The sequence below is a fragment of the Nicotiana tabacum genome, chromosome 9, assembly GCF_000715075.1.
Source record: "Nicotiana tabacum cultivar K326 chromosome 9, ASM71507v2, whole genome shotgun sequence".
NCBI classification, from domain to species: domain Eukaryota; kingdom Viridiplantae; phylum Streptophyta; class Magnoliopsida; order Solanales; family Solanaceae; genus Nicotiana; species Nicotiana tabacum.
This window is the reverse complement of record NC_134088.1, coordinates 92076046-92148134: the sequence shown is the minus strand read 5'-3', so window position 1 is coordinate 92148134 and position 72089 is coordinate 92076046. Positions and strand designations below refer to the sequence as shown.

At 37.8% G+C, this 72089-nt stretch overlaps 1 protein-coding gene and 1 pseudogene across 1 annotated transcript; one reads left to right on the top strand and one right to left on the bottom strand.

Annotated features, from left to right (window-relative positions):
• Window positions 1-31142: 31142 nt before the first annotated feature.
• LOC107764951 (cytochrome P450 93A3-like) lies at window positions 31143-33180 on the top strand (annotated as a pseudogene).
• A 1368-nt stretch (window positions 33181-34548) lies between these two features.
• Window positions 34549-35491, bottom strand: LOC142164383 (kirola-like). Its single transcript, XM_075222356.1, has 2 exons — window positions 35230-35491; window positions 34549-35128 (listed from the first exon to the last, which is right to left on the bottom strand). Exons 1-2 carry the CDS (start codon window positions 35414-35416, stop codon window positions 34848-34850), a joined length of 468 nt encoding a protein of 155 aa, XP_075078457.1. The 5' UTR covers window positions 35417-35491; the 3' UTR covers window positions 34549-34847.
• Between the last annotated feature and the right edge of the window lie 36598 nt (window positions 35492-72089).

The window sequence follows — 72089 nt, the reverse complement described above, 5'->3', positions numbered from 1 at the left end:
ACTTTTTAGTTTTAAGAAGCATATACTACTGAGGATCCTCTTGATTCCGTCACCCACCTTGTTTGTAAATTATATACTAACTAGTTAATTTGTCCGTATTTTGCGCGGTCATAAAAAGTGTACTCATAATGTGATCTTGTTGTATAAATTTTGAAAAATCAACAAAATTTTAATGTGTGTATATATATATATATATATATATATATATATATATATATATATCCACTTAGATTCAAAACTATAAAGTTCCTTAGACTTTGAACTAATAAACAATAATAAAAAATAATTTCATTTTAATCCTCAAAATAAATGTAATTATCGTTTAAACCATAACTATGTGAAAGTTAAAGACATGTCAACAAATATCGGCTCTATGAACCATATATTTCTTGAACACGAGAAGTTTTAAGCTCATAAAGAGATGCTAGTAGCATTAATACCTCCCTTCTCAAATCCAGTTATACTTTCAAAATCTATTTGCCATCTCTATACTAACTTTTCACAAAACTTATAATTATTCTCACTCTTTTTTTGTTTTATAGGTAATTATTTGTCAGTTTTGCGTATAATTAAACTTTTAAATGAATTAGAACTATATATATAATTCAACTGATAGAGAGATCCTAGATCCAACTCTTGCACAACCAATGTAAAATCAAGTAAAAATACTTAAAGCAAAATAACTGATGTATAGGATATCCAATCATGTTTCTTAAACAGAAAATACAATACTATCATTGTAAAAATAGAATTCAATTGTGACGATAATGGGTTGAAAGGTCTTTTTCTATCATAATGGAGAAGCATATTTAATGGAGATAGAAGATATATAGTTGTTTTCTTCTAATGTGTTTTTCAAAAACCATATGTATGACCAGTGTAGCTAGCCGTGTATGCGTCTGCACTTAATGTTAGAAATTTTGAGCCTTCCGCCAAATTCACATCTTAACAGATTTTAAATGCTCCACTTAAACAGAAAACCTAAACTATTCCAATTCCAATATCTTGCTTGAACTTTGCTACGAAGCATTGACCACATCGTCCCCTGCACTTGCGTTTTTATTGCATAAATATTTGGCATTTAAAACCAACGGAAGTAGTGAAGCCTCTATATAAGAACATAACATGTATTGGGTACAATATGCCACAGAACGTGGCCATTGAAGAAGAGGACACGTGGAATCGAAGCCGGGAGGACGGAAAACCGGACACATCTACCCCGTGTGTCACCGAGAAAGGCAAGTCCATAAAAGCATTAAGCATGTTGCACCCGGTAGCATTCAATAAAGAATATTCTATAGCATTAAAGAATGACGGCCCACTACAGGAATTTGGGCATTTATGTTTACCGTAGGTTTCCATTATCGCACTTTAATAATTGTCATTAGTGGTGGGCCCGATCATTACGCCCACTGAGCTATAAATAATAGGCTCAACTATCATTGTAAGACACGACTTTCTGGGCATCAAAGAACATATTCTAATACAGCATCTCAATACTATTTCTCTCTCTAGCTTGTTGTTCTTGTCATCATCGTACCCGAAAACTCGTTCCAGGGATCTCCAAATCTATCATTTTATCTACATTTGAGCTAAGTATTTTGTACGAAAATTGATTAATTTATTATCTTTTGGGATCAAATTGATTCATCTGTCTAGAAACCACGAACAAATTCAAGTGTACCATTTTTCGGATAAACAGTTTGGCGCTCACCGTGGGGCCTATACAGTCGTGTGGTTAAGTTGATCCTTACCTCCTTCACTCACAAGCCTTGATCGTTCTTGTCTTAGCAAAATCACAAAGAATGGCAATCAATACAATTAACAACACTCACAATCCCGAGGTTCAAGGAGAACACCCCCATTTTGAGGACTCAATCAGCGACACTCGCAATGAGGGGTAAGATGCCACGCCGGTGTTTGACGGGCGGTACCCCAGACGAGCACGGGAAGCAACTCCAGATGATGCTGACCAGGGGCACGTAGCAGACGCAGTGAGGATCCTACAAGAGCAACAAGCAATCTTCTTAGGCCACCTCACGCGGCAGGATCAGGTCATGACGGAGTTAAAACAAGCACTACCGGTACTTCAAATAATGCAAATAGGTGAGATCCGGTTCCACCCGTTGTTCCTACAAATCAAACAACGCAGAGAGTCGACAACAATACTCCTAGGGCAAAGTTGGCTCCGACGGGCCTAGGGGAAGCAGATCTGGACTCAACAACGATAACGATTTGTTCAAGGAGGAACTCTTGTGGTTCATGAAGGAAGTAAACGCCTGCATGGACCAAATCCCGGAAGCACCCCCGGTATTAAAAGGCCCAAGCTCGAAGAAGTATATCCAATTACCGTACAAAACGAGTGCAGCCCCGGAATTAATCCTAAAACGATTCAGAATGCCTGATGTGCCAAAATACGATGGGACCTTAGATCCACAGGAACACTTTACCACCTACACAACGACGGTGAGAGGAAATGATCTGGCTCCTCACGAAATCGAGTCTGTGTTATTGAAAAGATTTGGTGAGACTCTCACAAGGGGGTTTTTGACATGGTACTCATTATTGCCCGAGAATTCCATAACTTCTTTCGAAATGCTCGCGGATTCATTCATCAAGGCCCATGCCGGCGCCAGAATGGTACAAGCCCAAAAGGCCGACATATTCAGGATCACACAAGGAGAATCTGAGCTATTACGAAGGTTCATTAGCTGGTTCCAGAAGGAAAGGACGTTGTTACGGGCCGTCCCGGAAGAATGGGCAGCTGAAGCGTTCACTAAGGGTTTGAACACTAGGAGTTGAGACGCTTCCCGGAAGTTGAAGGAAAGTTTGTTCGAGTTTCAAGCAACAACTTGGGCGGATGTCCACAACCGGTACGACCCAAAGATAAGGATCAAAGACGATCAGGCTGACTTCCCGTCATCAGCAAAGCGACGGGAGAAGAACAAAGAAAAAATAAAGGACGATGTCGACTCACATAGACAATTTTCATGGGGCCGGTTTCTGCCCTACGAGCAGACGAAATGTCATGACAGAAGTTTCTGGACATCAGACAAGTTCACCATTGACAGGAGGATCGATCGTGGGCGGAACAATAGATCACAGTAGGATAGAGAAGTTTCTGGACATCAGACAAGTTCTTCTTATCCAAAGTTATCAGAGTATAATTTTAACCTCAACGTAGTGGAGTTAGTGTCGACCATGAGCGATATCAAAGAGGCACGATTCCCGAAACCGATGAGGTCCGATCCCAACCATAGGGATCCAAATTTATGGTGTGAATACCACAACACTAATGGTCACCGGACTGGGGACTGTCGGCACCTCCGTGAAGAAGTGGCAACGCTGTTAAAACATAGTTACCTCAGGGAATTCTTGAGTGACCGAGCCAAAAATAATTACGTCCGCGACAAGAGCGACACCCAAACGTCGAGACTAGGAGAGGAACCTCCACGCCAAATGATCAACATGATATTCGGAGAGAACGATATTAATGGGATCACATTCTCGGCCGCGAAGAAGACAAAAGTATCAACAACCCACAGTAAGAGGCTCTGGGATGATGGTAGCACGTTCACGGATGAAGACGCGGACAGATTACTACTGCCGCACAAAGACGTGCTGGTAATCTCATTAAATGTGTTAAATTTCAAAATTAAACATGTTTTAGTAGATCCAGGAAGTTCCGTCAATATCATACAATGGAGAGTTCTAGATCAAGCTAAACTCACCGGGAGCATCGTTTCGACAACAAAGCTCCCTGATGGATTCAACCTCGCAAGCGTGACAAACCGAGGGGAAATTTTACTGCTTACGGATGCTGAGGGCATAAGGAAGACGGCTCTCTTCTAAGTAGTAGACGGGGACATGGGCTATAATATCATCCTGGGAAGGCCATGGCTGCACGAAATGAAAGTTGTGCCTTCGACGTACCACCAATCGTTGAAATTTCCAACACATGAGGGGATCGAGCAGATAAGGGGTGATCAACCCACAACAAGAGATATGAATGTGATCTCGATTTCCCATAGCAAGGGAATGGACCTGCGACATAGCAGTTACCGGAACCGACTTCCGACCCTGAGCCTGAAGAAGTTTTCCCGGGGGTAGAAGTGTGTCGGAGCAATATCATGTACCAAGGTATTTTCAAGTACCGGAGGAAACAAACGCAATGAAATCCACTGCAGAAGAGCTAGAGCAGGTTGCACTATTAAAAAAAAATCCCAGAAAGGAAATTCCATTTAGGAACAGGACTACACCCGGAGCTCAGGTCAGGTTTTATTGAATTCCTTAAAATTAACGCAAATTGTTTTGCATGGTCGCACGAGGATATGACATGAATCCCAACAGAGATAGTCATGCACAAGCTGAGCTTGGACTCGAGCATACCTCTGGTAAGGCAAAAGAAACGCCTTATTGCAGAAACAAGGAATAAATTCGTCAGGGTAGAGGTAACCCGCCTACTTAAGATTGGTTCAATTCGAAAGGTAAGATATCCGGACTGGCTAGCTAATGTGGTATTAGTTCCTAATAAAAACAAAAAATTTCACATGTGTGTAGATTATAAAGATCTTAATAAGGCATGCCCTAAAGACTCGTTCATATTGCCAAATAATCGATCAAATGATCGATGCTACAGTCGGGAACGAGTTAATGAGTTTCCTCGATGCCTATTCCCGGTACAATCATATCAAGATGAACCCAGAGTACTGGGAAAAGACTTCGTTTATAACAAATTTCGGCACATATTGTTACAACGTAATGCCCTTCAGACTAAAAAATGCCAGAGCCGCTTACCAATAGTTCGTAAATAAGATGTTCTAAAAACGAATAGCAAGAACTATGGAAGTATATATAGACGATATGCTCGTTACGTTTCTGCATGCAGATAATCACCTGAGACATCTGCAAGAAACGTTTGACACACTGAGGGAGCACAATATGAAGCTTAACTCCGAGAAGTGTGCGTTCGGGGTCGGATCAGGTAAATTCTTAGGATTCCTGGTCTCACAAAGAGGAATTTAGATGAATACCGACAAAATCAAAGCCATAGAAGACATCCCGGATCAACTATTCAACGTAAAGGAAGTACAGAGACTCACTGGCAAATTGGCAACTTTGAGCAGATTCATTTCATGGTCATCGAAAAAGTGTCATCGCTTGTTCGCACCGCTCAAAAAGAAAAATAACGTCGAGTGGACGCCAGAGTGTTGGCAAGCCTTGAAGGAATTGAAGAAATACTTGTCAAGCCCTCCGCTACTCTCGAAACCTAAAGAAGGAGAAACATTGTTAGTTTACCTGGCGGTCTCAGAAGTTGCGGTAAGCACCGTTTTAGTCCGGGAGGAAAAAGGTACGTAATTCCCCACATATTACATTAGCAAAATTTTAACGGGAGAAGAAACCCGCTACCCACATCTGGAAACGTTGGCCTTAGCTCTCGTGGTAGCCGCCCAAAAGCTGAGGCCCTACTTCCAATGCCACCCGATAACTGTGGTAACTGCTTTTACTTTGAGGAATATACTCCATAAACCCGAACTCTCGGACAGATTGGCCAAATGGGCCGTTCAAATGAGCGAGTTCGGCATAGAGTATAAGACGAGAACAGCGATTAAATCACAAGCCCGGGATTCTGGACCTTATCCACGGATGGAGCTTCAAACGTGAAAGGTTCCGGGCTCGTAATAGTCTCGATCACACCTTCGGGGGAAACCTTAAATCAAGCCATCAGAATGATTCCTCTAACTAACAATGAGGCAGAGTGTGAAACTTTGATTGCAGGTCTCAAATTAGCCTAGGGACTTGACCCCAAAGCCGTCAAAGTAAAATGTGATTCACAGTTGGTGGTAAATCAGGTCTACGAAAGTTTGGACACCAAACAAGAGCGTATGCAACAATATGTAGTAATGGTTCAGGCTTTACTGACAAGATTCTGGGAGTGGTCAATAACCCACATCCCGAGGGAAGAAAACACGTAAGCATATGCATTAGCAAATCTGGGCTCATCAATAGAAATCCAAGGACCGGAATCAGGTATAGTTGTACAACTGATGAACTCAACCTTGGACACAGATGGTTATTACGATGTAAATTCGACTAATCTTGTTTGGGACTAGAGAAATGAGATAATTAATTACCTCGAGCATGGAAAGTTGCCCGAAGACCCCAAAACATCGAGAGCATTGCGCACCCAAGCCGCACGCTATAGCTTCAACGAAGGCCAATTGTACAGAAAAGCCTTTCAAGGCACGTTGGCCCGGTGCTTAGGTGCATCAGAAGCCAATTATATCATTAGAGTAGTCCATGAAGGGATATGCGGCAACCACTCGAGCGCAGATTCTCTAGTGCTGAAGTTGGTCCGAGCAGGATATTACTGGCCCTGTATAGAACAAGATGCCAAAACATTCATACAAAAATGTGATAAGTGCCAACGCCACGCACCACTAGTACATCGACCAGCAGAACCCCTGCATTCAGTTCTGTCCCCATGGCCATTCATGAAATGGGGAATAGACATCATCGGACCATTACCACCGGCTCCTCGGAAGGTTCGGAATACCGAAAGAGATTACATGTGACAACGGGCCACAATTTATCGGCACAAAAGTCACAAAATTCCTAGAAGATTTGAAGATAAAAAGGATTAACTCTTCACCTTACCATCTGAGCACAAACGGCCAAGCGGAGTCAACAAACAACAATTATGCAAAACCTGAAGAAAAAGTTTGAAGCAGCAAAAGGCCATTGGCCCGAAGTATTACCTGGAGTGTTATGGGCCTATCGGACAATGTCCCTCAAGCACAGGAGAAACCCCATTTTCCCTTGTGTACGGCACATAAGCTTTAATACCGGTGGAAGTAGGGGAGCCAACCTTAAGGTATTTGGAGGCAGACGAAGAATCAAATAACGAGGTGATGCTAATCAACTTAGAACTGCTCGAGGAACGTAGGGAATTAGCGCATGTCAGACTGGCGGCCCCAAAGACGAGAATTAAGCGATATTATAATCAAAGAACCAACCTTCGTTACTTAAAAGTAGGAGACTTGGTCTTGAGGAAAGTGACTCAAAATACCCGAGAACTCAATGCCGGCAAGTTAACTTCTATATGGGAAGGCCCTTAACAGGTTTCTGCTATCACCGGTAAAAGGTCATATGAGTAGGAAAACCACAACGTGAGACAAGTTGCCCAACAACTGGAATATGGCTCATCTCAAAATATATTACTGCTGGCAAACAACAGTCAAACATTAATCAGACGGAAAGTATGTGTTGCACTCTTTTATACTTCTTTCTGCTTTTTATCCTAATTGGGTTTTTTCAGGCAAGGTTTTTTAACGAGGCAGTGACCACCAGCATACTACAAAAACAACAGTAATAAGACCTTTGATGACAAGGCAAAACAAACAAGTCTCCACTCGAGGACGATAAGGTAACCTTTGCTTCGGTAGCATATTCCCACCGTGAAGTTAAGTTTGCAATCGAACAAGGGTTACACGATCGTTCACGAGCACAAACCACTAGGGGATTGTCAGGTATTCTTTCGCTCGACAGCATGAATTCCTAAGGGGAACCTTCGAAGATACAAGATTTCCAGTGTTCCAACGCGCATTCTTCGCATTGAAACACTGGGGGATAATGATATGATTACAAGGCAACTCTAAATTCCACGTCAACCGGGAACGAAAATCCTGCAAGGCAACTCTAAATTCCACGCCAACCGGGAACGAATGTGGCAAGGCAACTATGAATGCCAGGTCAATCGAGAATGAAAATCTGGCAAGGCAACTCTGAATTCTACATCAACCAGGAACGAATATCCGCCAAGGCAATACTGAATGCCATACGCCGTCGGGACTGGGGACTGCACAGATAACCCCGTAAGAACAAGTTGTACAAGATAGCCACAACTCATGGCAACTTGTTTTCTATGAAGCAAAATGCCTATGTAAACTATTAAAGCAGAAGGAATGAAATGAAATCCTTTTGCTTTTATCTTGTTTCTTGTCTGAACGATAAGCTAATTTTTTCATTTGAAAGTTAAATAAGTACTTCAAATGTTAGTTCCATAATGAACAGGAAACGTCCTCTTCAAGAGCACCGTAAACAATAGAGGGCCCTCTCTTATTAAAACCCTCATGTTAAAGGGTTTGTTCCGGAAGAATATATGCCCAGAACCGAAAATGCTATCGGGAAAAATACACCCGAAGCCATATATGAAAATGACGCAAAAACCAAACTTGCGAAAATACTTATTGAAACCCTCAAGTAAAAGGGATAATTCTCGACAACAAAAGTGCATCGAAGAAAATGTACATGTGACCACATGCAGAAAAAGAGGAAGACATGCACAAGGGTTAAAAAACTTGCACAGATATCCAAGCAAGGTAAGACTCAGCCAAATAGTTGAGCAACAATACGTCTTTATTTACAAGGATGTACCAAAACGAAATACAAAATGGGGAAAGAAAGAGCTAAGCTACAGCATCACTGGAATAGGGAGGAAGAGAAGTATCCATATACCCGGGAGCAGTAGGTGGTGTCATCGATGGCTTAACATCTTCTACAACTGGGTCTTCGGCATCATCGCCTTCCGATTCCTCTTCAGTATCATAAATATCGAAACCAGAATCAGAAGGACCGGGAGTGTCAGACCGCGCTGGGAGTCCATTCTTTGCAGCTAATTCAAGCTCGTGTGCCTTAGCAATTTCAGCGTCAATATCAATAATGCCAGTTTTGGCTGCGTCCAAGGTTTTACTCCTCATGTTGTACATGGCATAAGTTTTTTCAACAATAAGGGAAGCCTCCTGGTGCCTGAGTTATTCTTTGAGTTGAGTGATCTCGGCAAAAAGATTGTCCCGGGCGGACCTAGCATATCAAAGACTGACATCACAGTTGAACTATAGAGCATGTTGTGCTCGATAGTTTTCTTATACTTCTCCTCCAACCGGGCATGTCTCGCCCTCGCGGCAACAAGTTCTTCGGCCTTAGAATTCAAGGCTGCTTCTAAATTAGTTATCCTTTCAGCAACAACAGCCTCACGGTTATTGGAAGCAAGAATGGTATTTTGTATTTCAGCCCATTTATCCTTGACTTCATCAAAATCGGCCCTCAGCGGCCCAACTTCCTAGCTGAGGGTTACCACTTCTTGCTCACTTTGCTGCAAACGAGCTTCCAAAACATCGGCCCCAGTGGCCCTAGTTTCCACTTCCGAGAGGCGAAGAACAGTCCGGTCCCGTTCCGCCAAAAGCTGATCCCGTTCATAAGCAAGTTCCTCCTTCTCACGGATTAACCTTTGTAGGCCCTCGGAAGCAAGAAAATTGTCCTACGAGATAAAAAGAGGTAAAGCTTAAAATGCACTCATTCAGAAGCTAGACAAAATAGTAGAGAAAAAAAGAAGCATACCACTGCAGCATTATGCATGGCATTGTTCAACAATTACTCTTCCGAGAGTGTCAGAATCTTTTCCCAATCCTTCTCTGAAGCCAAGGGCTGCAGATAATTTGCAAGCTCCACCGGCCGGGAAAGAAGGTTGCACCCGGTAGAGACTGACAGGATAACATTCCTCATCCTCTGAGGATCTTCAGAAGGGGCAGCATAATTTTGCCCTAAATTCCCATAAACAGGAGACTGGGGAAGAGGAACTCCTTCAGCACGGTCAGGTGCGGCCGTTAGAGATGATGTTGTTGGGAGAAGAGATGATGAAGATGGAAAAGAGGTAGCAGCTGCTGGCGGCGAAGAAGGTGGTGATAAAGCTGGTAAAAGAGAAAAACGGGAAGTAGTTGCACCGAAGGTAGCACTGATTGTTGGGTGCTCACCAACTGAGGACGGCAAGGACCCGATACTCTGCCTTGTAGTACCGGGAACAACGATTGAGGCCCGAGAATGGGAGTTGGCATTTTTCACCAAATCAAACTCTCCCCAAAGTACCGAGACATCATCCTCGGCGGGTGTGACTGCATCAATAGGTTGAGCATCCTGTTGAGAGGATAAGCATCATTGTCTTCTATGAAGAGAAGCTCCCTCATCACTAGCTTCATCATCATCAATCACTACGGTGTCTATGACCGGCCCGGAGGGAGGACCGGCCAACATCGCCACCTGGGATGATTCGGGGGCATCAACCTTTGCCCTCTTATTCTTCTCCCCGGACACAGAGGAATGCCTTCTTTTTGATTGCTTGTTCTATGGCCAAGGACTCCGTGAAGAAATATTTGTGTCCGGAGTAGACCCAGAGAAACCCGTTCGAGCAAGCGCCTCCTGGAGCAGCCTTGCCGCATCAGCAGGGTTGGCCAAAACATCCTCTTCGGGGATCTCGACTGAGCCTAGGGGTAGACCTTATATGACAAACAAGCCCGGAGATTCGGCCAAAATCCACATATGCAAAAACTAAAGGAAAGCAAATTATAGTTACCATGATTCTTGGCCTTCCACCCGTATTTAATGGACAGTTCTTTCCACAAGCGAATTTCGGGTGTGGTGATGTCTAAAATTTTTTGAACCCACCGGTCCAAGCTTTATACCACTGGTGGGCCCATCGGGTTGCAATAATATATAGAAGTTAAAAGATCAATACAGGCGTAAAAAAGCACTTAGGAAGGGAGATCATATTGAAAGAAACTTACGGGAATGATTCCAAGCAACCGGAAAGGATTAGGCTGTTGTTGGAATAGTTTCACCGGAGGCAGCTGCAACAAACTATTCTATCCACCCTCGGTCATTGTCATCATCCATGTTGGAAATCAAAGCATGGTGACAACGTTTGCAAAGATTTATCATCCCCCCGCGAAAGATCTTAGGGGAGTACAGATTCATCATGTGAGCCAGGGTCAGCTCTTTTCTAGTTTCAAAGCACAAGTGTCGAAGACAGGCAACCATCCTCCACACAGAGGGGCTTACCTATGCCAAACATACCTGGTAGCGAAGACAAAATTCCGCTATCACGGAATCAAGCTCCCCACTCAAAGAGAAGGTACCCAAGGTAAAAGGGTATGCGTAAAAATATGTGAAACCCTCTCTGGGAAGGGTCACTCGCTCTGATAGGTCGGGAGTGATGATGTCCAAATTTGGGCAGCAGCAGTCTTCCTTCACAGTAGGGATATTGGAAGGGCAAATAGAAGATGGATACCTACTAACCGCCCATGTACGGGGGTTATCAGTGTAAAATTTCTCCTCCAGCTCCTTTAAAGTAATGTGCCTTTTGGGGATTATGGAACTTACTGTGGGAGGAGCAGAATCATCCTTTTTGTTCTTATTCTTCGAAGAACAAGAACGTTTAGATGAAGAAGCCATTGGAGGAGGGGAAGAAAAAGTTCTATGTTTGGATGAAATTAGAGAAGAAATATGGAACAGGGATGCAGATTGGAAGTTCAAGCAACTGGTAAAACCTAAAGGAAAAGGGAGTCGATACGTATAGGTAAATATTTTGGGCGGCTAAAATACTTGGCCCCAATTACCTCGATAACCGGCAAAAGACATGCTAAATCATAGGAGGACGCGTGTTCAAGGCATTAAATATGGAGAGATCAACGTCTAATCAACCCTCAGTTACCTTGAAAAGAAATTATAGTAATTTCCACCAAAAGAAGATTCTCACCAACTTCCCGGTAACACAAAGCTATGTCACCGGAAAGTAGGGGGGCTATCTATATTGGGTAAAATATGTCACAGTACGTGGCCATTGAAGAAGGAGACACGTGGAATCGAAGCCGGGAGGACGGAAAATCGGGCACATCTACCCCGTGTGTCACCGAGAAAGGTAAGTCCATGAAAGCATTAAGCATGTTGCGCCCGGTAGCATTCAATAAAGAATATTCTATAGCATTAAAGAATAACGGCCCATTGCAGGAATTTAGGTATTTATGTGTACCAATAGGTTTTCATTATCACACTTTAATAATTGTCATTAGTGGTGGGGCCGACCATTACGCCTATTGAGCTATAAATAATAGGCTCAACTATCATTGTAAGACTCGACTTTCTAGGCATCAAAGAGCATGTTCTAATACAGCATCTCAATACTATTTCTCTCTCTTGCTTGTTGTTCGTGTCATCATCGTATCCGAAAACCCTGTTCCGGCGCTCTCCAAATCTATCGTTTTATCTACATTTGAGCTAAGTATCTTGTACGAAAATTGATTAATTCATTATCTTTTGGGATCAAAATGATTTATCTGTCTAGAAATCACGAACAAATTTAATTGTACCATTTTCTTGGTAAACATAACTATTATCTTGTTAGTCGATCAGTCGATCACCAAAGTGCCATCTATTGCAGTTATGTTAATCTCCACCTCCAATGGTGTACGTAAAATTCAAGGACTTTAGCAAAGTTCAAAGATAGCAAGATCAGCCATGTTTAGTTTAGACTATAGAGCCATCTATTACGTTGAAGTTTTATCAAAGAAGGTTTTATTTGTATCAAGAACTTGATAAACAACATAAAGTTAGCTGAATTCAAGTAATTATAACTAACCAAGGAATGAAGTCCTCCCCATAAAGCATCAACCTCTTTTTCTACAGTTTTTGCTATAATGATGAACTTCGTTGGTGATTCACTTTTGTATTGCAATATGCAAAAGAACTCCAATACCAATAGTTAATAGAGGAACAACAACTATGACTGCAGAACCAGTGATGAATCTCACTATCATAGAGAGGGCAACCATTGCTCTTCCATGAGCAATGATTCTAGGCAATTGGGATGAACAAATTAATTAGTTTCAATAATAAATATTTTACAATAAACGAAAAGGATAATTCAAAATGTATGACTTTCTAACTGTTAGTCGTGATAAACATACCAAGAATAATTGACATTAATACAAGATTATCATCAGAAAGAATGGCTATGGATATGGCTATAATTGTAGACATTTTAATAATCCACCTGAAACCTTTGAAAACTATTTAGTGAAAGAGAAAGAATAAAAGAGTAAAACAAATGACTTATATTCAAGAAAATTAATCGGAACGACTAAAAAAGTATGGTGCAAAAGGAGCACAAAAATCCATAAACAATACAGTCGTTTAAAGAAACGCTTTGATATCTCATAGGAATGTTGTTCACTATCTCATTCCTCTCGAATCTGCTATTTGCTCCTTGCATACCCATTTCTTTGCAATTTTAAAGAAGGGAAAAAAATCTAGCAAATGGGTTATGGAAACTGAAAAATGGGAGAAATTAAGAAGAGGAAGCGTGGGAGGCTAATTATATATGTGAATTAATAAGTGACCGTTTTTTGTTTACAGAAAAGAAGTGTCTGTTCAATTTTTCTTGTAGAACATTTCAGAAAATAAAAACATTGAGAAAACTGTCGAAAATACAACAAAAAAGATAAATAGTAATGCTGGTCAATGGAGGGTGCCACATCACCAATCCTATTCCCATAATTATTTATATATATATATATATATATATATATATATATTTTTTTTTTTATTTTTTTATTTATAAAAGAGGGACAATACATGCTGACATGGCAGCTCTATTTGCTTAGGATTCATATTTATCTTTTTTGTGAATCTTTTACTTATTTTCCTCACTGTTACATTTATTTGCTCTGTACAAAATAATTGAAAAGCTGCTTCTTTTAATTTTTAACGGATGACTCTTGAATCAATCGTGTTAGCACCGGTTTCCACCCTACTGAATAAACCGAACGCCTCCATCTTTTCTTCTTTCTTCATTCATGCAAATCCGAAACAATCAATCTCCATGTAACGATTCTCCCAACTTATCTAATTGCTCTATCAGACAAGTCCCCAATTCTCTTATTATTCAAGTCTTTTTTCTAATTTATTATTCAAGCGTTTTTCCTAATTTACTCATATATTTCGTTCTTTCATCATTGGTCATTTAATTTTGTGTTGGTATATTGCCTAAACCGATGAATTTAGAACATCTAAAAGCGACAAAATTTGTTTGTTCTACTAATGTTGGTGAGAACCGAAGATGAATATGTAGTTAGATATGGTTTCCAAAATCTGAAGATCCTTAAAGTTTTTGGGACTTTGATACACGATTATTAGAAAGGGAATAGAGTCCAGAAAAAGAGGCAAATTAAGTCAGCTATCACAGTTAGTTAGGAATTCAAAAAGTAGTTAGAGTTAGTTAGAATTTGTTACAATAACTAACTTCCGTTAGCTGAAGGAATCTGTTAGCTGAAGAATCTGTTAGGGAAGCTCTTGATTTTTCATTCAATGTAATAGATATAAATATAGTGTATTACACAAATTACAGGCATGAATAATAATACAATTCCTATTATACTCTTCCTTTCTTCTTCTTCTTCCTTTCTTCTTCTTCCTTCTTCTTCTTTGTCACTCATCCTTACAGTTGATTTCTCGAACTCCTCCTGAATCAACTCTGCGATCCTCGAGTTAAGTGAGCTCCTGCAATCGCAAAACATTAGTATCAGAACACTCGATCCTTGGAATCATGGCGAAAGGCACACGATCGATTGACAATTCAACTGAAGAACTGGGTGACCTAGGTGAATTGATGCAGAAATTGATAGCTGATGTAGAGGCTTTATCTGGCAAAATTTTGCATCTGAAGTAGTTGGATAGGACAGTCCTTGAGTTGAAGGAACAAATAACTAATTCAAGAGAATTACAGAATGACAAATCTCCATTACCAAATAAAGGTGAACCTTTTGAAGGGAGGTTTCATCAAGAGAGAAGCCCTACTGTAACGACCCGACTTGTTGTTTTAAGGATTAGCATTACGTTCAATGACTTAAGGTCATGAGAAATTTTGTGATGTGTATTATGACTTGCGTGTATGGTCGAATTTGATTTTCGGATGATTCGGGATTAAATTAAAAGAACAATTCTCATTTTTGAAACTTAAATGAAAAGAGTTGTCGAGAGTTGGACTTTTGAGTAAACGACTCCGGAATAGAGTTTTGATTATTCCAGTAGCTTCGTATGGTGATTTTAGACTTAGGAGTGTGTACGAAAAATTATTTGAAAATCCGTAGTTAAATTAGGCTTGAAATTGCAAAAATAGGAAGTTTAAGTTGGAAGTTTGACCGAGGAGTTGACTTTTTTATATCGGGGTCGAAATTTAGTTCTGAAATTTTTCATAGGTCTGTTATGTCATTTATGACTTGTGTGCAAAAGTTGAGGTCAATCGGACTTAATTTGATAGGTTTCAGCGTCGAATGTAGAAGTTAAAATTTCTTAGTTTCATTAAGCTTGAATTGGGGTATGATTCGTGGTTTTAGCGTTGTTTGATGTGATTTGAGATTTCGACTAAATCCGTAATATGTTTTGAGACTTGTTGGTATGTTCGGATGGGGTCCCGAGTGGCTCGGGTGAGTATCGGGGTGATTTCAGACCATTTTTAGTTTCTGGTTTTTTGCCACAGAGGTATGCATAGCAATCTCGGACAAACGGTCGCGACCGCAAAGAGAAATTTTGCTGTTTGGACACTTTGAATCGCGATCGCGAAAGCTTTTTCGCAATCGTGGAGAGGAAAATCTTGTTGCAGTGACTCGACTTTGGAAGCTTATATCTCGCAATATATAAGGAATTTGGAGATGATCTAAAAATGAGAGTTGTAGCCCTTTGTGTCTAATTTTCAGAAAAGTAAAGCATTTGGCATTTAGATTAGTGTACAAAAAGTTATGATTGATATACTATCGACTGTCTGGAAAAAGTTTGGAAATTGCTAAGAAGAAATTTGTGTTGCACAAGGCTAACTTTGACAGCTTATATCTCGTAATCTATAAATAACTGGGTGATAAAAAAACATAAAAGTTATAGCTCTTGGTGTCTAGTTTTTATAAAGTTAAACCATTTGCAATTTGGAGTTTTGTACAAAATATTATAACCTTTATACTAGAGGCTGTCTGGAAGAGCTGGATACTTGTTCTTCACGACCGCGAAAGGCAAATTTTGGGCTGAGAAAAGTTGTGTTTCGCGATCGCGAACAATTTTTCGTGATCGTGAAGAGTAAATACCTGGGCAGTAACTATATTTCGAGGTTTCAGCTATTTTTAACATATTTGGAGCTATGGAGCTCGGATTGAAGCGAGTTTTTAGGCGATTTTCACCATATGGATTGGGGTAAGTGTTCTATATCCGAAAGTGATTATACTTCATGATTCTATGGTTATATTCATCATTTATTTCAAATTTAAATGAAAGAATTTAAGAATTTTGCAAAACTTTTCAAGAACGAATATTTAAGATTTGAAGGGCGACCCGTCATCGGAATTTGATAAAATTGGTATGGGTGGACTCATAATTGAATGGGTTGTAGGATTTTATGAGTTTCGTTAGATTCCGAGATGTGGGTCCCATGAGTGATTTTTGAGTTAAATTTTGGAATTTGTTGGAAAATTAGTATTTTCATATGGAATTAATTCATATAATTAGTATTGACTGAATTGAATTAATTTGGATAGATTTGAGCTGTTCGGAGGTCAATTCAAGAAAGAAGGTAATTTTGGAACATCGGCCTAACTTTAAAAAGGTAAGTATCTTGCCTAACCTTGAGTGGGGGAATTACCCCTTAGGCATCGAGTCTTATGTGCCATTTGTGAAATATGAAAAGCCGTGTACGCGAGGTGACGAGTACGTACTCGGGTTTATATGTCCAAAATTTATTGGGTTAAAGTCTTAGGTATATTGTGTAGTAAATTGGATAATTGTTAGCATTTATTAGATCACCTATTTGCCATGCCTCAATTCGCATTTGTTGAATTTATTTTTATATAACAATTTGATGTGATTATTAATTGTATATTTATGTGAATTCCGTGAGTTTGGTGATTTGATATTTCCTGGAAATAATTATATTATGGATTTTTCATATGCAAATAATTAATGAAATAAATTTAAATTGAGGCGTTAATATAATTATCAAGAATTTGGATTAATGAAGATGTTGCCCTATACTGAGTATTTTCCATCTCTGTTATTGTTTTGAGGTTTTATACACATTGTGTGAAGCATTTGGCTACTTGTTATGAAATTAATTGATTTTGTTATATCTTTGGAATTGGTTGTGCCCATTTGGAAAATTGTGATGTGAATTAATTTTGTTATGTTGTCGTGATAATATTTCGTGTAAATTGTTGTATTATTTGAGTTATTATTATGTGGGTATAAGGGTGGCATTCCACTATTGATATTATGTGGGTATAAGGGTGGCATTTTATTGTTATTATGTGTGTTGGGATATTGTCTGGCAGAGTGATAAAGGTGGTTATAGGATAGATAAGGGTGGCTATTGATATTGTCAGGGCGGAGGGATAAGGGAGCCTATTATAGGAGTGATAAGGGTGGCTATAAGAAAGATAAGTGTGACTATTGTCAGGGATTATATGTGATGATGTGGAGTTATTGCGTTGGTAATTTTTTTGTGATGTTGTGATTTTCCTTGTGTTTATTTCTATATCTTGTGAAATTTGTCTTGTTATCTCGGTAAACTTGATAATAGTTTGATCTATGTTGATAATGGGAGCTTGTGGCTATTGACAGGCGGATTATGAAATGAAATGTGGGCACGAGGTGCCGTAAGTAAATAATGATGATATCAGCACGTGAAATGTCTGTGCAATTATGATATAAAATGTGGGCACGAGGTGCCGTGGTTAAATGATGATGATATTGGCACGTGAGTTGTCCGTGCAATTGTGATATGAAATGTGGGCACGAGGTGACGTGGTTAAATGATGATGATATTGGCACGTGAGTTGTCCGTGCGGTTGTGATAGAGAAATTGGCACGAGGTGCCGTGAAAATATGAAAGTGGGCTGAGACCCGTATTTTATTATTTTAAAATGAGGTATCACATGGTGACTTTTATTCGAAAGATATTTATTTGAAGAATTATATTTGAAAGAATTATTTTTTGAAAGAATTATATTTGAAAGATATTTATTTGAGGGAATTATATTTGAGAGAGATTTATTTGAAAGAATTATATTTGAAAGATATGTATTTGAAGGAATTATATTTGAAAGAGATTTATTAGAAAGAATTATATTTGAAAGATATTTATTTGAAGGGAATATATTCGAAATATATTTATTGAAAAGTATTATATCCTGAAGATTATTATTTGAGAAGCATATATGCGAAAGATTTATATTTGAAGGACTAGATTAATTGGTTGTACTTGTATTTATTAATTGTTGAGCAATACTAATGGTGTTCATGTTACCCTGTTGTGTATATCATTGGTTGATTAGTGTTTCCATTATTATTGTTATTTGTTTCCTATTATTCTTGTATACTATATTGCATAGGTTATTAGACTAGTGAGTGTCTTGACTGTACCTCGTCACTACTCCACTGAGTTAGTCTTTATACTTACTGGGTACCGACTGTGGTGTACTCATACTATACTTCTACACATTTTTGTGCAGAGCCAGGTATTGGAGATATCGGACTAGGACAGAGTTAGAGTCTGATCGCAAGGATTCAAGGTAGAGCTGCTTGGTCGTCGTAGTCCCTTGGAGTCTTTTTATTTTATTATAATATTAATTATTAATCAAACAGTATTGAGTATTCGATCCTTGAGATCACTTCATATATTCAGTTAGAGTTCGTGACTCAGTATTATCAGTCTTGGGAGGTTGTTTGTAATTATTTCCGTTGTTGGTTTTGACACTTGCATTATAATTATATGTTTAAAACGAAATTGGCTTCAATTATAATTATAATCGTCTTACTTAGTCTTAGAGACTAAGTATCATCACGATGCCTGTGGTGGAATTTTGGGTCGTGACACCTACGAGTTGCAACATCACCATTCCAATTTTTCTAGGTGGTTTAGGATGGAGTTTTTATGGTTTAATGATGAAGATCTGAGATCATGGTTGTTCAAAATTGAACAATTCTTCTCTATGGAAAAGGTAGTTCCTAAAGAAAAGTTGAAGTAGCTGCATTACAGTTGGAAGGTGAAGCTATAAAATGGAACCTTTCTTTCATGAGATACCGACAATACCTACAACCTGCTACTTGGAATGAGTATGTCATGGCATTGGTCGAGAGATTTGGGACTGATTTTGATGATCCGATGGAAGAAATCAAAAAGATCAAACAAACTTGTAGTGTGAAGGAATATCAAGTTGTTTTTGAGAAGAATCTGAACATGGTAAGATTATCCCAAGAAAATGCATTTAGCTGCTTCATTGGAGGTTTGAAACATGAGCTCAATATTGTCGTCAAGCTCACCAACCTAACCACATTGTCACAGGTATACAGGACAGTAGAATGTAGGAGGTTTACCTAGCTGCAACCAAACAAACTTCCTATGCATCAGGACCACCAGTCAAGAGATATGTTAGGCCAGGAACTACTGGTAAACCATTATTACCTATTCCTACCTTCACTAGTTCATCTTATACTAACGGTGTCAATAGGAGAACATTGTGTTTAGATGAAATTAATGAAAAAATGGCAAAGGGATTGCGCTACTTCTGCAATGAGAAGTATGTACCTAGGCATAGATGCAAAAATTCCAAACAGATTTACATATTAGAATTGGAGAAAATAGAAGAAATACAAGATACAGGGGAAGAACAAGAACTATTTTTTCAAGATGATAGTTTCAATGCCCCAGATCCATCTTTATCTGTTGAACATATGGAGATTTCCGTTCATGCCTTGAATGGCTCCTTGGGTTACAGAACGTTGAAAGTGACTGGTTACCATGCTAAGAAGGCCTTGAGGATTCTGATTGATACTGGTAGTTCCCACAACTTCATTGATCCTAACTTGGTCAAACACATGGAATGTAAGATCAGGTATACTCACCCTCAAATGTTAGCTGTTGCTAATGGAAACATGATGGTGGACAAGATGTGTACTATCACTTGGTTGCTGCAAGGAGCTGAGTTTTCAACAGAGTTCTTACTACTACCCTTAGGCTCTTGTGGAGTAGTACTTGGAGTGCAATGGTTGCTAACACTTGGAGACATCAAAATGAATTTTAGGAAGCTCACTATGGAATTCTGGTACAAAGGAAGGAAACATCTCCTCAGAGGAGATGGCAGCCAGATCAAGGTTCAAGAAGCTGACAAATTGGCTAAGCACACAGGTAACATTTCTCATCTATGTATGATTCAAGTAGTACCAATGAGAAGTACTGAAGAACAGTGGCATGCATTAAAAGCTAAGGAAGAACCAAAAACAGATGCTAGATTAGTGCAACTGTTATCTGAGTATTCTAGCTTGTTTGAGGAGCCTACTGAATTACCACCTTCTAGAGGTGTGTTTGATCAGAGGATTGTGTTGCAAGCTGGTACTGAACCTGTGAACAAACGACCCTATATATACCCTTCAGTTAAGAAGGATATCATTGAGGGCTTGGTATAACAGATGCTAGATCAAGGGATCATTCAACCCAGCTGTAGTCCCTTTGCATCTCCAGTGCTTCTAGTAGGGAAAAAGGATGGAACCTGGAAACTTTGTGTGGATTATAGGGACCTAAATAAACACATAGTGAAGAACAAGTTTCCAATCCCTATTGTGGAAGACCTGTTCGATGAATTAGGAGGGTCAAAGGTCTTTTCTAAGATAGACCTAATATCTGGCTATCACCAACTTAGGATGGCAAAGGATGATGTTCCTAAAACTGCATTTAGGACTCATTATGGATATTTTGAGTATTTAGTGATGCCATTTGGCCTTTAAAATTCTCCTGCTACCTTTCAAGGACTGATGAATTCCATCTTTCAGAAGTTCCTAAGAAAGCAGGTGTTGGTTTTCTTTGATGATATACTTATCTACAATAGTAACATGGAGGATCATTTGGTGCACTTAAGAGTTGTATTTGTGAAGATGAACAAACACCAACTCTTTGCCAAGAAGAGCAAGTGTTTCTTTGGATTGCATAGGATTGAATACCTAGGGCACTTCATTATACCTAGCTGTAGTCCCTTTGCATCTCCAGTGGTTCTAGTAGGGAAAAAGGATGGAACCTGGAGGCTTTGTGTGGATTATAGGGACCTAAATAAATACACAGTGAAGAACAAGTATCCAATCCCTATTGTGGAAGACCTGTTCGATGAATTAGGAGGGTCAACGGTCTTTTCTAAGATAGACCTAATATCTGGCTATCACCAACTTAGGATGACAAATGAGGATGTGCCTAAAACTGCATTTAGGACTTGTTTTGGATATTTTGAGTATTTAGTGATGCCATTTGGCCTTTCAAATACTCCTGATACCTTTGAAGGACTGATGAATTCCATCTTCCAGAAGTTCCTAAGAAAGCAAGTGTTGGTTTTCTTTGATGATATACTTATCTACAACAATAACATTGAGGATCATTTGGCGCACTTAAGAGTTGTATTTGTGGAGATGAACAAACACCAACTCTTTGCCAAAAAGAGCAAGTGTTTCTTTGGATTTCATAGGATTGAATACCTAGGGCACTTCATTATAGCATAAGGTGTATCTACTGACCCCCACAAGATAGAAGATGTGCAAAACTGGCTTAACCCAACTACACTCAAATAGCTAAGAGGATTCCTAGGTTTGGCAGGCTAGAACTACAGAAGATTTATTAAAGGCTTTGGGGTCATCTGTAAGCCTTTAACTGAACTAACTAAGAAGAATAACTTAAAGTGGTCGCCTACAGCTGATGCAGCCTTTGCAGAACTGAAGAAAGCTCTCACTAATGCACCTGTTCTGGCTTTACCTGATACTAACAAAACATTCACTATCGAGACTGATACAAGTGGCTATGGAATAGGAGCAGTGCTTATGCAAGAAGGGAACCCTATAGCCTTGATCAATAAGGCTCTATCACCTAGACATGCTGCATTATCTGTCTATGATATGGAATTATTGGTTATTGTGCATGATGTCTCTAAATGGTCGCAGTATCTGTTGGGACAAAGGTTGGTCATAAAAACTGATCAAAACTCTCTAAGGTTTCTTATGGAGCAGAAACTTCACACCAATTCTCAGCTGGTGTGGTTAACTAAGCTGATGCTTTTCGACTATACTATAGATTACAAAAGGGAGTTGAAAACAAAGTGGTTTATGCACTTTCAAGGGTAACTGGAACAGAATTGTTAGCACTCACATTTTTACCTCACAATAATGATCTACTTCAATTTATTGCTGATAGTTGGAACTCAGACAAAGAGATTCAACAGTTGATCGAGGAGCTTCAAGTTGATCCTACTAAGCACAAGAAATTCTCTTGGATGCATGGTCAGCTAAGAAGAAGAGGGAAACTAGTGGTTGGCAAGACACTAGAACTAAGAAAAGCAATCATAACAACATTGCATGTTGGTCCTCAAGGAGGTCATTCAGGAGTAGAAGCTACATTGAAAGGGTTGGTGATACTCTTATATTGGAAGAATATGAGGACAGAGGTGAAGGAGTTTGTCCAGAAGTGTGACTTTTGCCAACGGAATAAATCAGATCTAGCTGCATACCCAGGTCTGTTATAACTACTGCCTATTCCAGATGTGGTGTGATCACATATTAGCATGGACTTTATTGATGGATTACCTAAGTCAAACGGATGTGAAGTAATTTTGGTGGTAGTTGACATGTTGAGCAAGTATGGCCATTTTATTTCATTAAAGCATCCCTACACTGCCCAATCTGTTGCTAAGGTTTTCCTAGACACAATGGTAAAACTACATGTGATGCCTGATGCCATCACTAGTAGCAGAGATGTTATTTTCTTGAGTTCTTTCTGGCAAGAACTCTTCACTCTGCAAGGTTTACAATTGCATACTTCTTCAGCATATTATCCTCAGTCTGATGGCCAAACTGAGGTGTTAAACAGGAGCATTGAGACATACTTAAGGTGTTACTGCAATGAAGATACTACTAATTGGTATTCATGCTTGCCTATGGCTGAATACTAGTACAACACTTCCTTCCACTTAGCTATACAAACTACTCCCTATGAGGCATTGTAAGGTAGACCTCTACCATTACATTTGCCCTATCTTCCAGGGGAATCAACTTCTGCTAAAGTCGATAACACACTAATCAATAGGAAACTGAAAATCCAGCCACTCAAGCATCATTTGATAAGGGCACAACTCAGAATAAAGCAACATGCAGATTCTCATAGAAGTGACAGACAATGTGCAGTGGGAGACTGGGTTTATTTGAAGGTTCAACCCTACAAGAAAGTAACAATTTCACATCATTCATCTCATAAACTGACTTTCAAGTACTAGGAGCCCTTTCAGATCATCAAAAGGATTGGTCCAATTGCCTATACTCGTTTGTTACCTACTGGTGTAAGGATTCACCCCACAGTTCATGTGTCCTTGTTAAAAAATATTATGAAATTCCCTCCCAAATTTCTTATCCTCCCATCATTGACCAAGCAAGTCCTTATTGCCCTGACCCTGAGCCCGTTTTACAAAGAAGAAGAATCAAAAGAGGCAACAAGGTTGTGGCACAAGTTCTGATTAAATGGCATGGCCTGCCTGCTGATGTAGCTACGTGGGAGCTGGTTACTGTATTGCAGATAAGGTTTTCCTCTTTGATCCTTGTGGACAAGGATCTTCTATTGGAGGAGAGTACTGATACACGATTATTAGAAAGGGAATAGAGTCCAGAAAAATATGTAAATTAAGTTAGCTATCACAGTTAGTTAGGAATTCAAAAAGTAGTTAGAGTTAGTTGGAGTTTGTTACAATAACTAACTTCCATTAGCTGAAGGAATCTGTTAGCTGAAGAATGTGTTAGCTTAAGAATCTGTTAGGGAAGCTCTTGATTTTTCATTCAATGTAATAAATATAAATACAGTGTATTACACAAATTATAGGCATGAATAATAATACAATTCCTATTCTACTCTTCCTATCTTCTTCTTCCTCTTTTCTTCTTCCTTCTTCTTCTCTGCACTCATCCTTACAGTTGATTTCTCGAATTCCTCCTGAATCAACTCTGTGATCCTCGAGTTAAGTGAGCTTCTGCAATCGCGTAACAGACTTCGTTATACTCTGATGAACTCATGTGTTGGTTTTATGAAAATCGAACATTTCAATATTCAACCAATTGTTTGAACCAAAACCTTATGATTCGTTTTAGGACTCCACAATAATGAAAATTTCAATGTCTTGAATTCATATGTTATGTTAATGCCAGGTCAATTCAGTACTTTTTTCATGAAATACAAAGTCGGTTTAGTGCTTTTAAACAGTCCCATTATCCTAACCTTTTTTTGGTACTCCATTTTGCTAGACTTTTATAATTCCATCAACGCATTGATAATTGCTGTAGTAGTATTAGTTTCATCGCCCGCTCGTGTAGATTTCTTGCTTATACTTATTATATGTTGGAACTGATTCATGCTTACATGTGATTCAAGGCTTTATTATTCTATTCATGTTGAATGAAATTGAGGGTGATTACTGAGATTGAGGAAAACTTATTATCCATCGCCGAGCCTAAGGTAGCATCGACACTTATTGGAAGCTGATAAAATATTATTGGCTAGAATTTTATTTGAAAGTGTTATTTTTACTCTATAATGTATTGACTTTGGGTTGAGTCAGTTGACCGATAATTTTGAAAATTCTTACTTTCTATTTCCAAAAGGAATACTACATAGACCGAGTTGTGATTTCTATGTAAAAATATTTTCCCGTCTCTTGTAATTGAGTAAGGCTATAATAGTTCTGATCTAATCATGATATAAGCTTACATTAATTGGAAATTTCAGTTAGGTTTGCTCGAGGTTTATGTGATCGAAATTGTAGTTGTTATTGCAGTTATATGGATGAATGTGCCCGAGCGTAAAAGCACCTAGATTCACTCTTGCTGTAATAACGCAAAAGTAACATAGTATTCAGGTGCACCGTGAGAAATCTGAGTTAGTGAACTTCGATGAGCTATTTCTCATTTCCTGGTAATCAATCTTACTTTAGTTTCTGTTTCTAAATTTTTCCTTATTGTTTTAGTAATTGATTGATCTTCCCTCACTTATTGTGAATTTAGCGTGTTTCTTTTTTTGTGGTATTAATTACTTTGTCCTGAGGCAGCACTCTTATATAACATAGTATTGTTGGTTATGCTTAATGTTTAAATAATTGCCTTTGTATCCCTTACTGCAATTTCTGTAAAACTAACTGTACATGGAGATTCTTTTTTTTATTTGTTCATGTATAAGATTAAATTGTCAAAGGACAGATATGCGAATATGTGGTTCAAGAAAAATTTCAGAAAAAAAAAATTAATCCATTGAAATAGTAGATAGAAATGTTAATGGTCCTAAAGAGCATACAAGAAAGGAAAAACTAAATGCAGAAAATACAATAGCACAATCTCCTTTAGAGGCACTAAAGATAGTCTGCACCCCAACGTGTCCTACCATCCAATGAGCTAATTACATGCAAGGGAAAGGATGATTCTATATTTTCATGAATGCTTTGGCATTTGAAAAAAGCATTTGAATTAGATAAACTTGGGAACAGAGATTGAAATTCAGTAAGATGTCGAGAGTCTTGCCTTTCCAACAGGACATATAGGTTTACGAATTTCGGAGGTTCGAAATGTATGGGTGATAAATTGTATGCTTGAATCGCAAAATAAAGAGCACTACTTTGAGATTCTTATTGGTAATTCCGCGATAATGGAGTGCTAGAAATAGTTTTAAAGTACAAGTAGAAAACAAGAGGAAAGATTCAAGTCCACTATTGCAAACTGATAAATGAGTTTGAGAAAAAGAACAAGAAATGTTAAAAAATGAGAGTAGAACATAAGTTTTATGGATAGTTTGATGATTCAAGATGAGGAGATTGTCCAAAACTACACTGTAGAACACTATAAAAGGTAAGTAAATTAATAGAACCAATTATCTATTTTAGAATTTGAAAATTTATATACAATCAATTTAGCAATCTATATATCTAAAAAGCTGGTCTAAGTAAGCCAAAAGCCTCCTTAGATCTTTTCTTTTAATAGAAAGCCCAAAAGTCTCTATCATTTATTCTCTAAATAATCTGTTAAAATGTGAAACCAAACTCTAAATTTTATTGGGATTAGGGCAGGGATCGAACGTGTGATGGAAGATAAGCTAGAACTGATCATTCTTGTGATTAAGATGGAGACTATTGTGGCATTTAAGGTTAACACTTTGTATTTGATGTTGCATGAGTTGTCTTTTGTCTGGTGGGAAAATGGAGAGAGAATAAAGAAGACCATAACTTAAACGCTTGAAAATTATACAAGACTGTTCACAAGACCTCTATGGTGAAAATTATACAAGACTGTTCACAAGACCTCTATGGTGAAAATTATACAAGACTGTTCACTTACAGGACTGTAAGCTTCTTACTAATCGAATTGGTAGGTTGAATCTTCTCGTTGTTGTCTGTTTGACCAAAAAATATAATTTCCGACTAAACTATTAAATTTATATAATGAGGGGTTAAATCTAATTAAGGATAATAATTTTAGATGTTAAGCACAAAGACGTATATTAGATGGGACAGATTCTGTATGTGGTTTGTGACAATAAATATTGAATTCTCTTAAACCAAGAACATTAAGGGAGATATAGCCAACAATAAATTTTAATAAATGGCATTTAAATAAATAAAGACAATGATTCACCCAATAATAAATTAATTGGACGAATATTTTGTCTGACAACGATGAATGACAGATTGTAATGACCCGACCGGTCGTTTTGAGTATTTGAACTTCGCTCGGTTGTTTACAGGAGTGAGTAGCTCTGTATGATGTATTTGGACTTGTGTGAATCGTCGGTTTGGTTTTTAGGTTATTCGGAACAGATTTGGAAGAATGATTCTCAACTAGGGAGTTTTAAATTTGAAAGAGTTGACCAGGTTTGACTTTTTAGCATTTGACCTCGGATTGGAATTTTGATGGTTCTGTTAGCTCCGTTGGGTGATTTTAGACTTAGGAGCGCGTCCGGATTGTGATTTGAAGTTTCGTGGTTGAATTTGGCTCGAAACGGCGAAAGCTAAAATTTTGGAAAGTTTGATCGGGAGTGGACTTTTTGATATCGGGATCAGATTCTGATTCCGGAAGTTAGAGAACATCCGTAATATCGAATGTTACTTGTGTGCAGAATTTGCGGTCAATCGGACGTGATTTGATAGGTTTCGGCATCGGTTATGGAAGTTTGAAATTTTAAAGTTCATGGATTCGAGTTGAGGTGCGATTCGTCGTTTTGATGTTGTTATGTGTGTTTTGATGCCTTGAGTAAGTCCGTATTGTGTTATGGAACTTGTTTGCATGTTCGTACGGGGTCCCGAAGGGCTCGGGTGAGTTTCAGACGAGGCTAGAATCATTTCATTGCATTTTTAGATTTTTTCTAGCTACTGGTTCTGGTGTGATCGCACCTGCGGCAGGTTTGCGTAGGTGCGATGGTCGTAGAAGCGACAGAGCAGTCGCAGAAACGTGAAAGGGAGCTGGGCGTGAGGATCGCAAGTGTGGGTGCTTGGGAGCACCCGTGCAACCGCAGATGCGGTTCAAGTGCGCAGAAGTGTGATCGCAGAAGCGTCTTAAAGACCGCAGGTGTGGGGGATTGCTGGGTCAATTGTTTTCGCATAAGCGAAGTTTACCGCAAAAGCGGTGGTCGCAGATGAAACGAATTGTCCGCAAATGCGGAATCGCTGGGCAGAAGCTATATTATCGAGGGTTTTGATTCTTTCTTCATTTTGGGAGTTATGGAGCTCGGATTAAGGCGATTCTTGAAGTAATTTTCAGCATATGAATTGGGGTAAGTGTTCTATACTCGGTTTTGGTTATATTTCATGAATTTATCTTCGTTTTTGATAATTGTATTGTGAATTTTAAAGAGGAAATTGGGGGGTTTTGCCTAAAATTTCATAATATGAATGTTTTAGTTTTGAACATCGAATTGGAGTCGGATTTGAGTGAAACTAGTATGTTTGGACTCGTGATTGAATGAGTTGTTGGATTTTGTACATTTTGTCGGATTCTGAGGTGCGGGCTCGGGTTGGGCTTTTGGCCGATTTTGGGCTTTTGATTCAAGATTTGATCTTTTTCGATCGGGATTGGTTCCTTTAGCATTGTTTGAGGTACTTGAGTTGTTTTTGGTTAGTTTCAAGTCGTTCGGAGGTTGGAACGCGCCTGATGGCATCTTTGGAGCATCTTTTGGCTTGCTCGGCATTGGTATTGGCTTGTTCGAGCTAAGTAACTTTTCTAATCATGGATCTAAGGGTATGAACCCTGAATATACGTATTATGTGTTTGATTTTGTGGTGACGCACATGCTAGGTGACTGGCGTGTGGGCTTGCACCATGTGAACTGTGAATTCTGTTATTTCTGTGGTACTATGTAGTTACCTGAACTTGTCTGAAATCATGAAATATCTACGTACTAGAGTTATCGAGCTGTAATTATATTAGAAACCATGTCTAGGATACATGTTTATCCTGTTGGGACCCACTGCGGTCATTTCTGTTGTTGAGTAATCTGCTTTCATTGCATTATATACTCAGTCATACGCATTCACATGCATATCATATCTCAGTCTCTGTTGTTATTTATTGATGCATCATATCATTATTTTCGGGCTAGTATCATGACATTGTGAGCCCGAGAGACTGGAGAGATTGATGACTGAGTGAGGCTGAGGGCCTGGTTGTGAGGATAATTATGGGATCATGCTGCATACCGCAACGGGTCAGATTGGCTTACTATAGCACGTGAGTTGTCTGTGCAGCATGTGAGTTATCCTTACAGCACGTGAGTTATCCGTGTGATTCCAGATATTGATATTATGGCACGTGAGTTGTCCATGCAGCACGTGAGTTGTCCGTGCGGATTATAGTACTTGGGCTGTAGGAGCCCCTCTGGAGTCTGTACACCCCCAGTGAGCGCAGGTACCTAATGAGTGCGAGTGTCGAGTGCCGAGTGCTGAGTGACTAGGAGGACTGGGTGAATTGATACTCTAAGAATATGCATATGATCGTTATCACTGATTTGCATCGCATTTGGCATGCACACTTGACATACAGGCATAGAGATGCATTTTTCCTTATGCTGTATAGTATCACGTCATTTATGACTTCTCACACATGTTGACATATGGGCATAGAGAGGCATATTACACTTGCTATCTGAAAAGAAAGTGTAGTTGTCAAGTGTTGGGTTAGGTGACATTACGACTAGTTGGATTTTGGATCGTGACACAGATAGATCCGAGATTCAGATGAGCAGTCCTCGGATCTAATGAAAAGTAGGGAACAATATGAACAAGAATCTTTGTAAAAAGGTAATCTTTATAAAAAGGTAATCTTTGTGTTTTTGCCAGAGGGAAAGTCCTCTTCTCAAAAGTGTTCTTATCAGAATCAATATTATATGCCCCTATCATTGTCTCTCCTTTATATATATATATATATATATATATATATATATATATATATATATATATATATATATATATATATATATATGGGGTTTTTCCTAGAAAACCCTAATAGTACAAATGGAGGGAATATTCACTAGAATATTCTCTTTTAGTACCCTATCTTGACAAATTAGCCGTTACAAGTCCTATCATCAATAGTCGATTTCGACCTCGACCCTTACTGATATCTTGATTGCGATATCCGTCGATATCATGACCACGACTCATGTCGGCACCTCGGCCATTGACCTCGCTGCGTCTTGGGCGAGCTCGACCGATAACTTTCTTTAATGCTATATTACGCTAAATATTCTGAAGATAGATTTTGGCCTATGCACTGTCTATATTATAAGTTTATTTGTCCCAAAAGAAGATATTACAGAGTCATCATGAAATACTTCTCTCGCTAGCTTGATATTTCAAGTTAAATTTATGATTGTGAAAGTATAGATATTTAGGCTATTTCATCTAACGTCTTCAACAGCAAACCAAGAGAATAATGCTGGAGCATTAATTAGGGTTGTAATATCTTCTTCTTACACATGCTTTTGTATGTGTTTTTGGTAGATTTTCAATTTCACGGGGAAGATGTCACCTTCCAGACTCTCTGAAACAATCAACTTTTTTTCCCTTTTTTATAAACATGACTCATTGTTATGCGCTTTCCACATTCAGGTGATTAATTGGCTCTTTCATTTTTCACATGATTGCGTGGAAATATATGTAATGAGTTGCATCAGACTGACCATGTCCTTATTTTTCTCCGACCCAGCCGAAGACCACATCTCAAAAGGAAGAAGGGTAATCAAGCAAGATAGCATTGCTCTGTTGTCGTATTTTTTCAACTTATACAGGGTTAACAAAGAAAAGGAAAGCATGTTATTTTGAACCTGCAGATGCATATTAATTAGATTTGCCATCTCATTATAGAATTTCCAAGAAAAAATAAGATTGTCATTTTTTAATATTGACTGTTCTAATTAAGTGGTTCTTCTAGTAATATTGTGATGAATTTTACCACCTTACAAGTGTTGAATAAGAATGCCCAACATGACATGCAAAGGATGGAAGAGTTACTTCCAAATATTTTCTTATGCTTTTTTATTGAAGATCATTTATATTGCATTCTGCAACTATTGTTGGTTTAACAAAACATTTGGAAATTTTTCTCCACACTTCTTTAAGTCAACTTGCCAAAGAGATAGTTAGGTGGTTTAAGAAAACGGAGGAACTCTCTTTGATCATGTTTGGTTGGTATCTCGCATATCTCTGTCTTGAATTTTCTTGATTCCTACTTGATATTAGATTTTGATTATACCAATAAAGTTTGCATTTTTTGGTTATTTTGTTCTCCATATGCAATATATACCATTTTTACATGGTTTGAGTCTATGAGATATTGAAATTTTTCGGACTTTTAGTTTTGGCTTGAAATGTTCTGTTCTGGGAATTAATGAAGCGCATGATTAACTATTTTTATTTTATTTTTAGGATTTACAAGAAATTAATTTTGACATTCATGATATGAAGAGTTTTGAAAAGGAAATATTTATATTTGTATGCGTGTATATGAAATTTTTATCTATTCTATCTTGATATTGACTAAATTTACAATATGATCATATCATAAATTCATTATTTTCCACAAGCGCGCGAAAAGCGCACAAATTAACTAGTGTGTAGATAGATTCCTGTTACACCCTGACCAGAGGAACTATTTTTATGAAAAAAACGAATAGATCAGGGAAAAATATAAAAATAATAAATTCCAACAGACATGGTGCAATTTAAAAAATGATGCATACATTAAGGGTGCAAAATTTAGATTTATTAAGGAAGCTAGGCATCTCTAGTTGTACTCCAATATATATACCTCTTGGGATAAATGTTCCAATCATGGCAATGGCATACATCCAAGAATGTATTTTTTTCTTCCTTGTATGGCTAATTTCAACCATCTTTATTCGAAAGCTATTCAGAAACCGCAGCACATCTTCTTGTCTCCCTCCAAGCCCAATTGCACTTCCAATCATAGGCCACCTTCATCTTCTTGGTCATTTACCACACCAAGCATTTCACAAGCTTTCAAACCAGTATGGATCCTTGATCCACTTAAGACTTGGCTCTGTGCCTTGTGTAGTTGCTTCTTCACCAGAAATGGCGAAAGAGTTCCTCAAAACTCATGAAATCTCATTCGCTAGTCGACCAAAAACAGTTGCTGTAGACTGCTTAGCTTATGATGCAAAAGGCTTCTCTTTTGCACCTTATGGACCTTACACAAAATCCATGAAGAAGCTATGCGTTTCTGAACTTCTTGGTGGTCGAACAATTGACTTGCTTCTTCCAGATAGACGCGGTGAAATAAGGCGTTTTATAGCATTACTAACAGAAAAGGCCAAATCTAATGAGGCTGTGGATCTGGGAGGTGAGCTTTTAAGGTTGGCAAATAATGTTGTTTCAAGAATGCTAATGAGCAAAAGATGTTCTGAGAATGAAGATGAAGCTGGGGGTATGAGAAAGCTCATTCAAGAGTTTGCTGAACTGACTGGAAAGTTTAATTTATCAGATTTTATGTGGTTTTGTAAGGATATTGATTTGCAGGGATTTCGAAAAAGTGCAATAGACGTCCGCAACAGGTTTGATGAGATGATTGAGAGAATCATAAATGAGCACCAAGTGACAAGGAGGAAGAGAAATAATGAAGGTGAAGTAGTCAAAGACCTACTTGATATTTTGCTAGATAAACAGGAAGATGAAAGCTTTGAGATACGATTAAGCAGAGAGAACATCAAAGCCTTTATCATGGTGACTTTTTCATCTTCATCTCTTAATTTATTTATTTTTTACGGTTTAATCTTTCGGCCGGTATTCATGTCCTTAGACGCGGAGCTACTGAGTTTTAAATTAATAATTTGTACATGTTCAATAGATTTCTTAATATAAATACAGGGTTTGACCAAAAACTACTGAGTTTGGCGCAACTAATCGAGTATCGCAAGGTTAAATGAGTTTACTTTTGCAGGACATGTTTGCTGCTGGAAGTGATACATCAGCTATTACGATAGAGTGGGCAGTAGCGGAGCTGATTAACCATCCAAGCATAATGCAGAAAGCGGTACAAGAAATTGATTCCGTCGTTGGAAAGAACCGTCTCGTCGAAGAATCGGACATAGAAAACCTTCCCTACCTTCAAGCCATCATCAAAGAAACTCTAAAGACTTCATCCTGCAGCACCAATGATAGTCAGAATATCAAGTGAAGACTGCAAAATAGGGGCATATGTAATTCCAGCAAAGACTAGACTATTCGTTAATGTTTGGAGTATTAACAGGAATCAAGATTACCGGGAAAATCCACTTGAATTTCAACCAGAAAGATTTTTGAGTGAAGAGAGAATAAGCGGTAGAGTTCAATTAGATGTAAGGGGACAACACTATGAATTTTTGCCATTTGGATCTGGCCGAAGGGGCTGCCCAGGAACTTCATTAGCATTGAAATTAGTTCATACAACTCTTTCAGCAATGATTCAATGCTTTCAATGGAAAGTTAATAAAGAAGGAAATGATAAGATGGTGGATATGGAGGAGGGACCTGGCATCACTATTCCTCGAGCCCATCCTTTAATCTGTGTTCCAGTGGCTAGGATTGATGCCCTCCTACCTAGTATGTGTGGTTAACATTAGTGTAAATCACAAATGGATAATAGGTGTGGTATCTTTTTATAATTTCTTTTATATCAGTATTTAGTAATAAGTACTTGTTAGAACCTATTTATATACATCTCGTCAATCTGTTTGTACGTACATGTTGATCAATACACACGTGGTTCTCCTACTAAAGAATAATAGATAAATAACTAAACATTTGGTCTTGAATTCTACATTAGAACAATCTTTTAATGTTATAATTTTATGATAATAAAATAGCAGAAATGCATAAACTTGCCTTCCCCTACCCTACCTCGCCCTGCCCTATTTACGTCCCTACACCTTTGGCGTCGACATTGTGGTTGAAGTATTTCAAATATGGTACTCAACTACTCATAACCTCAACATTTGTCACTTTACCAAATGCACAATTACATCTCTTTTGATGAGTTTAATTACATAATTCAAATATTCATAAGTATTTAGAATCATACATACGAACATGTGCTATTGCTATCATTTACATTTTCATAGTCATGAAATTCTATAAAACGATTCATTTAAAGCTCAAGATGGGACAATATATGCATTCAAGTATATTAAATTATGAGACATGCACTCGTCTGCGCAAGCACGAATCCACAATTAAAAAACATCTGCAATCATTTGGAGAAAAATATTTGAGGAAAATCACGTTAATGAATATTAGTCTTAACTAACCTTTGTTTCGAGCTTAAGGTCTTGATGAAAAATTCAATATTAGTTTGGCTAATATGGTAAATCTATGCAAATATTACACATAAAGGGTGACTCAACACTCAAATAAGCTCCAAAATCTCCAAATGATTTAATCTTAGATCGACCCCATTTCAATAATGAAGTCTAGGTTCAACTTTTGCAAATCTTTCTAAATTAACACCAATGTTCTAAATCATCATCTAAATTCATTAGTTCCGTTTAAACTTTAGGTATCTATCTCCCATATTTCAAAGGGTGCTAAAAATAGTAAAAGAAAACACATGAGTACCTTGAACGAAGATTAGTGGGGATTTATGACTTGTGACGGTTGCAACTCTTGATTTGTAATTGCTGGTCAGTGCTATTCCTTTTTGTGGGGATTTAAACTTTTCTGGTCAGTGCTATTCCTTTTTGTCATGATACAGGTATTCATTCTCACCGCTTCTATTACTAATCATTTTTTTTGGAGCTTCAAAATTGCTTGTTACTCCCCCGTTTTAATTTACGTGAACTTATTACTAGTTGGAGAATCAAATAAGAATTTTTTGAACCATGCTTTTTGCAAATACCTTTTAAATAATTTAAATATAACCTATTGTGAATTATAGTACTTTTATGTATTTTTTAAATATGAAAATTTTATTTCAAAAAAATTAAAATTTCTATATTCGAAGAAAATTAGTCAATTTGATCTCATACTCAACAAGGTCCATGCAAACTGAAATGGAGGAATTATATCATAATTTAACAGTCCTTCCTCATCAGTACTACTCACGTACTCCTCCTTCAAGCAAATAAAATAAAATAAAACCAAATAAGGAAATAATTGCTATATATATATATTAAACAACAACAAACAATAGTCAGTCCATACATCGACTTCAACAATACAATCCAAACTGGCAGTAAAGGAAGAGCACACCCATGACTTTTTTCAGTTCTACAGATAATTTGTTGACACACTAAAGAAGACCACAACCATGCATATTGCTCGACTAACAAGTAAAGTAAATCAATCCATGCATATTGCTCGACTAACAAGTAAAGTAAATCAATCCGAAGTGCAGTTGACATTAAATACTACGTAGTTTTTTTTCCCAACGAAACCAGCCAATCATTGGTCATTTGAAACTTGGCAATAATGTACATCAATGGTTTTGGTGACTGCAGTAACAAATTCCTTCAACTTATCGGGAAATGGAACATCTTCGCTCAGCTTCTCATATTCGATCGTTGTCTTGACAAATTCAGCCTCATTCTTTGATATAATTTGGAAGGTAAACCTAAGGGTCTTATACAACTTCATTAGTTCTCCTTCAAGCAGATTGTATACAATTGACTTGTTTTTCTCATCTACTGCTTCCACCAACTCCTTCGAAATCATCTCCACACCATCTAAACCAAACATAAAAGAAATGAATCATTGTCACAGTAAAAATGCATGGAAAAAAAAAGGATTAATTGAAGAGTACTTGACCAAAGATTAGTTGCCTTACCAATAGAATAATATACCATGATAACACATCCAACTTGTCCCCACTCTCCTTCAAGTAAGTCAATGCGTGGAACAATTTTAGAGCATATTTTAGGGAGATATTCTTTGTTACTGCCGTATATTTCGACGAAAACGCTCCCTGGAGACTTAATTTCCACCTCAAATTCTAGCTCACCACTCAATGCCATCTCCTCTATATTATAATCTAAGCTACATTTTTTTTTTGTTGAGCTTTTAGCAAATCACTTTTCTGAATGTCTAACTCTTTGTGCTGCTACTCCTTATATACCGTGAGGACCACATAGTTACAAAAAACGCATGCAGAACAGTTTCCAGCAATTGATAGTGCTTGGCGTTATCTCGTGTATAACTCATTCCCAAATGGATTTTTATGATTTATTTTTGATATGTCCATATTCAGCAGACTATTAATTATTATTCTTATCCTTAAAACGAAAGGTCTAGTTTCAACGGTAACCTTTATACTCCCTCCGTTCCAATTTATGTGAACATGTTTGACTGCGCACGGAGTTTAAAAAAAAATGAACACTTTTGAAATTTGTGGTCCTAAACAATTCAAAAAAGGGCCAGAGTATTTGTGTGGTGACAAAAGTTTTTCATTAAGGGTAGAATTTTAAGTTTAAGCAAAATTATTTCCAAATTTAGAAAGGGATCATTCTTTTTGGAACGGACCAAAAAGAAAATAGGTTCACATAAACTGGAACGAAGATAGTAATATTTGGTGTACCGTCTCAGTAACCAGATCTACGAGTATCTCTTGTGGGGTCCATCCCCGGAAGAAAAAATGTTAGGCTATGGGATTTGCAAATATGTAGAAGGAAAATATCAAATATAGTAGACGTGAGAGAGTGAGGCTAAGCCTATAAAAGGAGAGCTTCGGCTCTTATTTCTACATACCAACAAAGAGAAAGAAAGAGTGAGGTTTTACAGACACGGTATAAAAAAATAGTCTGTGAGAAAAATAGAGAGTGAGTGTTATTGTAGTGAGCTGAGAATATCAAAAGAGGGTTATTTCTTTTGAGTATTGTAATGGTCTTTAGAGTATTTTACTCGGACCTACAAAGCGTAAAATTCATTGCTATAGTGATATCAGCTGCTCGTCTCGGAGCCGTGGTTTTTTTCTTTATTCAAAAGGGTTTTCTACGTAAAATATTTGGTGTCGTTGTCACTCTTTTATTCTTGTTAATTACCGTATCTCGGTGCTACGTTATTATTCCGCTTTTATTATCGTGAATATTATTTCTGTAGGGGGTTATTCCCAATAACTAGTATCAGAGCACATGTTCTGCTCGCTCACAAAAGTACTATTCACTGTCGGTAGTACTATACTCGGTGAAAAAAATATCCGGAGTAAAGTACGAGATAGCAAAATTCAATGGAGATAGCGGTTTCTCAACATGGCAAAGAAGGATGAGGGATCTGCTCATCCAACAAGGATTACACAAGGTACTAGATGCTAATGCCAAAATTCCTGACACCATTAATGCTCGGGATTGGGCTGACTTGGATGAAAAGGCTGCTAGTGCAATCAGGTTGCACTTATCGGATGATGTGGTGAATAACATCATTGATGAAAACACCGCATGTGGCATTTGGACAAAGTTGAAAGGTCTATACATGTCCAAAGCACTGACTAAATTGTACCTGAAGAAGCAGCTATACACCCTACACATGGGTGAAGGTACGAATTTTTTGTCACATTTAAATGTATTTAACGGATTAATCACACAGTCCGTCAACCTCAGTGTGAAAATCGAGAAAGAAGATAAAGCCATCTTGCTATTGAACTCGTTGCTATCGCAACAACCATTCTGCACGGTAAGACTACCATTGAGTTAAAAGACGTTCGGCTCTTCTACTCAATGAGAATATGAGAAAGAAGCCTGAAAATCAAGGACATGCTCTCATCACAGAAGGTAGAGGCAGGAGTTATCAAAGGAATTCGAGCAACTATGGTAGATCCGGAGCTCATGGGAAGTCTAAGAACCGATCCAAATCAAGGGCCAGAAATTGCTATAATTATGATCAACCATGTCACTTTAAAAGAGATTGCCCAAATCCAAGGAAGGGCAAAGGTGAAAGCAGTGGACAGAAGAATGATGACAACACAACTGACATGGTGCAAAATAACGATAATGTTGTCCTCTTTATAAATGAGGAAGATGAATGCATGCACTTGTCAGGTCCAGAGTCGGAATGGGTGGTTGATACATCAACATCTTACCATGCCACACCGGTAAGAGATCTTTTTTGCAGATATGTGGCAGGTGATTTCGGCACTGTAAGAATGGACACAACTTAAAGATTGCGGGGATCAGTGACATTTGTATCAAGACAAATGTTGGATGCACATTGGTTCTAAAGGACGTGCGGCATGTACCTGATTTGCGGACGAACTTGATCTCGGGAATTGCTTTAGACCGAGATAGATACGAGAAATATTTTGCAAATCAAAAATGGAGACTCACCAAGGGATCATTGGTGATTTCAAAGGGAGTTGCTCGTGGCACGTTGTACAGGACAAATGCAGAAATATGCCAAGGTGAATTGAACGCGGCACAAGATGCGATTTCTGTAGATTTGTGGTACAAACGAGTGGGTCATATGAGCGAGAAGGGATTGAAGATTCTTTCCAAGAAATAACTCATTTCTTATTCCAAAGGTACAACGGTAAAACCTTGTGACTACTGTTTATTTGGTAAGCAGATAGAGTCTCATTTTAGACATCGTCTGAAAGAAAATTGAATATACTTGATTTGGTATATTCTGATGTTTGTGGTCCAATGTAAATTGAATCGATGGGCGGTAACAAATATTTTGTTACTTTTATTGATGATGCTTCACGAAAATTATGGGTTTATATTTTAAAAACCAAAGATCAAGTGTTTCAAGTTTTTAGAAGTTTCATGCTCTAGTGGTAAGGGAGACGGGTCGAAAGCTAAAGCGTCTCCAAAATGACAATGGAGGTGAGTAAACTTCAAAGGAATTTGAAGAGTACTATTCAAGTCATGGGATCAGACATGAAAAGACAGTTTCTGGAACCCCACAGCACAATGGCGTAGCCGAGAGGATGAACTGCACCATTGTTGAGAAAGTGAGAAGCATGCTTATAATGGCTAAACTGCCTTAAGTCATTCTGGGGTAAAGTAGTTCAGACAACATGTTACCTAATTAATAGGAGTCCATCAGTTCCATTGGAATTTGACATCCTAAAGAGAGTTTGGACCAACAAGGAAGTGTCCTACTCACATCTAAAGGTGTTTGATTGCAGAGCTTTTGCACATGTACCAAAAGAGCAGAGAACAAAGTTGGATGATAAATATGTTCCCTGCATATTCATCAAATATGGAGATGAAGAGCTCGGGGACAGATTATGGGATCCTGTAAAGAAGAAGGTCATTAGAAACAGAGATGTAATCTTCCGAGAAAGTGAAGTTGGAGCTATAGATGATCAGTCAGAGAAGACAAACAGTGGTATAATCCCTAACCTTGTTACCATTCCTTCTTCTTCTAACTATCCCACAAGTGCAGAAAGTATGACCGACGAGGTTGCCAAGTAAGGGGAGGAACCTGGTGAGGTTATTAAGCATGGGGAGCAACTTGATGATGATGTCGAGCAAATGGAGTCCCCTACTCAGGAAGAAGAACAACCTCAACCTCTGAGGAGATCAGAGAGGCCAAGGGTAGAGTCATGCAAGTACCCTTCCACAGAGTATGTCCTCATCAGTGATGAAGGGGAGCCAGAAAGTCTTAAGGAGGTGATGTCCCATCCAGAAAAGAACCATTGGATGAAAGCCATGCAAGAAGAGATGGAATCTATGCAGAATAATGGCACGTACAAGCTGGTTGAACTTCCAAAGGGTAAAAGACCACTCAAATATAAGTGGTTTTTTAAACTCAAGAAAGATGGAAATGGCAAGCTGGTCAGATACAAAAATCGATTGGTGGTTAAAGGCTTCGAACAGAAAAAAGGTATTGATTTTGACGAAATTTTCTCACCCGTTGTCAAAATGACTTCTATTCAAACAATTTTGAGCTTAGCAGCTAGCCTAGATCTTGAAGTGGAGAAATTGGATGTGAAAACTGTATTTATTCATGGATATTTGGAAGAGAAGATTTATATGGAGCAGCCAGAAGGATTTGAAATAGCTTGAAAGAAACACATGGTGTGCAAATTGAACAAAAGTCTTTATGAATTGAAGCAGACACCAAGGTAGTGGTACATGAAGTTTGACTCATTCATGAAAAGTCAAACATACATAAAGACCTATTTTGATCCATGTGTATACTTCAAAAGCTTTTCTGAGAATAATTTTATTATTTTGTTGTTGTATGTGGATGACATGTTAATTGTAGGAAAAGACAAGGGGTTGATCGCAAAGTTGAAGGGAGATTTGTCCAAGTCATTTTATATGAAGGACTTGAGACCAGCACAACAAATTCTGAGAATGAAGATTGTTCGAGAGCGAACATGTAGAAAGTTGTGGCTGTCTCAAGAAAAGTACATTGAACGTGTACTGGAACGCTTCAACATGAAGAAGGCTATGCCAGTCAGCACACCTCTTGCTAGTCATCTGAAGTTAAGCAAGAAGATGTATCCTACAACAATGGAGGAAAATGAGAGCATGACTAAAATTCCTTAATTATTCCTCTGCCATCGGAAGTTTGATGTATTCAATGGTATGCACTAGACCTGATATTGCTCACGCAGTTGGTGTTGTCAACAGGTTTCTTGAAAATCCTGGAAAAGAACACTAGGAAGCAGTCAATTGGATACTCAGGTACTTGAGAGGTACCACGGGAGATTGTTTGTGCTTTGGAGGATCTGATCCAATCTTGAAGGGCTATGCAGATGCTAATATGGCAGGTGACATTGATAACAGAAAATCCACTACTGGATATTTGTTTAGATTTTTAGGGGGATCTATATCATGGCAGTCCAGGTTGCAGAAGTGTGTCGCACTCTCTACAACTGAAGCAGAGTATATTGTCGCTACTGAAGATGTCGAGGAGATGATATGGTTGAAACAGTCCCTTCAAGAGCTTGGATTGCATCAGAAGGAGTATGTCATCTATTATGACAGTCAAAGTGCAATAGATCTTAGCAAGAACTCCATGTACCATGCAAGGACCAAACACATCGACGTGAGATATCACTGGATTCGAGAAATAGTATAGAATAAATCTCTAAAAAGCTTTAAGATTTCTACAAGTGAGAATCCCGCAGATATGCTGACCAAGGTGGTACCAAGAGATAAGTTCGAATTATGCAAAGAACTTGTCGGCATGCACTCAAGCTAGAAGTCTGGTGTTACCTACTTCAAGTGAATAGGTGTGGAGTGGGAGATTTGTGGGGTCCATCCCCATAAATGAAAGGGAAGACCAAATGTCAAATATGGTAGCCTATGGGATTTGCAAATTTGCAGACCATAAATGAAAGAGAAGAAAAAATGTCAAATATGGTAGGCTATGGGATTTGCAAATCTGCAGAAGAAAAATGTCAAATATAGTAGGCGTGAGAGAGTGAGGCTCTCTATAAAAGGAGAGCTTCGACTCTCATTTCTACACATCAACAAAGAGAAAGAAAGAGTGATGTTTGTCACACCTCCTTTTTCCAGGGGGGAATGGTGCCAAAGGAAAGAAAGGGAGTTTTTTCAATTAAAGTGACATTAATCGAAATGGGATTATTTATTCAGTTTTCAAAGTCGCCTCTTGGAATAATTATATGGTGTCCTAAGTCACCGGTTTACATTAAATCCCAAATCGAGGAAATTTAATTCTGTTTTAAAGTCCGCGAAAACCAGAAGACTGAGTAAGGAATTCTGTTAACCAGGGAGAAGGTGTTAGGCATTCCCTGGTTCTGTGGTTTTAGCACAGTCGCTTTTAATCATACCTGGCTTAGTTTGTTTGTTAAATTACGTACTTTTAGAACCTACGTGCATTTTACCTCTTACCGCTTTTAATTACTTGATTATTTGTAATTATTGAATTATCTTGAAACGAATCACGCGTACATGTATTCGTTTTGTTTGGTGTGTCATGAATCATGTCACGCGTACGTGTACACAATTAATAACACTTTATTATTTTTAAGATTGTTTTGTCAAAGTTGCGCGAACGCTTACTTTGCCTTTAATTTGGGAAATCGTAACTATAACACGCGAACGTGTACATAATTACCATAATTGATTGGTTAACGCGCCTAAAGCATACTAGCGTATTCAGAGTATTTTATTTATTTATTTATTTATATTTTATTACTATTATTATTTCTTTTACCTATTGGAACGAGTCTTGAATTAGTTCATCGCTCATCTCGTTCCTTATAAATATTGTTTACCACTCCAATTATTTATTCCTTGAAATAGCTAATTCGAATATCATTTTAACACTAATACATGAACTTTCAAACAAATGCATGAATTAATTACCTAAGAATCTGTAACGAGACTAATGAAAACATTAGACATGCATCTTTATTTAAAAGAATAAAAGAAGAAGTAGAAGAAAAATGGGCAACCTACTATTTTGTGCAGCCAATTCATTATAAATTTTTAAGATACAACGATTTAATATATATGAATATATGTCTGATTCTAACATATTTATAAACAAACAAGGCTAGGCAACCTGAACAATGGACTGAACCACGGAAAAATTTTTAACAATCATATTTCTTTATCCAAAACGAACCAAATTCTAAGGTGTCAAAAAGATCTAAACAATGTTAATGAGAGAGTCAGAAGAACATTTCATACGTAATAACAAAACTAAATAAAAGAATTAGAAGAGTTCTTTCTCTTAAAATATTTCAAACAATGCAGAATTCATTCAATCTCTGAATCACTTTTTAAAATGCAAAACTAGAACCTTAAAATAAGTAAAAGATGAGTAGATCATATAGAAGAGAACCTGTAGAGCAAAGCTTCTTCACTATATAAGAGAGGAGCCTCCAAAATAATTTTACAATGACATAAATCCAAGTGACAAGCAGCAGCGAGAGGAGATAGGAACATCCCGATCAAGACTAAAATCTTAGAGCGAAAACGGAACCCGAACGATAAACCGAACGTTGATTGAAATTTAAAATTCTATTTAAACTCCATGTTTTCTCCTTAGAAAATCTTTTAAATGAAAGGATGCAATTCTTTCTTTGTTCAAGAAAAACAAAACCTGATCCCCCTTCTTTCTTTCTCTCGTTCTTTTCTTTTAGATAGCAGTAAAGTTTTTTCCCTTTTTTCTCTTCTTTTTTTTCTAATCTAAATGTATGCCTTATATAGAGAATGTGTAATAGTGTGTGTGTCGATGGAGAAGAAGAGTGGGAAGGTGGGGGAGCGTGTGTGTGTGTGTGTGTGACGGAAATGGGAATATGGGGTTGGGACGTGAGAGATGTGAGTGAAAATGGGGAAGGAAGTGACGGAGGAGTCATGGATGAGTTGCAAAAGTTTTGAAGTTAAATTTGTTACAAACTCTTTTAAAACATCACGTGAATAGTGGCTTCTTCTTCTTCTTTCTTTTTTTAATTTATTTTCTTTTATTAATAGAATTTAAATAAATATTAAAATAAAAAAATTAATTAACTAGCTCTAGACTAAATATATATATATATAAAAAAAAGTGGTATTGTAACCAATTAAGGGGAACGGGAGGCAAAGAGGAATTGTTCATGGCTTATTTTGGGGAAAGTTTGACAGGAATTGCTTCAGAGTGGTTTATAGATCAAGATATCTCTCACTGGCACGTTTGGAATGACATGGCTCAAATGTAATGACCCAATCGGTTATTTTAACTTTTAGAACCCCGTTCCCTAAAATAAAACTTTCCGTAAGTACTTGTAATGATTTATGACTTGCGGGGATAGTTGGTTCGGGATTTGGAAGTGTTTGAGGTGAAACCGGAACACTTAGTTCCTTAAGTTGGCCTTAAAGTGCTAAGTTTGACTTCGGTCAACATTTTGAGAAAACCACCCCGGAATAGAATTTTGATGATTCCATCAGCTCCGTATGATAAGTTTGGACTTAGGAGCGTGATCGAAATTTTATTTGGAAGTCCGTAGTAAAATTAGGCTTGAAATGGCTAAAATAGGAATCTATAGTTTGAAAGTTTGACCGGGGAGTTGATTTTTTGATACCGGAGTCGGAATTCAGTTCCGAAAATTTTCATAGCTCCATTATGTAATTTATGACTTATGTGTAAAATTTGAGGTCAATCGGAGTTGATTTGATAGGTTCTGACATCCAATGTAGAAGTTAAAAATTCTAAGTTTCATTAAGCTTGAATTGGAGCATGATTCGTGATTTTAGCATTGTTTGATGTGATTTGAGGTTTCAAATAAGTTTGTATGATGTTTTAGGACTTGTTGGTGTTTTGGGTCGAGGTCCCGAGGGCCTCGGGTGAGTTTCGGATGGTTAACGGATCAAAAGTAGGACTTAGCTGCTGCAAAAGCTGCTGCAATTTTTCTGCTGGAAATGCTGTAAAAAATCGGGCTGCCTGTCAAAATCGAGCTGCCTGACAAAAATCGAACCCCTGACAAAATCGAGCTCCCGAGATCGAGCTCCCAAGGATGAGCTCTCGAGATCGAGCTCCCGAGATCGAGTTCTCGAGATCGAGCTCCCGAGATCGAGCTCCCAAGAACGAGCTCCCGAGATCGAACTGGACAGATCGAGCTCCCAAGATCGAACTGGGCAGATCTGTAAGTTATAAAAAACAGAGGCATTCAACCCATTTGTCATTTTTGACAAACTTGAGCTTAAACAGAGGCGACTTTTGACAGATTTTCAAAGAAAGACATTTGGGGTAAGTGATTCTAACTCAGATTTGATCAATATACACGAATATATCATTGTTTTCATAATTTAATTAGTGTTTTGAGATTGAAATTTGGAAAAAGTTTAGAAATCTCATAGAAACGAAATTTTGAGATTTTGGCATCGATTCGGAGTCGGATTTGAGTGAAACTGATATGGTTGGACTCGTAATTGAATGGGTTATCGGATTTCATAACTTTCACCGGATTCCGAGATATGGGCCCCGCGGGGCGAATTTTTAATTAATTTCGGATCTTTTCTTTAAAATGTAGTATTTTCTTATAGAATTGATTCCTATAATATTTAGTGATTGTATCAAATTATTTTGGCTAGATTCGAGCTAGACGGAGTTGGATAATCATGGAAAAGGCCTTATAGTGGATTAAATTGAAGCAAGACGAGGTAAGTCTCTTGTCTAATCTTGTGAGGGGGAAATTACCTCATAGGTGATTAAGATTAAATAATTGTTGCTAATTGTGGGGGCTACGTACGCACGAGGTGATGAGAGTCCGTGCGTAGTTACTATTAATGCTAAAGTCCGGTTAGTTCAGGACTCAAAGCATGTATTACTTGTGTAAATTGTATTCTTTGATTAATTAATATTAATTGATATATATTAATATATTGTGAATTGTTTGATAAAGATATTAAAGGATGGAAATCTCACAGGCTTGATTTTATATTTAAATCAATTAATTATCAAAAGAAATTGTTCTCCTCCCAAATTTATCTTATAATAAACATACTGTCCTTCCGCAGGCACATAAAAAAATATCCTCCTTTCTTGTGAAGCGGGCCAAACGCCTCGGCAGGATAGATGTATCTATGGATCACGCCGCACGTCCCTCGACAGTGTACACGACACTCTGGATTGGGCCGTACGTCCTCGGCAGAAATCGTGCTTAATAATAATAATTACACGATACTTTAATAATTTATTTCAGCTTGAGAAGCTAATTAATAAATTGAAAAATCCTTGGAATTTAATGAATTATTATTCTTCCTTATTTATGGAATTAATTGTTACTCCTGTAAATGAGATTTAAATTGATAAATTGGAATTTTTCTGAATTGAAGGAATTTAATTAATATATTGAGAATTGTTACATTTGAAGGAATTTGATTATCTCTGCTGATTAAACAAATTATTGTAAATTCTGTAAATCATGCTGATTTAAATATTTTAGTTATATTTCAATTATTATTATTGACCCATAGTGAGTGTCAAAGTCTGCCATCTCGTCTCTACCACTTCGAGATTAGGCTTGATACTTACTGGGTACACGTTGTTTACGTACTCATACTACACTTGCTGCACTTTTTGTGCAGGATCTGAGACAGGTACTAGTGGAGGACCTATCATCACATACCCACGTCATCCCGAGGCATAGTGGTGAGCTGCCTTTCTGAGCCGTTCTGCAGCTACCAGTGTCTCTTCTTATATTTATATTCTGTCTATTTCATTTCAGACAGTATTTGGAGTTTTGTATAATCTACTAGATGCTCATGCACTTGTGACACCGGGTCTTGGCACACACACATTGGTAGAAGTTGGTATTTTATTATTTTCTTTGAATAAAAGTTTAACCAATGTACGTATGACTTATTAGTTGGCTTGCCTAGCTGTAGTGTTGGGCGCCATCACGACCTATAGGTGAAATTGGGTCGTGACAACATGGTATCGGAGCACTAGGTTCACGTAGGTCTCACAAGTTATGAGCAGACCTAATAGAGTCTTGCGAATCGATACGGAGACGTCTGTACTTACCTTCGAGAGGCTATATGGTGTTAGGAAACTACCTTTCTTCATATTCTATCGTGCAATTGATGTAGTACTAAATATCATTCTCTTATTCTCTCACAGATGGTGAGAACATTCTCTAATGAGATTCCAGACCAGGGAAGAGCTACTCCCCTAGTTGTTAGAGGCCGAGGCCGAGGGAGGGCTCCAGTCCGTGGTAGAGGGCGAGGACGTCCCAGGACTATTCCAGTTATGCCGCCAGTGGATCCAGCAGAGAATCCCATTATTGAGGAGCAGGGTGAGGTGTTTGTGGCAGATCCAGCTCCGGTGGACTTCACATCTGCACCGGGATTTCAGGATGTCATGGGTCATATGCTGCGATGCATGGATAATATGACTCAGGCCGGTTTATTTCCGGCAGACCCAGCCATATCTCAGGAGTGCGGGGGAGCACAGACCCCTACCGCGCAGGCTCATGGACAAGCAGCTGCTGTATATCAGACCCAGGGTGCACTACCCGTGGGTGGAGTCCAGCCAGTGGCAGCAGCTACACCTAAGCCTAGGCCAGCTATAGTCGCGAATCCTCAGAAACTATTGGACAGATGGACTAGACTACATCCTCCTGTCTTCGGGGGTGAGCGACATGAGGATCCATAGGATTTCATTGATCGTTGCAAGGATAAACTGTACAACATGAGGATATTGGAATCCCATGGGGTTGATTTCGCTACTTTTCAGCTAGAGGGTAGAGCCCGTAGATGGTGGCAGTCTTATGCTCTTTGCAGACCAGCAGATTCTCCTCCCATGACTTGGGACAGGTTCACCCGTATCTTCTTGGACAGGTATATTACACCCTCCCGGAGGGAAGAGTTGCGGTTTTAGTTTGAGCAGCTCCAGCAGGGTCAGATGTCAGTGACCGATTATGAGGCGAGGTTTTCTGAATTATCTTGCCATGCACTAATGATACTCCCTTCTGAGGCGAAGAGAGTGTGAAGGTTTGTAGCCGGTTTACATACTGGTATTCATGCCACTATGGCTCGAGAGGTTGAGATGGGTACTTCTTATGAGCGAGTTGTGGAGATAGCCCGGAGGATTGAGGGTGTACGTCAGCGGAGCCGAGAGCAGATTATGAGAGATAAGCGGTTCAGGTACTCTGGAGAGTTCAGAGGTGCTCCGTCCGGGGGCAGAGGTCAATTCATGAGGGGACAGTCCAGCAGACCCCCATATCCAGCACCACCACCTCCTCGAGGTGCTCCAGTGCGACCTTATCTCAGTGTTATCCTAGAGAGTTCTTACCACCCACCAGCTATTCAGGGTCCTCTCAGTGGGTATTCAGGTCCCCAGGGCCAGACACTTAGTCAGCAGCCCATCGCACCAAAGAGTTGTTACGAGTACGGGGATCCCAGTCACATGTGGAGGTTTTGCCCCAGGCTTTGAGGTAGACTAGTACAGCAGGGTCAGCAGCCTATGCTTACCAGACCAGTTGCTCCACCAGTAGTCCGACCACCCAGAGGTGGAGGACAGGTGGGTAGGGGTCATCCTAGAGGTGGAGGTCATCCAGGCGGAGGCCAGACCGTTGGCGCTCCAGCTCGATTCTATGCTTTTTCGGCTAGACCAGATGCAGAGGCCTCAGATGCTGTGATTACATGTATTATTTCTGTTTGTGGCAAAGATGCCTCAGTATTATTTGATCCAGGATCTACGTATTCATATGTGTCATCTCTATTTGCTCCATTCCCGGGTGTTTCTCGTGAGTCCTTGAGTACTCCCGTATATGTGTCCACTCCTGTGGGCGATTCTGTTATTGTGAACCGGATCTACCGGTCCTGTATTATTACATTCTGTGATTATGAAACTAGAGAAGATCTCCTATTACTTGAGATGACTGATTTTGAAATTATTCTGGGCATGGACTGGTTATCTCTATATCATGCTATTCTAGATTGTCATGCCAAGACTGTTACCTTGGCTATTCCAGCATTGCCTTAGCTGGAGTGGAAAGGTTCTCCTATTAGTTCATTTAATCGAGTTATTTCTTTTATAAAGGCTCAACACATGGTTGAGAAGGGTTGTTTGGCTTATCTAGCCTATGTTCGGGATACTACTGTAGAGACTCCGGCTATTGATTCAGTGCCTGTAGTTCGGGAGTTCCCCGATGTATTCCCGTCAGATCTTCCAGGTATGCCACCTGATCGTGATATTGATTTCTGTATTGACTTGGCTTTAGATACCTAGCCTATATCTATCCCACCGTATCGCATGGCTCCAAAAGAATTGAAAGAACAGCTTGAAGAGTTACTAGCCAAAGGGTTTGTCAGACCGAGTGTATCGCCTTGGGGTGCACCAGCATTATTTGTGAAAAAGAAGGATGGAACAATGCGGATGTGTATTGATTATCGCCAATTGAACAAAGTCACTATTAAGAACAAGTACCCGTTGCCGCGTATTGATGATCTATTTGACCAGTTGCAGGGTGTTAGGGTATTCTCTAAAATCGACTTGAGGTCGGGGTACCATCAGTTGAAGATTCGGGATTCGGATGTTCCGAAGACTGCTTTCCGTACTAGATATGGTCATTATGAGTTTCTGGTAATGTCTTTTGGTTTAACTAATGCCCCGGCAGCGTTTATGGATCTGATGAATAGGGTATTCATGCCGAACCCCAAACCAAATGTATCCAAGTCTTCATTGACGACATATTAATCTATTCGCGCAGTAAGGAGGAACATGAGTAGCATATGAGATTAGTGCTTCAGACATTGCGGGAACAAAAGCTATATGCTAAGTTCTCTAAATGTGAGTTCTGGCTTGAGTCTGTAGCATTTTTGGGACATATTGTATCGGGCGAAGGTATTAAAGTTGATCCCAAAAAGATTGAGGCAGTTCAGAATTGGCATCGTCCCACTTTGGCGACTGAGATCGGGAGTTTTCTGGGTTTGGCAGGTTATTATCGTCGGTTAGTGGAAGGTTTTTCATCTATTGCAGTACCTTTGACAAAATTAACCCAGAAGGTTGCCCCATTCCGATGGTCCGATGATTGTGAGGTGAGATTTCAGAAGCTCAAGACATCATTGACTACATCACCAGTGTTAGTGTTGCCTTCCGGTTCGGGGATGTATATAGTATATTGCGACGCTTCGCGCGTTGGCTTGGGTTGTGTATTGATGCAGGAAGTGCAAGTTATTGCACATGCTTCACGTCAGCTGAAGCCCCATGAAAAGAATTATCCGGTACATGATTTGGAGTTAGCTGCGATTGTTCACGCTCTTACGATTTGGAGGCATTATCTTTATGGGGTGTCTTGTGAAGTTTACACTGATCATCATAGTTTGCATCATTTGTTCAAGCAGAGGGACCTAAATTTGAGACAACGCAGATGGCTGGAGTAACTAAAAGATTATGATATTACTATCTTGTATCATCCGGGCACAGAAAATGTGGTTTCATATGCCTTGAGCAGAAAGGCGGAGAGTATGGGTAGTTTGGCTTTCATTTCAGTAGAGGAAAGGCCATTAGCCTCAGATATTCAGTCCTTGGCTAACAGACTTGTGAGGCTAGACATTTCAGAGCCCAGCCGAGTTCTTGCATGTGTTGTGGCCCAATCTTCACTATTGGAGCAGATCAAGGCTCGCCAGTATGATGACCCACACCTGGTGGTTCTTCGTGAAACGGTACTACGAGATGATACCAAGGAAGTTACTATTAGAGCGGATGGTGTTCTGCGACTCCAGGATCGTCTATGTGTTCCTAATGTGGATGGGCTGAGGAAAAAGATCTTGGAAAAGGCACACAGTTCTCAATATTCTATTCATCCAGGTGCTACTAAGATGTATTGTGACTTGAGGCTACATTATTGGTGGCGACGAATGAAAAAGGACATAGTTGAGTATGTAGCTCGGTGTCTAAATTGCCAGCAAGTTAAATATGAGCACCAGAGGCCAGGTGGCCTACTCCAGCAAATGACCATACTAGAGTGGAAATGGGAACGAATTACTATGGATTTTGGAGTTGGGTTGCCGCGAACCTTGAGGAAGTTTGATGCAGTTTGGGTGATTGTTGACAAGTTGACCAAGTCAGCGCATTTTATTCCTATTGTGACTACGTATACTTCAGATAGGTTGGCCCAGATTTATATTCAGGAGATAGTTCGGTTGCACGGTGTGCCAATTTCTATCATATCAGATAGAGGCCCTCAGTATACTTCACATTTCTGGAGAGCAGTACAGAGTGAGTTGGGGACCCGTGTAGAGCTCAGCACAGCCTTTCATCTGCAGACCGATGGACAGTCAGAGAGGACAATTCAAATTTTGGAGGATATGCTCAGGGCATGTTTGATTGACTTTGGAGGTCAGTGGGATCGTTTTCTGCCTTTGGCCGAGTTTGCTTATAATAACAGTTACCAATCCAGCATCGAGATGGCTCCATTTGAGGCTTTATATGGTCGGCGATGTCGTTCACCTATCGGATGGTTTGAGCCAGGTGAGGCTAAGTTATATGGTACTGATTTGGTAAGGGGTGCCTTGGAAAATGTAAAGTTGATTCACGAGCGACTTCGTACAGCACAGTCCAGACAAAAGAGTTACACGGATCAGAAAGCGCGTGATATATCATTTATGGTAGGTGAAAAAGTTCTCTTGAAGGTTTTGCCGATGAAGGGAATTATGAGACTCGGGAAGAAGGGCAAGTTGAGCCCAAGGTTTATAGGCCCATTTGAGGTGTTGAAACGAGTTGGGGAGGTAGCTTATGAGCTTGCCTTGCCTCCCAGCCTATCGGGAGTTCATCCAATTTTTCACGTATCTATGCTCCGAAAGTATCATGCCGACCTATCACATGTGTTAGACTTCAGCACAGTTCAGCTAGATAATAGCTTGGGTTATGAAGAGGAGCCAATTGCCATTGTTGATAAACAGGTTCGCCAGTTGAGTTCCAAGAGGATTTCTGCAGTAAAAGTCCAGTGGAGGGACCGAGGAAAACATGCGGAGCAGATATCCAGACTTATTCAGCACTTCAGGTATAATTCTAAACTCGTTCGAGGACGAACGTTTGTTTAAGAGGTGGAGAATGTAATGACCCAACCAGTCATTTTAACTTTTAGAACCCCGTTCCCTAAAATAAAACTTTCTGTAGGTGCTTGTAATGATTTATGGCTTGCGGGGATGGTTGGTTTGGGATTTGGAAGTGTTTGAGGTGAAACCGGAACACTTGGTTCCTTAAGTTGGCCTTAAAATGTTAAGTTTGACTTCGGTCAACATTTTGAGAAAATGACCCCGGAATAGAATTTTGATGATTCCAACAGCTCCGTATGGTAATTTTGGACTTAGGAGCGTGATCGTAATTTTATTTGGAAGTCCGTAGTGAAATTAGGCTTGAAATGGCTAAAATAGGAATTTAAAGTTTGAAAGTTTGACCGGGGAGTTGACTTTTTGATACCGGAGTCGGAATCCAGTTCCGAAAATTTTCATAGCTCCATTATATAATTTATGACTTGTGTGTAAAATTTGAGGTCAATCGGAGTTGATTTGGTAGGTTCCGACATCGAATGTAGAAGTTGAAAATTCTAACTTTCATTAAGCTTGAATTGGAGCATGATTCGTGATTTTAGCGTTGTTTGATGTGATTTGAGGTTTCAAATAAGTTTGTATGATGTTTTAGGACTTGTTGGTGTTTTGGGTTGAGGTCCCGAGGGCCTCGGGTGAGTTTCGGATAGTTAACGGATCAAAAGTAGGACTTAGCTGCTGCAAAAGCTGCTGCAATTTTTCTACTGGAAATGCTGTAAAAAATCGGGCTGCCTGTCAAAATCGAGCTGCCTGACAAAAATTTAACCCCTGAAAAAATTGTGCTCCCGAGATCGAGCTCCCAAGAATGAGCTCCCGAGCTCGAGCTCCCGAGATCGAGCTCCCGAGATCGATTTCCCAAGAACGAGCTCCCGAGATCGAGCTCCCGAGATCGAGTTCTCGAGATCGAGCTCCCAAGAGCAAGCTCCCGAGATCGAGCACCCGAGATCGAGCTCCCAAGATCGAACTGGACAGATTGAGCTCCCAAGATCGAACTGGACAGATCGAGCTCCCAAGATCGAACTGGGCAGATCTGTAAGTTATAAAAAACAGAGGCATTCAACCCATTTGCCATTTTTGACAAACTTGAGCTTGAACAGAGGCGACTTTTGAAAGATTTTCAAGGAAAGACATTTGGGGTAAGTGATTCTAACTCGGATTTGATCAATATACATGAATATATCATTGTTTTCACAATTTAATTAGTGTTTTGAGATTGAAATTTGGAAAAAGTTTAGAAATCTCATAGAAACAAAATTTTGAGATTTCGGTATCGATTCGGAGTCAGATTTGAGTGAACTGGTATGGTTGGACTCGTAATTGAATGGGTTATCGGATTTCATAACTTGCGTTGGATTCCGAGATGTGGGCTCCGCGGGCAAACTTTTAATTAATTTCGGATCTTTTCTTTAAAATGTAGTATTTTCTTATAGAATTCATTCCTATAATATTAATTGATTGTATTGAATTATTTTGACTAGATTCGAGCCAGACGGAGTTGGATAATCGTGGAAAAGGCCTTATAGTGGATTAAATTGGAGCAAGACGAGGTAAGTCTCTTGTCTAATCTTGTGAGGGGGAAATTACCTCATAGGTGATTAAGATTAAATAATTGTTGCTAATTGTGGGGGCTACGTACGCACGAGGTGACGAGAGTCCGTGCGTAGCTACTATTAATGCTAAAGTCCGGGTAGTTTAGGACCTAAAGCATGTATTACTTGTGTAAATTGTATTCTTTGATTAATTAATATTAATTGATATATATGAATATATTGTGAATTGTTTGATAAAGATATTAAAGGATGGGAATCTCATAGGCTTGATTTTATATTTAAATCAATTAATTGTCAAAAAAAATTGTTCTTCTCCCAAATTTATCTTATAATAAACATATTGTCCTTCCGGAGGCACATAAGAAAATGTCCTCCTTTCTTTGGAGCGGGCCAAATGCCTCGACAGGATAGATGCATCTATGGATCGCGCCGCACATCCCTCGACAGTGTACACGACACTCTGGATTGGGCCGTACGTCCTCGGCAGAAATCGTACTTAATAATAATAATTACACGATACTTTAATAATTTATTTAAGCTTGAGAAGCTAATTAATAAATTGGAAAATCCTTGGAATTTAATGAATTATTATTCTTGCTTGTTTATGGAATTAATTGTTACTCCTGTAAATGAGATTTAAATTGATAAATTGGAATTTTTCTGAATTGAAGGAATTTAATTAATATATTGAGAATTGTTACATTTGAAGGAATTTGATTATCTCTGCTGATTAAATAAATTATTATAAATTCTATAAATCATGCTGATTTAAATATTCTAGTTATATTTCAGTTATTATTATTGACCCATAGTGAGTGTCAAAGTCGGTCATCTCGTCTCTACCACTTTGAGATTAGGTTTGATACTTACTGGGTACACGTTGTTTACGTACTCATACTACACTTGCTGTACTTTTTGTGCAAGATCTGAGATAGGTACTAGTGGAGGACCTATCATCACATACCCACGTCATCCCGAGACATAGTGGTGAGCTGCCTTTCTCAGCCGTTCTGCAGCTACCAGTGTCTCTTCTTATATTTATATTTTGTCTATTTCATTTCAGACAGTATTTTGAGTTTTGTATAATCTACTAGATGCTCATGCACTTGTGACACCGAGTCTTGGCACACACACATTGGTAGAAGTTGGTATTTTATTATTTTCTTGAAATAAAAGTTTAACCAATGTATGTATGACTTATTAGTTGGCTTGCCTAGCTGTAGTGTTGGGCGCCATCACGACCTATAGGTGAAATTGGGCCGTGACATCAAAATTTTGTCCAAAATTTTCAGTACAATATTGATATAGTGCCAGACCGCTCCTCTCTCGTCAACATAAAGAAGAAACCAACAGAAAGCTTCAGAGAATATGCAATCAAGTGGAGAGAGAAGGCTGCTAGGGTCAAACCACCAATGAAAGAGGCAGAAATGATTGACTATTTTCTCCAAGCTCAGGATCCTGATTACCTCCATTACATGTTGGCCGCCATTGGTAAACCTTTCGCTGAGGCGATTAAGATTGGTGAAATAGTTGAGAATGGCATGAAGTCAGGCAAAATTGTGAGTCAGGCAGCCCTTAAGGCGACCACACAAGCAATTCAAAACGGGTCAGGCAGTTTCGGAAATCGGAAAAAGAAGGAGGAAGGATCCATGATGGCATCTGGGTTCTGGGGAGTTCAAAGAGGAATAGCTCCTTCTTACGTGCAATTCCAACAAGGACAATCCAATTCTCCTCAACATTATTATCCGCCTCAAGGTCCCCGATACTCAGTTCCCCTGCAATAATACATAGTGTTTAATGCTCAGGCTTATGCTAGGCCTCCCAATCATCAACAATGGCGGGCACCGATTCCACAAGGCTCCCGTCAACTCCAGCCGAATTTTTAGGCACCATATAATCCTCGTCCCCGACAAGAATATGTGAGAGAACAGGAGCCAAATAAAGATTTCACCCCAATTGGAGAATCGTATACAAGCCTATTTCGAAAGTTGATGCAGTTGAAGTTGATTGAACCTATTATGCCACATTATGTGAATCCAAATTCAAAAGGTTTTGACTCAAATGTAATATGTGAGTATCACTCTAACACCCAAGGGCATAGTACCGAAAATTGTTGGACATTAAAGAAAGCCATTGAAAATTTGATTGAAGCAAAGGCAATTAACAGATAATGAGGATACTCCTAATATCACAAACAATCCGCTACCAACTCATGATAATACACATTTTATTGGGATGATTTGTGATGATCGGGATTATAAGTAGTCTGGAAAGACAGAGATGGTTGTTAGAACCATAGGGCCAGAACCAAAAGTGATAGTGAGCCCGCCGCAATTGGCACCGTTGATGGTGAAAGGTGCGAGTTCTAGTTTGAACTTGGCATGTTCTGAAAAAACGATTGTCTATGTTCCTGGAACCACAAAAAAGGTTGAGGTTCAATTGGGTGGGCCAAAACTTTACATCCCTGGAGGCATTCAAAAGATCATTCCGAATAATGGTTTGAGGAATATAACAGAGCCAGTCGTGATCCGACATGTTGCCCAACTCCTAGTGACAAACACAAAAGCTATTCCCTGGAATTATAACAAGACTGTCATGACATACAAAGGAAAAGAGATAGTTGAAGAAACATATGAAATGGGGGGCTTGACCCGCTCTGGAAGGCGTTATTCACCAGAGGAATTGAGAAAAGCTAAGCAAGCTAAGGAAAGTCACTTGCCAGTGAAAGAACCCGTTGCAGAAAAAGAAGCGAAGGAATTCCTTAAGAAGATGAAAATGCAAGACTACTCAATCATTGGCCAACTAAGGAAAACTCCTGCTCAGATATCTTTGTTATCTCTGCTTTTGCATTCATAAGAGCATCGTCGTGTGTTGATCAAAACTCTGAACGAGGCATGTCTCAAAAAAGACAACGGTGAATCAGCTAGAAAAAATGGCTGAAAGATTCTTTGAAGTAAATAGAATTACTTTCAGCGATGATGATTTGCCTGAGGAAGGGGCTGGCCACAATAGAGCTTTGCATCTTATGGTCAAATGTGAAGGGCACTACGTAAAAGGAGTCATGATTGACGGAGGCTCAAGTGTAGATGTGTGTCCTCTTTCTACTCTACAACAGCTGAACATTGACACTAACAGAATTCGAATCAGTAATGTCAGCATCAGAGCTTTTGAAGGTTCAAAAAGAGACACTATTGGGAAAATCGAACTCACCATGACAATCGGCCCGGTTGATTTTAACATTGTCTTTCAAGTGTTAGATATGGAAACTTCGTATAATTTTCTTTTGGGAAGGCCATGGATCCATATGGCCAGAGTTGTACCATCCACTCTACATCAAATGGTCAAATTCGAGTGTGACGGGCAAGAATTATTGTTCATGGGGAGGACGACTCATCCGTCTATAAAGACCTGTCCATTCCATATATCGAGGACAAGGAAGGATGTGAATCCATCATATATCAAGCATTTGAGGTGATTGAGGTGGACCAAGTGGAAGAAGGAAAATCAATTCTGCATCCCCGTCTTTCAGCCACATCTATGATGGTAGCTTCGCTGATGTTGAGGAACGGCTATGAACCAGGAAAAGGATTGGGATCCTCTCTGCAAGGAATTGTGAACCCCATTGCTCCATTTTCAAAGAAAAATACCTTTGGCTTGGGCTTTAAACCAACATCAGCTGACATAGACAAAGACAAGGCCTGCAAAAAGAATGGTTGGAATCTGTCCAAACCAATCCCTCACATTGCCTACTCTTCTGTCAAGCCATATTTTGAAGAAGTCCAAAATCTTTCTACTCAGGATGACATTGTCGGAGTTTGCCAGGGTCTCAAGGAGATGTTCTATGAGATCAATATGGTTCAAGTTGGGGAGGGCCCTAGCCGTGCAAATGTTCAACTGATTGGTCCAGATACCTCGCTCAGCAACTGGGAAGCAACTCCTCTTCCCATCAGGAAGGAGTCTTGGTAGCCTGTTTTGTTGTTTTTTCTGTATTTGGATTATTTTAAGGGTTGTAATACAGATATTTTAGTTTAATTGCTTTGCTATGATGTTAACCCTTCTATCCTTTCAAATTCAATGAAATGAAGTTACATTTTTGTAGTAAAATTCTATATTTTTATTTCCCTAATTTTTGTTAATTTCTTATCATTTTTAGTTTCGATAATGCTGGCTTTAAAAACATGACATGCACGCGGAATTCATGCCCAGATCTTAAAAAGCTATCTAATCTCGAAATAATGAATCAAGAAGTTGAGTATGACGAAGATGAGGCTTTTAGAGAAATAAAAAGGGAATTGGATCAATTTGAGAATAAGCCTAAGCCTAACTTAAATGAAACAGAGGCAATTAACCTGGGAAGTCCTGAAGAAACCAAAGAAACAAAAATAAGCATTCATACTGAACAAAAGACGAGAGATGCCATAATTCAAGTTTTGTTCGAGTACAAAGATGTATTTGCTTGGTCGTATGATGACATGCCGGGTTTGAGTGCCAATCTAGTGTTCCATAAGCTTCCCACACATCCTAATTTTCCACCAATCCAGCAAAAACAAAGGAAGTTTAAGACATACATGAGTGATAAGATTAAAGAAGAAATCACGAAGCAACTAAGTGCAAATGTGATCAGGGTCGTCCGATACACTACATGGTTAGCAAATGTTGTGCCAATGCCAAAGAAAGATGGGAAGATCAGAGTTTGTGTTGACTATAAGGATTTAAACAAAGCAAGTCCAAAGGACAACTTTCCCTTACCCAACATTCATATCCTTGTTGATAATTGTGCTAAACATGAAATCCAATCTTTTGTGGATTGTTATGGCGGATATCACCAAATTCTGATGGATAAAGAAGATGCAGAAAAGACCGCCTTCACAACACCATGGGGAACTTATTGTTATAGGGCTATGCCATTCGGTTTGAAGAATGCAGGGGCAACTTACATGAGAGCCATGACTATTATATTCCATGACATGATGCATAAATAGATTGAAGTGTACGTTGATGATGTGATCACTAAGTCGAGAACACAAGCTTACCATGTGCAAGACTTGATAAAGTTCTTTGAAAGGCTACGAAGGTACAATCTCAAACTCAATCCAGCCAAATGTTCATTTGGAGTTCCTTCTGGGAAGCTTTTGGGTTTTATAGCTAGTCGAAGAGGCATTGAGTTAGATCCTTCTAAGATAAAGACCATTCGAGAGCTGCCTCCCCCGAAGAACAAAACAGAAGTCATGAGTTTACTCGGGAGGTTAAATTACATTAGCAGGTTCATCTCGCAGCTTACAACCACATGTGAGCCTATTTTTAAGTTGTTGAAAAAGAACGCCGCTATCAAGTGGACAGATGAGTGCCAAGAAGCTTTTGATAAGATCAAGGAATATTTGTCAAATCCCCCTATTTTGGTCCCGCCGGAACCTGATAGGCCTCTGTTTTTATATCTGTCAGTAATGGATAGTTCCTTTGGTTGTGTTCTGGGTCAACATGATGCAACAGGCAAAAGGGAACAAGCAATATATTATTTGAGCAAAAAGTTCACCACTTATAAGGCCAAATACATTCTTTTGGAAATGACATGTTGCGCCTTAACCTGGGTCGCCCAGAAGCTTAGGCATTATCTTTTGGCCTATACAACTTACCTCATATCCCGAATGGATCCCCTGAAGTACATCTTTCAGAAGCCGATGCCAACAGGCAAATTGGCAAAGTGGAAAATCTTGCTCACAGAGTTTGATATTGTTTATGTCACTCGCACTACCATGAAGGCACAAACTTTGGCTGATCATCTGGCAGAAAACCCGGTTGATGATGAGTATGAATCTTTGAACACATATTTCCCAGATGAAGAGGTTAATTTAGTTGAAGAAGTAGTCCAAGATGACAGTCAAATTTGGAAACTATACTTTGATGGGGCTGTCAACATCAAAGGCGTAGGGATTGGGACAATTCTGGTATCACCTACTGGGCAACATTACCCTGCTACGGCGCGACTTCATTTTTTTTGTACAAACAACACAGCAAAATATGAAGCTTGCATCATGGGTCTGAACATGGCAATAAATCTAAATGTGCGTGAATTGTTGGTGATGGGAGATTCAGATTTGCTTATTCGGCAGGCTCAAGGTGATTGGGAGACTCGAGACATCAAGCTCATTCCATATAGACAATGTGTGGAGGATCTTAGCAAAAGGTTCAAGTCCATCGAATTCAGGTACATTCCCAGGTTTCACAATGAATTAGCTGATGCCTTGGCCACCCTAGCCTCAATGCTTCCATATCCGGGTAATACTCACATTGACCCATTAGAAATTCAAATTCGGTATCAACATGGTTATTGCAATACAATTGAAGCAGAACCAGATGGTGAACCATGGTATCGTGATATTAAACAGTTTCTGAAAACAAGAGAATATCCGGAACATGCTAACAGGGATCAAAAGAGAACTATTAGGCGACTCTCTAATGGTTTCTTTTTGAATGGGGAAATCTTATACAAAAGAACTCTGGATTTGAATTTGTTGAGATGTGTGGATCCCAAAGAAGCTGAAATGATTATGAATGAGGTGCATTCGGGAGTTTGTGGTCCGCACATGAATGGATATGATCTAGCAAAGAAAATCCTTCGGGCAGGATATTATTGGCTTACTATGGAACGAGATTTCTTTTGTTTTGTTCGCAAGTTCCACCAGTGTCATATTCACAGTAATTTGATTCACTCGCCACCTTCAGAGTTGTATCCTATGTCGGCTCCTTAGCCTTTTGTTGCTTGGGGAATGGACGTCATTGGCCCAATCGAGCCAAAAGCTTCAAATAGGCACAAATTCATCTTGGTTGCAATTGATTACTTCACCAAATGGGTGGAAGCTATTACATTGAAAGCAGTTACCAAGAAAGCAGTAGTAGACTTTGTTCACTCCAACATCATTTGTCGTTTCGGTATTCCAAAAACCATTATTACAGATAATTCTGCTAATTTGAATAGTCATCTGATGAAGGAGGTATGTGAACAATTTAAAATTGAGCATCGCAATTCTACTCCTTACCGTCCCAAAGCTAATGCAGTTGTTGAAGCTGCGAATAAGAACATCAAGAAGATTCTTAGGAAGATGATCCAAGGGTCTAGACAATGGCACGAGAAACTGCCCTTTGCTCTTTTGGGATACCGGACAACTGTCCGTACATCAGTTGGCGCAATGCCCTACTTATTGGTTTATGGAAATGAAGTGGTCATACCTGCTGAAATTGAGATTACCTCTCTCCGAATCATTGTTGAAGCAGGGATTGAGGACACTGAATGGGTGAAGTCCCGATTGGAACAGTTGAATTTGATTGATGAAAAGTGTTTGGCGGCAGTTTGTTTTGGTCAGTTATACCAACAAAGAATGGCACGCGCTTACAATAGGAAAGTGCGCCCAAGACAATTCGAGGTAGGACAACTTGTTTTGAAACGTATCTTTTCGCACCAGGAAGAAGCAAAAGGAAAGTTCGCCCCAAATTGACAAGGTCCTTACCTCGTCAAGAAAGTATTGTCAAAAGGAGCTCTACACTTGGCAGATATAGAAGGAAAGGTGACTGATATATCCGTCAACGCAGATGTGGTCAAGAGATACTATGTATTACATGGCTCTGTTGGGGCATTCTTATATTTAGCATTTTCAGGTTGGGATGACGAAAGGCTATCATTCTCGCTACCCAAACACTGGTCAACCCTAGTTATCCCTTTGAAGCCTTGTTTATATTTCTTTGTTTTCCCCTCTTTTGGAACCAATGTACTTTTAAAAAATAAAAAAAATTATCAAAACAAGTTCATGTTAATTGAACTACGTTCGACCTGATTCCGAAAGGATACGTAGGCAGCCTCACTCTAGGGTTCGGTCACACCAAAACAAAAATCCATATTTTTCCAGTATTCAAAGAAACTGGGGCATGATTTTATTTTGTTTTCGATGGTTGTTCCATCAAAATAGTTCCAAAAGTTGTAATTCAGTTTAATAGTTCTTTTTACCTTTCCCTGCTAAGACCTTCTGATCAAATTTCGAGAATTCTAAGTCAGTATACTACGGGTAATGCCTCAGCCATTGAAGAGAGACAAAATTAAATGAGAGAGTCTTATTAGTGAAAACCTTCACGGGCACTATAAGGCAATAGTGAGTTGAGAGAAAGGCAAATGAGTGAGGTCAATTGGTGAAAACCCACAAAGAGCATCATTGATCGATTTAAGGCTTCGTACATCCCAACATAAGCATGGTTAAGACAAAGAACTCAGTTTCAAAGTAAAGTTTACAAGAGATTTCGAGAGTTAGACGGATCGGGCATCCAGTCCAAAGTGCATGTCATGTTCATTGAAGTCAGCATATTCCTCCAGATAAGTCCTTTCTTATTTTTTTTCCCTAAAAGGGACACTTCTTGATTAAGTTGTAATACTTGTTAGTTCACTTTCTTGTTTTCTTTTGAATTACTTTTTTATATATATATATATTTGGCCTAAAGAAAATATTTACACTAAAATAGTATATAATTTGGGTGTGGTAAAAAATTAGTTATTCACAATGTTTCACAGAAAGGGTACAAGAAAATAGTCTGTAGGAAAAATAGAGAGTTAACGTTATTGTAGTGAGGTGTGAATATCAAAAGAGGGTTATTTCTTTTGAGTATTGTAGTGGTCTTTGGAGTGTTTTACTCGAACCTACAAAGTGTAAAGTTCCTTGCTATAGTGATATTAGTTGCTCGTCTCGGGGCCGTGGTTTTTTCTCTTATTCAAAAGGGTTTTCCACGTAAAAATCTTGGTGTCGTTGTCACTCTTTTATTCTTGTTAATTACCGTATCTCGGTACTACGTTATTATTCCGCATTTATTACCGTAAATATTATTTCTGTAAGATTTATTCCCAACATCTCTCACTTACTCTGATTAAACAAATTAAAGCATATTATTAGTTTGTTTATTTATTCTAAAGGAGAGAATGAACGCATGCAAAAACAGGAGTGACGCCCATTAACTAAGGTAATATGTACATCCAGCGAACCAAGCGTACCAATAATATACGAGATATGGGTCACACCTAATCCCATAATATATGACTGTGACTTTGAAGGGAAAACAAATTAAAAAATTATTAAAAAATAAGAGTAAAATAGAACAATATACTAACGGAGACAAGATGTATATGAGGAGAATGTAGAAGTTATTTTATTCAAGTGTGTTTCTTCTATGTCCTTCATAGGATAAAGAATACCCTATTTATAGGATATAAGATACATGAAAAGTTACAAGAATACACCTAAAGGTTACAAATATTAAGTGATGAATTAACTAAGTACATGAACTCAAATGGTTCATGGAATAGGGATGTCTAAGAGTATTCAATGCACATCCACTTTAACATATTCATAACACTCCCCTTTGGATGTCCATCTAAAAGATAATGTGCCTCGTTAAAAACTTACTAGGAAATCCCAGTGGGAAAAAGCCTAGTGAAGGAAAAAGAGTACACATATCTTGTAATACGCATTGAGTTCTGCCTCATTAAAAACCTTATCAGGAAAACCCAATTGGAACAAAACCTTGGTTAAAGGAAAAAGAGTTCATCGTGTATTATACTCCCCATGATAAAAACTTTATTTGATATTTCGGAGACGGCGCATTCCAATCTTATGTCTCAACTTCTCAAATGTTAATGTTGGCAATGCCTTAGTGTATAAATCTGCCAGATTGTCACTTGAACGGATTTGTTGAACATCTATCTCACCATTTTGCTGAATATCGTGTGTGAAAAAGAACTTTGGTGAAATGTGCTTTGTTCTGTCTCTTTTAATATATCCTCCTTTAAATTGAGCTATGCAAGTAGCATTGTCTTCATACAATATCGTTGGAATCTTCGTTTTTAAAGAAAGACCACATAATTGTTGAATATATTGAGTCACTGATCTCAACCATACACATTATTGACTAGCTTCATGAATAGCTATTATCTCTGCATGATTGGAAGATGTAGCTGCTAAAGTTTGTTTTGTTGAACGCTATGAAATAGATATACCCCCACAAGTAAATAGATAGCATGTTTGAGATCGGTCTTTATGTGGGTCAGACAAATAGCCTGCATCTGCATAACCAATCAACTGTGAATCAGATTCATAAGAATAAAATAATCCCATATCAATAGTCCCTCGGAGGTATCTAAAAATATGCTTAACACCATTCCAGTGTCTTGTTGTTGGAAAGGAACTAAATCTTGCTAATAAATTTACTGCAAAAGTTATATCTGGTCGAGTATTATTTGCAAGATACATTAGTTTCCCAATTGTACTAAGATATGAAGTTTCATCACCAAGAAGCTCTCCATCATTTTCATGAGGTCGAAATGGATCTTTAGTTATATCAAGTGATCTCACAACCATCGGGGTACTTAATGGATGTGCTTTATCCATATAAAAACGCTTTAGAATCTTTTCGGTATAAGTTGATTGATGGACAAAAATTCCATCTTTCATATGCTCAATTTGTAGACCAAGACAAAATTTTATCTTTCCAAGATCTTTCATTTCAAACTCTTTCTTCAAACAGTCTACTGTTTTTGGAAGTTCCCAAGGAATTTCAATGATAGATCATCAACATACATAGCGATTATAACAAATTCAGATTCAGACCTTTTTATAAATAGCAAATACTCACTCAGGCGATTATACCATATTCACCCTGATTGTTTCAATCCATATAAGGATTTTTGAAGTTTTATTGAACAAGTTTCCTGAAAATTTTATTAGTTTCAGGAACTTTGAGCCCTTTAGGGATTTTCATATAAATTTCGTTGTCTAATGTGCCATACAAATAGGCTGTTACAACATCCATTAGACGCACATCAAGTTTTTCATGGACTACCAAATTTATAAGATACCTGAAAGTGATTACATCCACCACATGAGAATATATCTCCATATAATCAATATCAGGTCTTTGCAAAAATCCTTGTGCCACAAGTCGTGCTTTATATCTAACGACTTCTTTTTTATCATTTCGTTTTCGCACAAAAACTCATTTGTATCCCACTGGCTTTATTCCTTCAGGTGTTCGGCCTATACGTCCGAATACTTCACGTTTTTCAAGTGACGCTAATTCTGTATGGATAACATCTTTACATTTTTGCCAATCATTTCTCTGTCTACATTCAGACAGATCTTGGTTCAAGATCCTTATCTTGTTGCATTATTTCAACAACAACATTATAAGCAAAAATGTTGTCGACAATAATATTATTTCGGTTCAACCTTTTTGCCGTAGAAACATAACTTATTGAGATCTCTTCATTCTTATTTTTTTCAGGTACCTGGACCTCCTCTGAGGTCTTATCATTTTTTATGTCACAGGGCTCTTTTTGAGCAATTACCTCCATATTATGATCTCCTAGATCATTTGCTTCTTTTTGCTTTCGAGGATTTATATCTTTGGAACCAATTGGTCTACCACGTTTCAAGCGTGGCTTAAACTTATTTGCATTTATAGATTGTCCAACCGGGATATCAATTCGAATAGGAGCATTAGCAGCTGGAATATATGACTTAGTCACCCTTGGTAGGTTAGTGAATGCATCAGGTAGTTGATTTGCAATATTTTGCAAATAAATTATCTTTTGAACCTCGTGTTCACATTGATTTATTCGAGGATCTAAATGAGATAGTGATAATGCATTTCAATCTATATCCTTTTGCAGCTGCTTGTTTTTTACCCCCTAATATTGGGTATACTGATTCATCAAAATGACAATCAATAAATCTTGCCGTAAATAAATCTCCAGTTATAGGTTCCAAATATTTTATAATAGAAGGAGATTCATACCCAACATATATCCCCAATCTTCTTTGGGGTCCCATCTTTGTGCGTTGTGGTGGAGCAATTGGAACATATACTGCATATCCAAATATTCTAAGATGGAAAATATTTGGCTCCTGACCAAAAGCCAATTGTATTGGGGAGACTTTATGATAACTTGTGGGTCTGACCCACACAAGAGCTGCTGCATACAAAATAGCATGGCCCTATGCCGAAATGGGAAGTTTTGTTCTTATAAGCATTGGTCTAGCAATTAATTGGAGGCGTTTGATCAATGATTTCGCTAGATCATTTTGAGTATGAACATGAGCAACTAGATGCTCAATTATTATCTCAGTTGATATGCAATAATCATTAAAGCCCTGGGATACAAATTCACCAGCATTATCAAGACGAAGTGTCTTAATTGCATAATCTGAAAACTGTGCTCGTAATCTAATTAATTGAGCTAGTAACCTCGCAAAGGCCAAATTGCCGGTTGATAACAAGCACATATGTGACAATCTTGTAGATGCATCTATCAAAACCATATAATATCTAAATAGTCCACATGGAAGGTGTATGGGCCCACATATATCACCCTGTAAACGTTCCAAAAATGTAGGAGATTCAACTCCAACATTAATTACTGATGGTCTAATAATCAGTTTTCCTTGAGAACATGCACCACAAGAGAATTCTTTAGTTTGGAGAATCTTCTGGTTCTTCAATGAATGACCATGTGAATTCTCAATTATTTTGCGCATCATATTATAATCGGGATGGCCCAACCGGTCATGCCAAATAATAAAATCATTAGTAAACTCCTTGTTTACTATGGCATGTGATTCAACTACACTAATATTAGTGTAGTATAATCCAGACGAAAATGCAGGAAGCTTTTCAAGCACATACTTCTTTTCCGCTTTTATTGTAGTAATATAAAGGTATTCAACATTTCCTTCATTGATGGTCTCAATATGATAGCCATTTTGGCGAATATCTTCGAAACTCAATAAGTTTCTCTGAGACCTACTACAATATAATGCATCACTAACAGCCAATATAGTTCCTCCTGGTAGTAATACAGTCGCTCTTCCAGAGCCCTCAATTTATTTTGTACTATCAGATATTGTTATGATATTGGCTTCTTTCATAATTAAATAAGAGAAATATCTCTTATATTTTAATATGGTGTGCATCGTAGCACTATCCAGAAGACATATTTCTTCTTTATTATTCATACGGCCAACTGAATACTGGGAAGTTTTCATATTCTTCAAAAAAAAAATACATCATAAGTAATATTGAAAAATTTAAGAACAAAAGAAACTACATTTATGAAATTAAATACTGACAACATAAAAAGTTTTATTCAAAATATGAACTTCATAAAAGAAATACATTTATTCTTATAATTTTTCTCAATAATAAGTCTTCAGTTATGATGCTCAAAGAAGTCTCCAGCTTCTAAATGAGTAATATCTGCAAGGCCTTCAAAAATATCATCTTTATAAGCAAGGTTTGCTTCAATTTTATCATGATTATACATAGGGCCCGCCTCAACATCATTTTGAAAAGTCAAGTGAGTCTCAACTTTATTTTATTTCCTTTTATAGATGCTTGATAAAGTTTGACAAATGTTCATGTGTAATACAAATTCGTGCCCAATGATTTTTCATACCACATCGGTGGCAAACATTACCTTTGCCTTTTGAAAGATTATTCTGAGGACCCTTATTGTTCTCTTGTTTATAACGACCACCACCATGGCGATTATTATTTCGCCCCTTGCCACGCTCACGTATATTTATACGGCCACGATAATTATTTTATCTTTTTTTTCAAACTTTAGATCTATCATTCCCAGATTCACTTCTGGAAATTGAGTTGATCGAGTGGGGCAGGCTTCATGATTTTTCATTAAAAGGGCATTATGTTGTTCAGCCACCAAAAGGCATGAAATTAACTCAGAATATTTCTTAAATCCCTTTTCACGGTATTACTGCTGTAACACTATATTTGAGGCATTGAAAATGGAAAGAGTTTTTTCCAGCATGTCTTCATCATTCATAGATTCCCCACATAATTTTAGTTGGGAAATTATTCTATATACAGCAGAATTATATTCACTTATAATCTTATAATCTTGTAGCCGTAAGTGCATCCACTCATGACGAGCTCTTGGCAATACCGTGGTCTTTAGGTGGTCATATCGTTCTTTCAAACTAGTCCATAATTGAAATGGATCTTTCAAGATTAAATATTTACTTTTTAACCCTTCATCGAGATGATGGGGAAGAAAAATCATGGCTTTCTCCTTATCCTGACTTGAAGTTTCATTTCCTTATTTAATAGTGTCACCAAGACCTTTAGCGTCAAGGTGAATTTCAGCATCAAGTACCTATGAAAAATAGTTATTCCCAGAGATGTCAAGTGCCATAAATTCAAGCTTTGACAAATTCGACATAGTGAAAACTATCATAGAAATAAGTGAATTAGAATGACAAGAATTATTATCAATTCAGTGCAGTACATAATCATGTATTAATATTCTATATGTAAAATTATCAAACAAACAATTATGTGCAGTGCGATGATAAATTAGTGTTTAATATTACCCACAAAAACTTTAAACATGTAAGTATATTTCCATAGAATAAATAAGTTGAATTAATATGTACTAGTTTAATTTTGTTCTACTTAGAATACGTTTCAATAAGGCAAGTATGCATAAAACTAGATGATATCAATTCTGATAAGTTTCAACATTCAATACGATTCATCTAATAGTTCAGTCATTAATTTTAAAGTCATTAATTAGTTTGTACACTTAGGTGATAAATTTATTGGAGATGCATTTAAACCTTTTGAAAATTTTGTAAGAATTCCTTCTAAATGCATATTCTGTTAGAATATTTGGATGTGGGCTTAATTAGTCGAATTATTGTAATTCAATTTTAATACTTATTTATTTATGTGTAGGATTAAACTTCTTCGTAGTTTATATAATGAAATATCAATTTAACCGAAATTTATTGTTTTCATACCAATGCAATTATTATAATCATATTCAAAACAAGTTATGCATATAGTAATTAAATTGCAGGTTAAAGAAAGATCCTAATAGAAATATTATAAACATAGGAATGTATACCTGAATCGGAAAAGAAACTGACTACCTCTTTTAGAAAGAAGATAAAATTCGGATGAAGCAGATAACCTCAGTTGGTTAGAACCTCGTACTGATAACGTATTAAGAAATGAGAGCAAAATAGAACAATATACTAACGGAGACAAGATGTATATGAGAAGAATGTAGAAGTTATTTTATTCAAGTGTGTTTCTTCTATGTACTGCATAGGATAAAGAATACCTTATTTATAGGATATAAGATACATAAAAAGTTATACGAATACAACTAAATATTATAAATATTAAGTGATGAATTAATTAAGTACATGAACTCAAATAATTCATGAAATAGGAATGTCTAAGAGTATTCAATGGACATTCACTTTAACATATTGGTAACAAAAATAATGAAGTTGTTTTTATTCAGAAGGGAATCAGTACCTCTACAGTCTACACGTGAAGAGATAGATCCCTGACTAATAATAGAGAATTGTCTGTTCTGTTTTGATTGGAGAGAGGCAGTAAAATAATTAATTAATAATACCCAGTTGCCATACTGCATGATAGCATGCCCCAATAAAAAAAACAAAAAATACAAAACTAATAATAACAATAAAAATAAATTATTTTTAATAATAATAATAATAACCAACCCCACCACCTCACTACATGTACAAATAACATGTACAATTTATGATAATGAAGTTGTTCTTATTCAGAAGGGAATCTGTTCTTCAATGCATGGATGGAGAGATTCCGTGACAAATCACTACTGTAATGTCATTACTCATTAGAGTACTTAATAAAACTTAGAATAAGTTATAAACACCTCTATAATATAACTCAATTATAAATATACCCCATGTATTTTAAATTGAAATCCTATCCTATTCTTGTAAAGAAAAAAAGAGACCACAAAGAAATATTTGATTTTGCATTGCCAAGTATAAGTAATAACAACTTTTATACCCCTTTATTCTTACTCGAAGTGATATTAATACCCCTTTAGTGATAATGTGACAAAGAGAGTAATTTTAATTTCTCATAAGTGCGTGACATGCAAAAGAAAGTGCTTAAGGCAGACAAAAACTGACACGTGTTAGTCTCCAATTGGAAATTTTTATAACTAATTACGCTACATATTAAAAAATTATTTTTTTCTTATTCTTTTTCATTTTTTATCTTTTTGTTTTTACTTTTCTCTTTCTTCATCTTCACCAAATCCACCCGCCATTCTTCTTTTTTCTTCCTTCATCTTCACCAAATCGACCCGCTACCGCCTCCCCTTCCATCCTCCTCAATCCCATCACTTTACTTTTAACTCACCATTTTTTTTTTCATAGGAGAGTTCAATAATTGATGTGAATATTAAGCAATTGAAAATAGGAGATTGACAAATGCTTGATTTAGTAATGATACATTTATTCAAAAAGGCATTCATTCATCATTTTTCTTAGATAGTTCCTGAAATTAAGAAAAAATAAATTTGTCCTCACTCATTTTTTTTGTTTTTCACTTGGTTGCATTACTTATACAAGGAACTCGGACGTGTACCGCATAAAATTCGTTAAAGAAAATGCTCTCTATGAGAATTTTTATTCACGTAGCTCGAATTTAAGACTTATTTTATACCTTCATCACAACGTCCACAACCCTCGGTCCACGTCATATATTTTTTAATTTAAGTTCCAACTGATGGGCTGATAATGATGATATGCTCTTATGATGGGAATGGATAGGGTGGGGCAACGGTTTAGACAAAAAATCAGATTTTTCTCTTATAGATATGATAAGTGGCTTTCAGGATAGGGGTGGCCCTTCTTTAATTAAGGGCTGAAAATTAAAATGATAAAGTTTTTTAAATTGGGTCAAATGGAAGGAAATGTAAGATCCAATACGACCAATTTGTCTTTTTACGTGAATGGCCTTTGGTTCTTTTATTTCTCCAAAGGTTGGCCTTTTGTCTTTCATATCTTCTTCTCCAATTTCAGCCATCCAATTTGATTCACGTCTTCCCGATTGTGTTTGGCCCCATTATGTAATTACTAGTAAGGAACTTTTTATTTGTAAACCGCCTCGCAAATGCAAGTTTATTATATTATAAGCACAAAACTTTTTAGCTAAATATTAATTGACTTTTTTTTAAAAAAAAATTCAATTTCACATTAGACAAATTTGTGGTTTAAGTTGCATTCCTAATATTTAACTCTGATTTAAAAAGCATTTCTAGGGCGAATCCCGGGGTGAGGCGTACCAAAAACGCCTTGGAGCGATGGTGTGGGGCGAAAATCTCAAGAGGCGTACGCCCCGCAATTTGGGAGGTACGCCCGGGCGTTCGGAGCGTACGCCCGGGCATTCAGGGCGCATTATTTTAGTAAGGAGTAAGCCCAGAGACTTTTTCAAATTAAAACAAAATTTGTTGAATTAGTCTTTCATATAATACCCAAATTCTCAAAAGTCAGTTTAGTAATTACTCAAAAAGTTTAAAAAGGAAATCAAAAGTATTAAATTTAAAAGTAAAGACCTTTTTATTGATTTAAGCCCTAATTCATGGTTTTTCCAAATTTTTATCTTGTCCGCTAGTCTGCTAATATCTCTCAAAAGTAACGAATATTTAATATTTTTTACAAATACAAAGAGAACTATATTTTTTTTCATAGCAGCAAATTCAAAGTTCAAATTGCAAGTTAATCATCCTTTTTGTTTCTCCATATAGAAAACTTTATTCTTTTAGATTCAAATAACTTGTGCTTGTAAGTAACGTATAATAGATTGTTTTGATTAGTTGTTTGTGCGGATGGAGCACACATATATATAATTTTCTTCAATTTATATGCAATTTTACCTGTTTATAAATATTAACTGTCATTATATTATTTTATAAAATATTAAAAATTAAATACCTATGGGGTTTACGCCCCGCTGAGGCATATGTAAAATGCTCTGCCTTACGCCTACGCCTTTTAAAACACTGATATTTAGGTCTTTCCTTTTTAGATTGTATTATAATTTTATTTGTTGTGGAAAGGCGTGATTTTAATAAAATAAAGATTGTTGGGTTTCTCACTTCATATACAATTATTTTTCTAAATTGTTCGTATTCAGAAGGGAATCTGTATTTCGATGCATGGAGAGAGAGATTCCGTGACGAATTACTATGGTAATATTATTAGAGTACTTAATAAAACTTAGGATATAATTTATAAACACCCCTATTATATAAATCAATTATAGGTACGCTGGTACCCCATGTTTTTAAAATGAAAATCCAGTCTTATTCTTGCAATTAAAATCTAAATAACTAGTGAAAGAAAAATCGAATTTCAGTATTTATAGTGACAAGCGAATTATATGATTAATAGATAGAATGAACTCATGGCTCGATATGTTGGATTGAGGCAGAAATGGCTTTTGGTTGAGGGGAAAGCTTGCTGCTAGCTGCTAGCTGCTATAGACATATTGTTAGGGATATAGTAGATATGCCCTAGATCCAATTTAATATTTGATGATTTAAACATATTTTTGTCAACGTTATTTGATATAAAAATATATGGCATTTGATATTCTTTTATCATAGTTATTATTAATTACTTTATTAATTTAATAAGGTCCTTGATTAAATGTTGAGACTTGTCATGGAGATAAAAATCATGATAATGAGAGTAAAGTCTCTTACAATTTAATCTAAATTTGTTCTTGATCGTAGGATTATTAATTTGGACGTTAGTAATTCGGTTATATCAATATTTATGTGATCGTTTTTATGGGATAAAGATTAGTTGAACTCATTAACTATATCACATAGATAGATGATGCATATAGAGATATGACCATTGAACTGACTCATTGGATAATTTCTAATTGTTAGAATTACCATAAACTATCAATAGGATATTTTCTTGAAGAATGTGATGTAAGAGTTTCCTTTGACCTGAGATCGCCATAGTAATTGACAAGTTATTTATTGTGCTTTGATACTAGACACGTATGGCCCTAGGACGATAGTTGAAAGAATATTGGGTATGATTAAATTCTTGTAGAATAAATGATTGATCAAGATGGAATCTGTCAACTCTTGATAATGAGTTTAAGTTCCATGTTATCATGAATTATAAACGACCAAACCAAGACCTTGGCCAGGGCAATTGAATTAAAGAAGAAAAAAGTTTCTTAGGTCATTCAATGGTCGATTATATTCGACATGAACATATAGTTGGTCACCTATTAGGATTTGACAGTTAAACCATATTCTAGGGTAACCCAGAGCTATAAGGACAGAAGGAATTATTATATTATTCTTCTACAGGTTCTTGAGAGTAAATTGTATAATTTATTCTATCCGGTCGTTAAGGAGTGTTGCTAGACGCCACAGTTGATTAGTATATTGATGTGATCAATTTACCACCGGTTAAGTATTGAACCTATGGGGTCGCACACTAACGAGTGTTCTGATCAATGCTAAAGGATTAATTACTTTATTATTTGATGATTAAATTAAAGAATTTAATTAATTAAATAAATTTAGTTATTAGTCCAAATGAAATATTATTATATTCTTTGCTAGCACAGTGAATATAATTAATATTGGAACAAATTGAAGTTTTCTATTTTGAATTGAAATTTTTTTAAAAAAATATATATATATATATATATATATGTGTGTGTGTGTGTGTGTGTGTGTGTGTGTGTGTGTATGTGTGTGTGTGTGTCTTTTTTATATAAAATATGTTATATAAAATATTCATAAAGAC

Coding starts and splice junctions, on each gene's coding strand:
- LOC142164383 (XM_075222356.1), bottom strand. CDS start 35,416: ATGGCATTGAGTGGTGAGCTAGAATTTGAGGTGGAAATTAAGTCTCCA. Junction 35,129..35,229: donor CATGGTATATTATTCTATTG/GTAAGGCAACTA, acceptor TGTTTGGTTTAG/ATGGTGTGGAGATGATTTCG.